Genomic DNA, 72,089 nt, shown 5'->3' with positions numbered 1-72,089 from the left:
CCCCTCTTTGTAGGAACATAAATACTGTACCGCAGTCAACAACAGTTTTCAGGTATACAACCACCAAATCACAAGTCTTAATAAAAATAAATTTGCATTATGGTGATTTCAAACTTCTCCAGGCTTTTTTATTTGCAATAAATTTACTCCGTTTAGTTCCTGTACAAGATTTTACAAAAATAATTGCATATTTCAATATTCATGTATACTTGAGACTTTGTTAGCATTTTACTCTGAAATATGTTGAACAGTAAAATGTGTCAAAGGAAAATACAAGTAAACTCACAAATCTTGAACTTTGATCATCTGAAGAGTCCGTATGTTCTTCGGGAATCTTCGACGACAAGTTCAACAAGGCGGAGGTTAACGAATCATTCGACGAAGGCAAACGCCCTCGTGCAAAATTCAGAGCTTCTGATGACGTAGACGTCTGCCGTGATGGTCTAGAGGAACAAGAGCATCCGGTAGACACAGATGATTGGCGTGACGCAGGTATTCCAATAAAAGAATCAGACGGTACCAGGTGAAGTTCAACATTGTCCGATTTTAACGTCGCCCGTGACAGATCCCGTATTCTCTCGCGTAAATCCGACACGTCCGTGGTTTGGTCGGTGGGCATTATATGTATGTAAACAGTACTTATTTCTGATTGGTAATATTCGGGTTGCTCCTCAATTATATCTTCTGTAAAATCACTGTATGAAGTGTTTGTTGATTTAAGATTAAATTTAACAGCGCTTTCTGGTGAGCCATTATCATCATCACATGCAGAAAGTCTCTGGAAAATCACAACAGTATATTTTTTAATTGACCAATGCTCATGGAAACAGAAATGAGGGTTACAAAATGTCAATTCGCCATTTCTTACAAGTGGTATGATTCAATACTTTATGACAAATAAAGGGCGCAGAAAGTGTCGAAGATGGCCGAATATAACGATATATACATGTAAGTATATTGTTGAGTACAATACTAAATTACCTAGAATATCGTCCAATATAGGTTTTGCAACTGTGTATATATCTATAATTCACCAAATAATGCACAGATACGTTAAATATTATACATTATTTTAGTACAATACTGAATTACTTAGAATCTCGTCCAATATAGGTTTTGCAACTGTGTATACATCTATATTTCACCAAATAATGCACAGATACGTGAAATATTATACATTAATTGAGTACAATATTGAATTACCCAACATCTCGTCCAATATAGGTTTTGCAGCTGTGTAGACAACTATATTTCACCAAATAATGCACCGGTAAGTGAAATATAGCTTTAACCTTTCAGCCAATCATTTAATGTGAAATATCGAAATGTCAGCCTGTTGCAACAGTTAAAATTTTAAAAAAATAAATAAATATTTCGGTTCTATTTATTGTTAAGTCAGTAAAATGAGGAATATAATTTAATGTAGTGACAGGCAAAGAAATCAATATAGGGAAAATAATAATTACAGGGTGATATGAATGAATGCATCTTGCACAAATTTTCCGATCTGATATAGTTTTACTAAAATCAAAAACTTTTTTTTCAAAATTTTAGAAACAACTATGCTTTGATTTTGTAGCATAATAAAATGAAGCATAAATAGTTCTATATTTAACCCTAAGCATGTTGGCGGCAAATGAATACACGCATGTGACCAGTGCATCCACATGATGCGTGCCGTCTTAACATGGTCCCCTTAAAATAATGAATGGTTTTGTCCAGAATAAAAGATGGATAAGTCCATTTTAAAAGCCCACTATGCCTCATACATAAATAAATTTTCCAATATTTAGAAGGGGCAAAAATAAATTTTATTATGTTTAAATAATGGTTATAATGGTTTTAGAGCATGTTATATACTTATCACCTGAAGAAAGTAGCACTTTCATTGTAATTTAAGTCATAAATTAAATCATAAAATGTAAACAAAATAGTATTTTGACATCCATACAAAATATGAATTACTATTGCTGCTCTTATTTCCAAAAAGCAACCGAAGCGAAACATGGTTCACATAATTGGCCAATCAGTTATGAAAACTAAAACAGGATATGAAAATATTAAAAGCTTTTCAGAGAGAAATAAAAGCATTCATCAGACATAATGGGCCTTTAAGATATCTGGCGTGGTAAGGATGAAATAACCGACATTATCGAGTCTTGTCAGGCGGTATTTGGTGTAGGCTTGCCTGGGTGTAAAGTATTATTATGGTTTATTATGCTTTATAGAATAAATTCTTACATTTGTAGAAACAAACGGCGATCCACTTGAGGAGACTGAAAATGAAAGACAGTAACTGTTATTCGAGCTATTGACAAATCTGTTGGCAAAGATTAGACAAAATAATATTCTTAATGATGAGAAATTTTCACAATCATGATCATTATCAAAGGCAGAATGAAACTTATCATCATCAGCAGCATTATCATCGCCAAATCATCATCACTATCATCACTAATTAGTACCAATTTGTGAGGAAACGTGTTTAAGATTTCACTGTTCTGTCTATTTCAAGTTTCAATAAAATATACGGGCGATTTTGTATGGGCCACCCATGAATAATTCCGATGAAGTTTTGTCAAAATCTATCATATGGTTTTGAACAGATTGTAGATAACGACAGCCGACACAAAACAAACATCATGCTGTCATAAAAACTTTGTGATCAGCTGAGATAAAAGGATATTCAAGAACGAATTGTTAACCTGATCAACTTTTTTTTTAAATTTTCAAAGGGTGTAAAAATTGTACGCTGATGTAAAAATGACAATAAATCAAGTAACAATGGCGAAAGAATCAAACTTGTTGTACAAAATATTACATACGAGTGACATTGTGTTTATGATGACGATGATAATTAAAATAACGAAAACATTATGTTCATGATAATAGTAATGATGAGGATAATAATGATGATGATGATGATGATGTTGTTGATGATGATGATGATGATGAGGATGATAATATGTTGTTTAGATTTCTGTTAGAATAAAACACGTTTAGGTTCTATGTTTTATAATATAGCATTATTTAAATATGTATGAATTTCTGTGATAAGTAGTTATTGTTTGAATTTTATACCTTCCTTATGTATAGAACATAATCCAATGAATACATGTATTAAACATCATGTAAAAAAAAGATGTGAACCGTATAACCACAGACTAATTTTTACTTCCCAACAACCCACGGATTGTAATAAAGGTTCATTATTTTGTTTGAACTTACCTGTGTCAATACCGCTGTCACCTGAAATAAATTTAAAAAAGAAATATAATTGTATCGTAAATATTTTTTGATTTGCATTGGGTCAATCGATAATATACACTTAAGTGTTTTATACAACATTTGTAAGCGGATGGTATTAATTTGTGCATTAAATTTGTCTGCCTGATTTTTTTATTTATTTATTTTTTATTTTTTTATTTATTATTATTATTATTATTATTATTATTTTTTTTTGTTGATTTTATCGTATTTGTAGTCATATCTCGGGGGTTGGTCCACCTAACCGATGGTATCCCTGTTGAACTAGTCGGAAGACAAAGTGAAATGTGTAAAACAAACTCCAAATTTGACATAATTCTACTATCTGATCAAAATAACAAGACCAAGGGGTCATTTCTTCTGTCAAATGAAACCCTTAAACGCGATATCGTTTTAATAAAACATACATTGCAAAAAAATAAAAAGAAAAAGAAAAATCTCAACAGATTAAGCATTCACATGGATATACATTATCTCTACTTACATTTTACTTTGTAGTGAATATGAAATTGAACTGACATACCACGTAAAATTATATATTATTTATTTAAAAGATACAAGTTATTAAAGTGAAGTGGTCTATATTGGAAGGTTTGTAATACAATAAATAATTAAATTGATAAAAATGTAAACAAAGTACTATTTTGACTTCCATACAAAATACTAAATCATTATAACTGTAATAATAGCTAAAAAGCAACAGAAGAAAAACATGGTTCGAGTAATTTGGCTTTGAGTTACTTTTTGGAAACTATAAAAGTACATAAAGAATTAAAAGCTTTTGAATAATAAGAAAAAATCATTTCTGACACAGAATGGGCCTTTAACAATGTCTACTATAACGGTTAAACATTATGCGCAATTCACTTACGTTTCCAACTTTCAGTCTTTAAGTGCAGGCTTTGAGGTACCATTAAAGTTTCCTTTATCAAATTTCTCTGCAATTAGAAAGTTATATTAACACGTGAAAATCATGAACAATGCTAAAATGCTTATTTAGAAAAGTTTGGACTAGAAAGAACATATCATAAAAATAAAGTTTGAATGGGAAAATTCGACACTACAAAGTTTTGCTCGGGATATATGAAGTTAAAGAATATAAAGCTAAATATATGATGCAAAAATTATTGTTTGAATTTTAAAAAAAGTTTACCTCCATAATGCTTGTATGAAATAAATATGGTAATTTATTGCCTTAAAAGCAAATGGGGCATGCACAGAATCATTGCTAAACGGATGAAACTCTACTTAAAATTTGGTAATTTTGAAATATCGTTTCATAACATAAAAAACAGAACTTGTACAAGCTGTTGATAGACAATATAAAAACAAATGCACTCCTGGCCATGCAAAAATTTTAAAGTGAACTTGTTCGGTTTTGAAATTTGAACTCTCCATTTGAAATGTGTGTGCTGTGACGGTGGGGTGTAATTTGTTAAAATGAGCGGCCAAAACTACAGAATTTTGTATGTGTGATCAGACTTAACAGGCGTGCAGGTTGTACATAGATTAAATGGTTTGAGCACGTTATTTGTTCCAAGATAAATGCACTGGTTACAATTTCGCAAGTAAGGCGAGGCCATTCGTTACACTTCACTTTTAGATATTCCCTAATTTTAACATAAAGGGAAACACTTATGGAAAATAAGGGTGAGCTTTGTTTGTTGTTGCAAGATTGAACCATACCTTGATAATTAATTTGTATATTTGTTCGGATACCCATAATATACCGTCTCCCTTTCCGTATCAAGACTTGTGTCTATAGTTATTCCTCTTCAAATATTTTTTATAAATCTCGAAATATGACGAACTTTGTCGGATTTTCACGAGGTAAGATGACGAAACTGACATGGAATGAGAAAATGAGATCAATTTTCGTAAGAAGGAAGTAACTAAAATTATTGGCGCACCTGATGAAAAAAATGAGTAAGTATGTCGATTAGGAACCCGGATGTGTAAAAAAATAACGAATAATTGTCATGTTTGTGAACAGATACATTAAAATCAATATTTGTTTAGCGCTTGTGGATATATTTGTGGCAAAAATAGTCAACGAATGTAAGCTCCGCGATTAATTCTGCACTTTTGATATACAGTGCACATATTAAATTTTCACAAGCTCAAATAACTAACTTGAAAACTTTGACTTTCTGCCAGGTATTGAAAGACGCAAGACGCCTGTGTATGATTTTCTATTTGTTTTCACCAAGAGATAATGAGAAGAAGTTTACCGTTACTTGTTGCACTGAGACACTGGTGAATATAAGCGAAGTACTACATGAATCAGACAAACAAATATGCATACGTTTTATATAGTCAAAACTGAGTTTAGTTAAAAGTGAATACGGAAAGTCTGTCGAAAAAGAAAAGTTACAATAAAAATAACATTGATATCGATAGTACAATGGATTTAGTATTATAAATAACAACAAATCACGACAGAAATATATAAAAGCGCCGCGTCACGACAAAACCAACAAAGTGCGTTTGCGACTAGCATGGATCGAGACCAGCCTGCGCATCCGTGCAGTCTGATCAGGATCCATGCTGTTCGCTGCCAGTTTCTCCACTTGTAATAGAGTTGGTAAGCGAACAGCATAGATCCTGATCAGACTGCGCGGATGCGCAGGCTGGTCTGGATCCATACTGGTCGCAAACCCACTATGTTGGTTTTGTCGTGACGCGGCTCAATTATGGGTGTTGCTGCATGGCAAATGAAATACATGATTTGATATTACATACATTCATATAGCAGATAATAAAGTGTTTCTTAATTCTTAATTATATAAACTAGTCATATTAATTTTTCACTTGTAACTTTATCACCATTTTTATTTCAAGAGATTTTTATAAAAATGATGTATTTCTATTATTTTAACAACATCTGAAATACTTCTGATTGATGTGCCCATTGTAGACTAATTCACTTTAAATATCCTGACAAATAAACTAAAGGAATATACGAGGCATGCTTGCATGTTGAAAATTTCTATTATAAAACGTACCATTTTTGCTTTATCGAATAGAACCATTAAATATACTGTTTGAGTCGTAACAAGATTTTACGTATAAAAACTTGTTATAAGAAAAATCGATACTACTTGCCCCACTTTATAATAAGTTCATTTAAAGTCCTATCTTTTCAAAAGAACAAAAAAATGAAGTACATTGAAATACTTGAAATTCAAATTTATAGCAGTGTTAGACATTGTTCATATTGATAAAACACAGATTTCATTGCAATTATTACACACATGGAATTCCCTATTTGTTACAGGTCAGAGCAAATACTTATTCTTTAAAGCAGCACGCCTCCAGATTAATGCTTATTTTTGTGAAAAGTTTAAAAAATGAAATTAAATGTATAATATTTTAAAGTAAACTAAAGAAAGCATTTTACACATTATCAATGACACTTATAACCCACGTTTTTTTATAAAAAAGAGGTCAAAATATGCATGAATAGCCCTTACTGCGTTAGTAACGCAGTAAATATATAAGGTGAAAAATACTGCAAAATCCGACATAAATCACACATAACATGAAAATCTTTCTTTTATCTTGAATCTCTTTCCTTTTCTTAAAATCTCAGTATTTTTTTTTTATCAAGTTTGACTTTATGAAATATTTTGGCTCATCTGGAGGCATGCAGCAAATAAATATTACCCGGCTCACGGCAAAACAATAGCACTGTTGCAGGCTTCATCAATTCTTTCAAGCAGCATGCCTCAGGAGTATTGAAAATATTAAGTACACACTCACATACGCGCGCACATTAAACAATTTATACGGATAAGGAAGTTTTTTTCATAAGACGCATTAAATTATAATAAACAAGTTTTAGACGCAGAGACATGTAAAGTGTGTAAAGCTATATCTTTACTGCCTACAGTTAACATTTTTTTGGATATTCCAAAATGCCTGTATGAAAAAAAATATGTTGGTATATTTCCTTTTGAGCGAATTGCGCATGATCGAAATGTATGTCTCTACATACACCGTGTATATTCAGTAACGCAGGAATGTGCAAATAACGCTGGAATTGTGCAAAAGTAACGCAGAATTGTGCAATTTAGTGGCTAAAACGAGCACCGCGATAAGTAAATGGGTCAATTTTTATTATTATACACCAAATTGGAAAACAAATGTTAGCGCATACGGTTGCTGAGACATTACAGTTTAAACCTCAGCAAAAATATTTCCATGAAAATGTTTATTTTTCAAGATCATTCGTGAAAATGACGACCTGACTAGCGTATTGGTGGCGATTTTTAGTTTCGTTTATATCTTTAAACACAATCACGTAGATATTACTTTATGATTTTTTATATTCTGTATTTCTGAAATATTTTCCAATCTATTTGTGTCATATTACACTTAATTTAAAAGGTAAAACGTAACTGAGACCATTTTTACGAGGTAACGCCGAATTCGGGAATGAAGCACTGAAGCAACGGCGGTAATCTCATTAGAAGTAGCTAAAACCTATTTAACCAGCTTCCATCTACTGTTAAACGACACTTGTAGGTTGAAAAATGTCTTACGTATACAGAATATGAATAAAATAATGTTTTAAATGTGTTAAATGTACATATTTATTTGATGAAACACAAAAAGTCTATTTCAAAACAGTAATCAGGTTTTCTTTCTCGTAAATGATGTAAAAAAATAAACATTTTCATGAAAAAAATTGTAATGCTGGTTAAAGTTTAATGTCGTAGCAGCCGTATGGGCTAATTCATTTCTTTAAATTTGATTAAGAATAAAATATTTTCGTTCGTTTACTTACTGTGTTATACCTTTTGGCAATAGCATTGCACAGATTCAGCGTTACTTGTATGTGAATTGCACATTCCTGCGTTACTGGATATGCACGGTGACATAGTCTACGTTTATTCTTACATTACAGTTTAAACCTCAGCAAAAATATTTCCATGAAAATTTGCACAAAAGCAGCTTTCGCTGTCAAGTACCTTAAATAGTTAATTTTATCGCTAAACGGTTAAAAATTTACTCAAAATAGCAGTATATTATATATTTATTACGGAACATATTATTCTGATTGCGTACAGTTTTTATGTGTGTTAATTAACAGAAACATTCTATGTTACAATTCTTTCGAGAATCATTCAAACGAGTATGAAAACAACATAATTTCACCATTTATAAATTTTAAAGTACTATCAAATTCTAACCTACTCATGAGTATAGATATGCCCATGCCAAAAATATCTAAGTCGCGGTCACACATCAGATAAACGTTTCTACTTCGTTTGCTCGCAAGAAGTGATACACTTTGAAATGTATGCGCTTGTAAAAAATAATACAGTAATCGGAAGTAACAGGGGCTTGTCATGATAAAACTAAATGTAAATGTAAATGATACAGTGCGTCTGTTTCTACAAAGTTCGTCCCGTATGCATCGGACAACAGGCCTCGTACGTAGAGCACGAATGCACTCACACAATTAGCCCCACATTATAAGACAGTGTTCGATTTTTCGCATACAACTTCTGTCCACTTTGTCTATGTCTGATTTAGAACGACTGTTACATTTTCGTTCATTTATAAAAGAAACATATCTGTCACTTTTACCACAAATGTGGGACATGGAGGCCGCCATTTTACCATGTGACTGAAAGTAGTTCCAATATTTGTTTGTTTAGGTTTTACGTCACATCGACACAGTATAGGTCATATCGCGACGTTCCAGCTTTACTGGTGGAGGAAGACCTCAGGTGCCCTTCCGTGCATTATTTCAGACACGAACGGGCACCTGAGTAGAACCACCGACGTTCCGTATAGTTCCAATATGGCGCCTCATTATGTCAGAGACCCAATCGCAACCACTCGGCCCTTTCCGTCAGTCTTCGGATAAGGACCTCGAACACAATAGTATGAATACACAGAACGGATGCGGTATTCTGGTCTAACCTACGCTAAGAAACTAAACATGTAAACAAATAGTAATTTAATGCTGGAAGTTGTTGACAAGTTTATTTCCAATATATGTAGTTAAAGTCCACCTAAAATAAGTGAATTCATAGGTACAAAAGCAAACAATACATTATTTATATATTTACTTATATGGCTGTAGAAACCGAAAGTACAAATCAAAGCACAGAAGGTGCTGAATTTGTTTGGATCTCAGAATGTCAGAAAGGTGAAGGTTGTGAGATTATAAAACAATTTGTTTTTGTATAGTGCCACCAATGCTTTCCAGCGTTTTAAATGTAGTAGATTGGCTATAAGACTAATTGCAACAATGATATTCAATCCAATGTTTATTTGACTGAAACAATTTGAAAAAAAATCAGTTGCCTTAACTGGGATTTGAACTCCAGACCTCTCGCTTCCTAAGCGAGCACGTAAACCCCTCGGCCACGGTGAATTTATATGTTAACGGCCTGAAGAAAACCATATTATTCTAAAATAGGGTTTGTAACGACGCTAACTGTTGTTTAACACTTGTGTAAATAATCATGGCGCTTACTATAAGCACGTATATCTATAAAGAATAAAACAATTTTAGAAATCTTCGACCAATCGGGAATTATTTTGCTTGAAAATTAATGCGCCTGTCATGTGACCATATTTACGCAGTGATCTCCCCTGAATTTTTCGGCCTAAGTGTTACATATAAAGGGAAGTAACCGCTTCAAAAAAAGCGGACTACTTTCGGCATTTGCAATTAACAGCATTAGAGTCTGAAATGTCGCTACCATTATTCGTTTGGTCTGACGACCCAAACAAATAATCAAAGGGCTTCAACCTCTGTGGTATTTTCTGATCTTTGCAATCTAAATCATACTGACTATCTGTATGTATTTTCCAGTATAAGTTTATTTTTATATACTATAATTAATCTTACGCAGCGACTGCGTCTATAACAGTTTGAGATTGATACTTATGGAATTTTGCATGACTAGAGTTGCATCAAAAAATGACAGCCACACTTTATCCTTGCATATCGTGGCTACTTCCTTAAAAAAGACACTTCAAAAAAAAAAGTTGCCTCGACAAGGATTTGAACCTTTGGCCTCTCACATCCTAAACGAGCGCGCTACCTCTGCACCGCGGTGAAGTAATACATATGTAGCTTGAATAAAAACAAATACATTGTAATTCTAATTTGAGAATTTCCATTTCGTGTTTGTAATCCTTACTAATTTCGAGGTATTTTGTTCACGTTTAACACTGATGAAAATAATTTAGCGAAAATCTTCTCAACAAAACAGTACGACATGTATAGATTCCACTACACGGCAGTCAGATTTATTTGTGTACTACGCTCTGGAGTATTTGGTAATCGACATAGCTAAAAATAGCATTTTCATTGATTAAGCTTTACGGAAATAGCCGAACATTTTTCATTGGGTACAAAAGATATTCATCCGCGAAATTTGTGATTGTAACCTCATATTTCAAGATCAGGCTGCACATCAGTGCCGTGTTTGACCAAGGTCTGCAATGGTCATTATTCTGTATTTGCTTTGAGAAAAAAAAATCCTAACAAAATGTCCCCCTCCCCCTTTCACGACCTCTTTTCAAATTGTACTTACTTTGGTAAGACTTTAATCAAGAATGAAAAAAAAACATGACAATTCAGTGTACTTTTTAAATTTTTCAATGAGCATTAAATGTCTGATAAACATATGCTTTAGAACATAATATCTTGTTGTATTCACATTTTAATAAATTTACAATATTATAACATTTATTCATATTTGTGTGTGTATGGATAGAATAAAAACACCTTGTTTTAAAGTATGGTGACTGATTAACGCCATGTCGTAATTTCGTCTTTCACAATATACCACCAAGTAAAACTTCTTTTCGAGGTGAATATACGACAAGAAAAAACTCGATCAAACCGGGTTAAATCTGCAATTTTTTTCAAATTTATAATCATTGCTTCAGGAGGATCATTTCATTACCGGAAGATTGATTTATAAGTCTATTCGTAAACAGATATTTCAAATTTCACTTTGAAGTAAATAATGGTTTGTGATCATGCATTGCTGACACTTGAAAACACTTGAAATATTTCTTACTTCTCGATGGCATATATTCTCTACTGAAGCAAAATAAACAAAATATTAAAGTGTCCCCTTGCCATTGTATCGACATTTGAAAATATGTTATGATAACAGTCACTGGAACATTAAAACACCATCATTTCAAAATAAAATTAAAGAAATAAAATTGAAAAAGCAGGTGTGTAAGAGGTTTGTTTTCTAACAGGTATACATATCTATAAACCCAGTCAAATAAATAAAATACAAGTGTTTTCTCTCTCTCTGTTTAACACAATACACATAATACTTGAAATCGTTTTATACCCCGGCGAATATGAAATAAGGCACGAAAATAGTAAAAGCTTTAAGTTGACATTCAGGGACCCCCCCCCCCCCTCACACACGTCAGAACTGCTCACATACTTATGATAAAATTAGTAAGTATGCCAGATGCTTTGCATTTTACGATTTCAAAAAGAATACTTTATTGAATATAATGCACATTTATGAACACAATTGGAATTATTTATGATCGATTAATAATTGGTTTCAGTATTTTGTGCTCGTTTCATAGAAATGCAGCCAGCGATGACGTTCTTTTCAATTTCAATACAATATATTGCTTATCTGTTACAGCTGAATGCCTCCAGATGAGCCAACATTTTTAAAGAAAATCAAACTTGAGAAAAATGTAACAAGGTTTAAAAAATAAGAATGTTCAAGATTCAAATAAAGTTTAAATGTTATGTGCGGACTGATTTTGTAGTGTTCATCACAATATTTCTACTGCGTATATAAACTAGTGATGTTTGCAATCTTTGTTCATTTCACGATATTTTACTTTGAATACAATTTCAAAACTTTCATGATAAGCTTGAATCTGGAGGCGTGCTGCTTTAAAGTAGCCTAAACACCCATACCGCCATTTTAATGGGACACGGCTTACTGCAGTTCCTGATCTATTTTTAGAAACTATTTTTAGAATCTCACCTTTCTTAAGTCTGTTTTAAACCGTTCCATAATTCCGGTGATTCCTTCCCAGCAGACGAATGCTGATTCAAGCATTTTCTTAACACTTGCTTCGTCTGTATGTGTTTCAGCCACTGTGTCATTAAACTCTTTAAATTTCCCTGACAACTCCGCGAATGTCTCTGACAACAAATGCTGAAGACCTTCGCCGTTTTCCATTTGTACTGTATGTACATGTATATAAAGCACAAATCTAGTATGTGAAATCTAATTAGTATTTAACAACAATAAAAAAGATTTTAACACTATATATAATTCAAATTTATTACTCATTGCAGATGCAACAATAAGTCAAAGTAATTGTGCTATGAGTTATTGAACTATTTCATGTATATATGGGCAATTAAGCAAAATATATTTCAGAATCTAGAAGAAAACGTGAAATCATTTTGACATATATGAACCCATATATTAATTCTTAACAACAACAATGTAAGTAATTATGCATTCGTTTTTCTTACCCTGAGTCCTACACACACCAAATACTGGTTAAATAGCAATCGTTATTTTGTTGTTACGAAATTATCCTATAAAATGCACTGCATTGGTCGAATATTCTGAGTCACGTATCTAAAATATCCAATCTTGAAGCATATTGAATAATTTCCCATCTTAAATAATTCCAAATATTAGATGTATAGACTGTATGTAATATTGCGTAATATTAACTTAAATTCCAGATTCAAACGGATTGTTTTAAAATCATAGATGACTAAATTGAAGGCACCTTTCTGTCATATTGTAAAGCATCGAATTTATCAAAACACATTTTTGGTCTGTCGTGACACGATGTTTATAACTTCCCTATATAAAATATGCTATTTGTAAACCTGTATCAGCGATCAAAACTGCGCACCCGACCTACATATTAGATAATAATACCCGATTGCGCGCGATTTTGTAAACAACTTTTCCGGTTTTGTTTTTTGTTCAAACATATTTTTTCAATTTAGCCAGTTAATGGGGTTTATATTGGATAGGAATAGTTCTAATTTTATATATTAATATTTATTTAACTTAACAATTTGTTTCATAAGGATAACATAGTAAAAAAAAGTTTAATTTCAGCCATGTGTGAAAATTATCATGTAAAGCAGACGTGACAAAAACCTGAGGTACCTACAACCAATTGTAGTCAAATTTGTTTGTTTGTTTTTTTGGTTTTACGTCACATCGACACAGTATAGGTCATATCGCGACGTTCCAGCTTTACTGGTGGAGGAAGACCTCAGGTGCCCTTCCGTGCATTATTTCAGGCACGAACGGGCACCTGAGTAGAACCACCGACGTTCCGTAAGCTAGCTGGATAGCTTCCTCACATGAAAGAATCCAAAGTCCCTGTCGGGATTCGAACCCACAGCGGTGAGGGGCAAGTTTGTAGTCAAATACATCTGACAACCTTAAAGCAGCACGCCTCCAGATTCATGTTAATTTTCATGAAAATTTTTGAATTTTGTTTAAAAAGAAAAATGAACAAATAAAGCAATTAACATTTTGCAATCGGCACTTACAATCAAAAAGTGGTCAACATATGCAAAAACAGCCATTACTGCGTTAGTAACGCAGTAGAAATATGGTGATAAAATACAGCAAAAACAGTTTTAAAGCGCATATAACATGTAAAATGTCACTTTGATCTTGATTTTTTTTACCTTTCTTAAAATTTTAGTGCATTTTTTCTCAATATTGATTTTGAAATATTTTGGCTCATCTGGAGGCACGCAGCTTTAAGCAATCGCTCATGTACATATCCACGCTCATATATGATCTAGAATACGGAAACTAACAAAGTATTCCAGTCGAAATCATCCACATTTATCGTCTAAAACTTAATATAGATGCTTAAAAATGAACGAATTAGCGCTTTTATTTTTCGTTTTTATATATTATTTTAACGTATCTTCATAAATTTGACATCCATTAGAATATAAAGTCTATTCTATCGCAAAAGAAATGCTTGTACACGTCTTATGATGTCAGATATGACGTCAGTAAACAACAATAAAAATATATATGTATCCTACATTTCGATAGCCCTACATTTCGGGGACGAGTGTTGACGGGATGTAGAGAAAAAAACTCGTTTGGTATATCATCCTACTTGGAAAGGGTCGGGAATTTGCAATGTTTCCAAATCAGATCAGCTACATAGATCTATTATCTTTGATCGATTATGAGGTTTCAAATGTGTATTATATACTATATGACGTATAACGATATAACACGCCTCTTCTATTGTCAGAAATAGGTATATCTTTTGCACGTGCACAAACCTGTGTGATCTTGTCAAAAAGACCCGGTCATGCAAACACATGGAAAGAAAGACCTGCGTTTATGTACATGTTATTTGAAGAACAAAATAAATTAGACACGCAAAAAAACAACATTATTTTCTTGAAATAACTAGTGACGAATTGTTGTTGTTGGTTTTTTTTTTTGGGGGGGTATTTTTTTCTTTTCTTTCCAATAACAACAAAGACGCTATCCAAGAACATAGTTTTGAGCACTATGGTTTTTTTATCGATTTGAAGTAATTTTAACAGCCTGTAAATGTTTATAGTGTATAACATGCTGTCGATTACGTCATTTAAAAAATGTCGAAAAAAGGTATACGTTTGCTGTTACAGTTTTATAGAAGTAAACTTCCAGCGTCCACCTATATCATATTATGAACGTATTTGAAGCCGGAAGAACCGTTTAGATTATTACTTTGAAAAATAAAGCGATGAAATAAATCTAAAATGTGTCTTAATCGTTGAAAGACTGTCCATGATTTCTATTCAAAACGTTGGAAAAATTAGTAAGTGCATTCAATTTACAATTCGTCACAAAAAAAAATAAAATGTAAATATTTAGGTCTGACGCTGTTATGATTTGACCTGTGCATGCCTAAATAATTTTGGCGGTAGAATAAATATATGTTGGCACTACAGTACACACAAAACGAATATGTCATTTTCAAATATTTATGCAAGGCTTCCATTTAGTTGTCAGAGACTGCAAAATCTCTGAAAATGGAAGTCACATTAAATATGTAAAGGAAAAACATTAAGTTTTGGAAAGTCACATGCCAAAATCAAGGAGTAAATGACTAATGAAAAATTAAAAAAACAACACATCTTAAGTTGTTCCCAGTGACCCAATATATGACCCAATACGGGCCTCCTAGGATTTTCTATCTTGTCGGAAATTTTGAAGTACACCGGCGGAAATAAAATATTTGCAATTAACATACGCATGCGTAAAACGGTGTTTTGATTTCCCCGCGTAAGAAAACACATAAATTGCCCATTTATTTTCGCAATTATTCCTTTCATAATTACGGTAAGATAATATTGAACTGTTGACATTGTTGAATATTATATCTTTTTTACACACGTTATATTTTTGAAACTTTAACAGTCACCGGATATGTTAAAAACAAACACGAACTGCCTGTCAAAAATCCAACCCCTGCATGTTGGCTGGCTCCACGATGTCTGCGATGTCAACAACAAAGGAAGACGTTGTAGCAGTGATTTTATATACAATTTGATTTATTATAAATGATAACCATTACCTAAAATGTTGCACTGATATTTTTAGTACTTAATTCAATTGTCAGCTGACAAGACTAGTGTTCCAAGTTGATACAACACTGAATTGTCACCATATTATATATATATGTATGTGACATTTGGAAATCAAACAGTTTTTTATTTTTTTTTATTTTATTTTAGCAACAACATAGATCACAGTTACATAATAAGATATATATATAAATAAATATATATATAAAATAACAGTTTATCCAAATTAAAATATCATGTCATATTAATAATAAATAAAACAAATTTAGTTAATGACTGAGATCAGATGAGGCATAGGATAAATGTATTTAAAAAAAGAAGCAAATGAATAAATTAATAAAATCACATTTCAGGTTAAGACTACAATAGTCAGAATTATAATTATCACAGAATATTGTTTAAAGTTACTGATAAACATGATATAAAAGAAGTAAAAGAATTTCAATAAAATTTCAATACAAGGGTTTTGTTAAATAGTGATCTATGGTTACAAGGATAGCCCATTAAGCTGGTGTGCTTATTTCCAATGGGGTCCTGTTAACCAAATAGATGGAAACAAGATAAAACCAGAGAGACATTCATTCCTCAAATAAAAATAGACAATGAGATAACCTTCAAATTATTCAATCACAGTAGTTTTGCATTATCACAGAAAGAAAGGCACAGGAAAAAATAAGATAACTAAAAACAATAAAGTTTGGCGAAACCTGTGTCGCCACTTAATTATTAATATAAAAAGTCACTTTGATGTTGCGCAGCCCATATTGAAGCAAGATGGCTTTTAACAGAATTTTTATATAAAGTTGGATTTGATATACATTTTACATCATCTGGCAAACTATTCCAATCTTTAATACCATTATAGAAAAAGGTGCTATTACATGTCTTATTACAAAGAGGAATTGAAAGAGTTCAGATTCTATCTATGTAACATTTATGTCAAGCCGCTTAAAAGATGTAGATCCTTCCATCGTCTTTTTACCTTCTATAACAGGGGCCGGTATAGGGCTGCTTCCCCAAATAAAATTTCTTTAAAATCATGCAGTTTTCCCCACAAATAGAATTTACATCAAGTTTTTCCTTCCCCTTTTGCAAATATACCATGTAATTTTTCCCCAAAATTAAGGGCTGGGCTGCTTCCCCAACCTGTGAAAAAAAGCCCTGCCTTCTGATATGCTATGGTCTTTACATTTGTTCATATACTCACTTCTGCATGACAATCACTATAACCCATTTGTAGACTCTTAAAAATAGAGAGAAAAATTCCTGTCCTACCCACAATCCCTTGAGCAAGATTTTTGGTTCATAGTGTTGTTAGATTTCAGCCATCATGTTTTACTATGGCAAAGTGATTAGAGTATTTACGTAACAAAATGTGATGTTACTTATAAATAATAAATTATGTCTGACCAAATTATCTATTCCTTTCCACATTTTTATATCAATTTTTGAAGTTAATTTTTTGTCGCTTCTTTTGAGTCCAAGATAACAGGGCTGCGTGAGTAATGGTAATTATTATTTTTGCGAAATACATAGCTTTTATTTAGTCTACAAACACATAGACAATTTTGTTATTGCTTTCTGCAGGATGAGGTCATAGGAGTGAAACTGGAGGATGTAATGTGCTTATGATATGATACAAAAGAGGCAAATCATAATATTTTGTATTACAAACTAAACCAGAATGATGTGACATATGGGAAACAAGCAAACAATGCCAGTGAGATTTCGGTTTATAGCTATATGAGGCTGAAACATTTTAATATTAGTGTTTTCATCTCACATAACATCTCGTACATCTGACAATAAAAAAATGTCGCATTCCGCTCCAACCAGCGCTGACGCCTGTTTGAGCATCGTTCACAGTTTGATGTGCCATCGGCAAGGCGGAGAGAGTGAATCGTTCGCCAAACGTGCAATAGAATCCCTTGTTAAGAAGTTAAAGGAGAAACGAGATGAGCTAGATAGCTTGATAACAGCCATAACAACCAGTGGTGCGCATCCTTCAAAATGTGTAACTATCCAGCGGACTTTAGATGGACGGTTGCAGGTAGTGTGTTATGTTATTTGTAAAGTAAATTAGTTTGTTACAAATAACACAACAATTACAGGAGTCAAATATTTCAAATATAATATGTAGTCACTTATTATTTGAATATATTAATTCAGCGTTTTTAACCAGGTTTTCCGAAGGAAAAAAACTGGTTATTAGATTGAGGTGTATGTCAGCGGGCGGGGGAATGGGCGGGCATTAACAATTTCTTCTGTGCGCAACTCCTCCTACATTTCTCAATGGATTTTGACGAAACTTTCACAGAAGCTTTCTCATCAAGTGCCCTGGCGCATATTGTCAGGGTTTTATGATTGGATAATATTTGACCTAATTATGGCCCTTTGTTTTTTTTTCCTTATATAGAATTTATAGTGAATAATTTCTTCTGTGCGCAACTCCTCCTACATTTCTCAACGTATTTTGACCAAACTTTCACAGAAGCTTTGTCATCAAGTGCCCTGGCGCATATTGTCAGGGTTTTATGATTGGATAATATTTGACCTAATTATGGCCCTTTGTTTTTTTTCCTTATATAGAATTTATAGTGAACAATTTCTTCTGTGCGCAACTTCTCCTACATTTCTCAACATATTTTGACCAAACTTTCACAGAAGCTTTGTTATCAAGTGCCCTGGCGCATATTGTCGGGATTTTGTGATTGGATAATATTTGACCTAATTATGGCCCTTTGTTTTTTTTTCCTTATACAGAATATATAATGAACAATTTCTTCTATGCTCAACTCCTTCATTTCTCAATGGATTTTGTTCTTACTTTCACAGAAGCTTTGTCATCAAGTGCCTTGGCGCATAGTGTCGGGGTTTTGTGATTGGATAATTTTTGACCTAATTATGGCCCTTTGTTTTTTTCCCTTATACAGAATATATAGTGAACAATTCTTCTGTGTGCGATTCCTCCTACATTATTCATGATTTACATTGCACATAGTTACATTGTTTGTTGCTTGTATTTGTATTTCAACTTCAACATATTTCTCTACAATGGTGATAATTGAAAACCTGGTTTCATGGCATTGCCATGTTTCTTGTTTTTCTCTACTTTGGGAATGGTGCCGGTACCAGACTGATTGGGAAAAAATGCGTTATTTTGACTAAAATTGGGAATTTTTTTAATGCATTTTTTCAGCTACAAATGAGATTAGACATCATGAATAAAGATAGCTAACAGCTTCTACTGTCTAGATAGAACTATTGAGTGGTGATTTATATGAATATGTTGGATTTAAATGATTTTAGAAAAATCTCTTTGCCTTGTGGGCATTTTGAACAGTCATTTTGGAAATTTAACATTGGAAATTGGGAATTTTAATGTCTATTTTCTATTGGGAATGGTACCGTTTTAGGGTAGTAGTTATATAAAGAAAAAAAACACTGTAATTTCAGATCATTTACAATGATTTAGTTTATAATCGTAATAATAGCTTATGTGGGCTTTTTTAACAATTTAATAGTCTTGCGGTCTTAAAAAAGTATGTTAATATCTTTTAGATATTCTTCAGTTATTGTTTTTGTGTTAAAAAATGGAAGCCCTTAGCTGAAAATTGTTGTTTTTCTAATTTAGGAAATAATAAAAATTCTATATTAGATTCTTCGAGATGAAGATTTTTTTCTCAGCAAGCTTGATTTTATTTCAGAGTCTGTTAGGCTGAAAGAGAAAATGTTTTATTTCAAATTAATATCTGTAGTTAGGTCTATACTACAAATTCATAGAGTTATTTTATACTATTATTCAGGGATCATTCTAGGGGGCGATTTCTGCGATTTCTCGCAAAAAAATCACCGAAATCTCAGAGAAATTTGTAAAATGAGAGAAAATCTCGCACGGCAATTTGAGCCGTAAAATGTCTAATCACAATCTAAAGAATGCTAAAATTACACAAAAATATGACGAAAAATTCACGATTCCCATCAATTTAATTTCAAATTGTTTATTAATGAAATCGGTGTAAAAAAAAAACTCCAAAAAGTAGTCCAACACTTTGAATTATTTAGCCTAAAATAATTGCCGATCGGAGACAGCAAATTCACCATACAGAAATACGGTATGATGGCTGACTTTTATCTATCTGTAAGTCGAGAATTTACACAAAACACTTTTAATTGATTTTAATAAAAATTGTAAGACACAGACTAAAATAAAAATGGACATGTCAAAAACAAATACCGGTAAAATTTGTCTTCTAAATGTCACATCAACCACGGTAAATTTTGCCGTAAAGAACAAATTTAAAAATTTTGTTTTACGATTCCTGATGAAATAGCCGATAATAAATATTCTTTTATTGAACAAAACTATTTAATTTTATATAATTGCAATCAGCAACAGCTAGAATTGTGAATGTTTCAGCGGAAAACAGACAAATATTCATTTGTCACATATTTTCGCGATGTCGTGATATAAAAAAATACTAAAAGGAAGCTGAGTGTTATTTAAAGGTGTTTTATAACACTAAAAATGATGTTTATGAATAAAAATTACTTTAGATATTGTTTATATTTGTGGATATGGAGATATTTGTCATTATGTGTTCAGGTCACATATTCAATGAATATTTTTTAATGGAGGGAGGTGTGTGAAGAGAATCATAAAGAAAACAAAATGTAAGGTTATAAAAAATATTCTTCAAATCTCATATTCAATGAATATTTTTTAATGGAGGGAGGTGTGTGAAGTGAATCATAAAGAAAACAAAATGTAAGGTTATAAAAAATATTCTTCAAATCTCATATTCAATGAATATTTTTTAATGGAGGGAGGTGTGTGAAGTGAATCATAAAGAAAACAAAATGTAAGGTTATAAAAAATATTCTTCAAATCTCAACAATCACTTCTGTACAGTACAGTGTTGTCCATTAGGAACATTGGCTGCAAATAATAGTTGTAATAGATATCCATGTATAATTCTTTTATATTTCAGAATAAAGATGTTATATTTATTTTTCACTGAATTAGAATTTTATTATGTTTAAAAATTCACAAAATTAAAAGGCATAGGATCATGTGTTAAAAAAGTGAAAACAAAAATCACTGTAAAAAACAGAGCTACATCTTCTTATATCCTCTGTTTATATGTACAGTGATTTTAAAAAGTTAGAAATTTCCATATTTTTAACCTCTCAAGAAAATCTAATTTCTCTCATTAAAATTTCTCAAATGAGAGAAAATCTCTCACTAAAAATCCTGACCAGAATGATCCCTGTTATTCAATAGTTCACTTGATATAGTTTGTTTATTTTTCTCAAATTTTAAATGATAAGTGTTGCAATAAATTTCCCAATTGCAAAATCAGTCAAAATAATATTTCTTAATGTTAACATTGTTACAGGTAGCAGGCAGGAAAGGATTTCCACATGTTATTTATGCCAGAATTTGGCGGTGGCCCGATCTTCATAAAAATGAACTAAAGCACGTTAAATACTGCCAATACGCATTTGATCTGAAACAAGACAGTGTTTGTGTGAATCCCTATCATTATGAGAGAGTTGTCTCCCCTGGAATAGATCTGTCGGGATTGACCATCCAACATGCTGGTGAGTATGATACACAAATGGTCAAAGAATTTTAACTTTCTTAAAATTGATGAGCGGGCACAGATATCATCAAAATATTTTTTGACAGAATTGGAAAATCAACAAAATATTATATAAGGCCATGAGAATTAAAAGATATTTCACATGGGCATGGGAGTTATGTGTCGAACTACAATATATTTTTGTAAAACTAACATTTGTACAGTTCTTCATTAAACACTAAAGTACAAATAAAATTTTAATGTTGATGCGTCTGAGTTTTCTTCACATTAATTGTTTAATTCCAGTGATTTTTTTTCTAATTTTCAAAACAACCTGTGGCTTTCTGAAGGGGAAAATATAACTCGATATATCAAAAAAGGGGGAAAATCAAATTCCAACAACTAAGAATTGAATTTACCCACACATTTTATAAAAATTTCAATTAAATTTAACATGCATAGTACATAGCAGAGGCTATAGGGACAGCTTTTTGTCTTCTAATAAGTCAGATGCTGTTAAGTAATGGTTCTGGTGAAGAAGTGCACACAGGGCATAACAGGGGAAAATATTAGCTTTTTTAGGGGAAATATACCTATTTTGAGCTAAGAGAAACATCCTTTATTCAGCTGTAAAATACAGGGAAAAAATCACTGAATTCATTATAATCATACAATATACTGTAGTTCATTAGGTATTAGAATGTTTAAAAATCATACAAGGTGAGATACTTCAGACCATTTCTTGTATAATTTTAATGGAACCTTCATAATACATTTTCTTGTATGATTATAGAGTCACCTTCATTATACAATTTCTTGTATGATTTTAGCACCACTTTCAAAATCCAATGTCTTGTATTATTTGAGTGCCACTTTCAAAGTCCGTTTTCTTGTATGATTTTTGTGCCACCTTCATAATACAAATACTTGTATGATTTTAGTGCCACCTTCATAATACAATTACTTGTATAATTTTAGTGCCACCTTCATAATAGAATTACTTGTATGATTTTAGTGCCACCTTCATAATACAATTACTTGTATAATTTTAGTGCCACCTTCATAATACAATTTCTTGTATAATTTAAGCGCCACCATCAAGATTGGTCAAGGATGAATATGGTAATGAGATTGGTTCAGCTTCTGGACTGGACAGCGGTACATCAAGTGACCTCTCACAGACCGTTCAACATCCCCCAGTAGATGGCTTCAGTAGGATGTCTGGCATGGGTATGAACCCTGTTATATATCTTTAATATTTTAACCTAGCATTTCATTAATTTGTTAATATTCATTTTTTTTGTTGTTGCGCTTTTAAAGTGAATAGAATATGAATGATTGAATCATAGGTCCACATGTCTAGATCAATAGGGAGAGCATTGGATTAGAAATCCAGGAGTTGATGGTTTGATCCTTGGGCAGGTGTAATTTCTGTGTGACTATTGGACATTGAGTATTAGTATTTCTTTGGTTGATATTTCTTTTCAAATCTTTTTTTTTTTAATTATCGCCCGCCGAAAAATTTCGGCGGAGGATATAGAAATAGTCTCCGTCCGTCCGACCTTCCGTCCTTCCGTCCGACATTTTTGTCCGGAGCATATCTCTAAAAGTATTTGAGGTATCAACTTGAAACTTCATAGGTGGATAGACCTCATTGAGGAGGAGTGCAGTGCACAAGAATGATAACTCTACCTTGCATGATTTTTGAGTTATTGCCCTTTGTTATTTTTCAAAATTGATTTTTATCCAGAGCATAACTCCAAAAGCTTATGAGATATTAACATGAAACTTCATAGGTGCATAGATCTCACTCAGGAGGTGTGCACTGCATAAGAATGATAACTCTACCTTTCATAATTTTTGAGTTATTGCCCTTTGTTATTTTTCATACCTAATTTTTCACCTGAGTGGAGCATAACTCAAAAAGTGTTTGAGATATCAACATGAGATGTCATAGGTGGATAGATCTTATTGAGGAGGAATGTTGTGTGCAAGAATGATAACTCTTCCCTATACAATTTTTGAGTTATTGCCCTTTGTTTTTTTTATGTTATTTTGTCCAGAGCTTATCTCAAAAAGTATTTGAGGTATCAACTTGAAACTTCAAAGGTGGATGGATCTCATTAAGGAGGAGTGCAGTGCTTAAGAATGATAACTCTACCCTGCATTATTTTTGAGTTATTGCCCTTTGTTATCTTTCAAAATTAATTTTTGTCCAGAGCATAACTCAAAAAGCCTTTGAGATATCAAAATGAAACTTCATAGGTGCATAGATCTTACTCAGGAGGTGTGCACTGCACAAGAATGATAACTCTACCTTTTATAATTTTTGAGTTATTGCCCTTTGTTCTTTTTCATACTTAATTTTTCAATTCAATTTTTTTCTCAAAAAGTATTTGAGGTATCAACTTGAAACTTCATAGGTGGATAGATTTTACTGAGGAGGGATGCAGCACACAAGAATGATAACCTACCCTGCATTATTTTTCAGTAATTGCCCTTTGTTATTTTCAGCCATCAGTATTCACATAGGTTTCAAATCTGTAATCATTATAGCCATCAGTTTTCATTACCAAAAGACCTCTTAAAATGGAATTATTCCGCTCTACTACATATACATTCTTCCAATGAGCAAACACATTCGGCTTGGGATGGCCATGTTGACATGGCTCTTGTAAATGTATGAGAAAAGTTAAGTAGTTAACTATGTCTGTTTTTTGTCCTGTTTTAAGTTTGTCTTGCAGTAAAAATGATGAAATTGCAGTTTTAGTGTTGAATTATTTTGTTTTCTTAAGTATTTGAAAGGCAATATTTTTTCTTAATTTGAAGAATTCCCATATCATTTTTTTCTCAGTTTTTTAGTTTTAAATGAGTTATGTAAAATGTATTAAATTAGGGCCGTCATCGTCAGCTAGTGTGGGGCCCGCAGGGCAGATCACAGATCCAAGAGTGTCGGGGGTTATTTCCAACCCGATGACCTCAATCTCAGCCAGCGGGAGTCGTATCAGTGAGTGAAGTGCTTGAACAGTGCTTGAACAATTCTAAATATAGAAGAGTGCTTGAAAATTAACTAGAAACGAGTGCTTGATTCATACTAACATAATACCAGGGCTTCTTTCACTATATAATAGGGGTCGTATAAAGGCCATTTCAAAAATACCAGCTTCTTAACTGAAAGAAATGCCACTTTCACAATCCAGTATTTCTTTGATTGTGGCCACTTAACAGAATTACAACAAAATTTTAGTATTTAAAGCAGTCTCACCTATTACCATGAATTTTCCAAGATAATTTACAACTTGATGAAATCAAAGGTATTTAAACATTTTATGTTTGAATATCTCCAGTTAATGTTGTTTTTATGAAATAAAGAAAGCTATGGGTTGTTTTTAAAAAAAAATTCACAAGTTGTGTCAAAATTGTGATTCTTCTTTAACATCATTTAGGAAAATGGCGCTTTGTCTGTCACAAATCAAAAGGGCCTAGGCCCCTTTTCATTGTAGGGAAAAAAGTCCTGTATACTCAAACTTAACAGAGAGCTCATTTAATAGTTTTCTTTAAAAAGTATGCTAAATTTATAATCCTGAGTAGAAATCTATTTTGCTTTATTTTGAAGTGACTATTTTGCATTTGAAGTGGCTAATTTGCTCTATTTGAAATACTGTTAAAATCAGTTGTATTTTCAGCCTGTAGATTCATATATCCCCCTTGACCCTTGGCCTAATCAGTTGTTTTTGTTGGCACATCGGTTGCTTCAGATAAAAATAAAAACCCTGGGCTTGACCTGTACATTACTACAGGTGATCAAAGCTCAAGGTTGATCAACTATTTTCTGAGATCTCTCAAATCTCCAGGTTTTTCATTGGTCAATATATACAATCTCTGCTGGTTATTGACCAATCAGATAGCTGAGATCTGAGTTCAAGGTTAGACAATATGTATATAAGTTTTGACCCAGTTTAAATGAGCTCTCATGTCTTGAAAGATTGCATACTTACCTCCCTTGCTAGACTGCAGTGATACATTGCTTGAAAGAGTTATCTTCCTTAGTTTAATATACTTTATTAACATATAGGAGTTCTCTTCCTTTGCTAACAAATTTAGCTTTATTTACTTCAAGTTTATACCTATCTAAGTTGGACATAATTAAATATACAGTATAGTTATCTGAAATTTAACTATATAGATTGCTAACTTTAAAGTGGCCTTCAGTTTTTTCAAATCGTTTCATATAATTGTCAATTGAAAATAACTAAATTGGAAAATGAAATTTGGTGTCAATAAAGTATATTAACAAAATAAGGAAAGCCCACGATACCTCTATCAGTCAATGTTCTATATGTAAATTAGTAAAACAGAAGATACATTTCCTGATCTTCTATTTTTAGAAACAAATGGCACTGTCACTTTGTAAATAGCTCTCAGGACGCTGTTTTGAAGAAGGCCTCAAAGTGATATGATGCACTTTTCTAAGATAAAATTACTGAAATACTTACTTTGAAACAGTACAGAATTGTTTTTTCAACAAAAATTAAAAGCTGAAGGCCCCTTTAAACTGTTTACCTAAGTATAGCATTTTAGAAGGAATGTAAGAGTTGTCTTTCTTTCTTCTGACATTCATTAGAGTTGTGTCCCCTTTTATTAAAAGTTAGTTGTAAAGAGATATAGATATAAAGAGAGGGAGAGAGAGAGTAGAAATATATAAAACTAGAGTACTATCTTCTTATTATGCTAGTATATTCTTTCCTAGTATGACTATAGTTAGAACTGTTTTTTATCATTCAGGAATCCTAATAACTATTTTTGGATTGTTGCCAACATTGAAAGAAGCATCTCAAATAATTTTAAAGTTGAAATTTAATAAAAAAAAATGTTATTTTGAAATTCTGACATGAAAACTGCTTATTTTAAGTTAAGTTATTAGGCCTAATGTGTATTTAAATTTTAATTCTAATTTTTATAACAGATGTTTTTTTTTAAAGGTGTTATTTTTGTGCCCCCACGTTAGTGGCGGGCATTTAGATTTACCCTTGTCCGTCCGTCCTTCCGTCCGTCCGTCCGTTCACTTTTGTGTCGCACGTAACTCAAAAAGTATTTGACCTAGAGTCATGAAACTTTACAGGAATGTTGATCAGCATGTGTAATTGTGCACCTGGGTATTTTGGTCTGGATATTTTTAGTATTTTCAGAGTTATTGCCCTTGACTTAGTAAAATTTTGCAATTTTCAACTTGTGTCGCATGTAACTCAAAAAGTATTTGACCTACAGTCATGAAACTTTACAGGAATGTTGATCAGCATGTGTAATTGTGCACCTGGGTATTTTTGTCTGGATATTTTTAGTATTTTCAGAGTTATTGCCCTTGACTTAGTAAAATTTTGCAATTTTCAACTTGTGTCGCATGTAACTCAAAAAGTATTTGACCTAGAGTCCTGAAACTTTACAGGAATGTTAATCAGCATGTGTAGTTGTGCACCTGGGTATTTTCGTGTGCATATCATTAGTATTTTCAGAGTTATTGCCCTTGACTTAGTAAAATTTGGCAATTTTCAACATGTGTCGCACGTAACTCAAAAAGTATTTGACCTAGAGTCATGTAACTTTACAGGAATATTGATCAGCATGTGCAGTTGTGCACCAGGTATTTTCGTCTGGATTTATTTAGTATTTTTAGAGTTATTGCCCTTCACTTAGAAAATTTTTGCAATTTTCAACTTGTGTCGCAAGTTTCTCAAAAAGGATTTGACATAGTCATTAAACCTTATGGGCAGGTTGCTCAGCATATTTTAGATTTGCACCTGGGGTTTGCTTGTGGATTTATCCAGTATTTGTAGAGTTATTTTCCTTGACTTAGTAAAAAGATTGACAGAACAGTGGCGCGGTGGGGGCACCCGTGTCCTATTGACACATTTCTAGTTTATATGAATGTTTTCATCATGTTTGGTAGGTGTAACAATACTTTGTTTCTTGCATAAATACTCTCCTAACTTTGTACAATGCATTTTTTCTGCTGTCTGCTATTTAGTTATATGAAAGTTTGAATTGTACTGGTAAAAGCTGAAATACCTGTTTTTGGCCATGATTGTTTACAATACACTTAGCACATATGACTAAACAGAAATTAGGTTGCCATGGCTGAGTGATGAACAGTTGTTGACTTCAAACCACTTTTTCCTGGCCTCACTGTTGTAAGTTCCAATCCCGACAGGGACTTTGGATTCTTACATGTGAGGATGCTATAGATCGAACTTAAGAAACATCATTGGTTCTACTCTGGTGAGAGTTCTTGACTGAAATAATAATGCATGGAATATTTTCCTCTGCCAATAAAGCTAGACAGTTGCCATTTGACCTATACTGTGTTGGTGTCAAGTAAAACTCACAAAAAAAAAAGGTGAAGAAGAAAGAAATTTCTGTTATACCATTTATCAGTGAAGTTCAATTTATAAAGATGGGGCATTATATTTTCATATTTTAGGCAGGTTTTATATTTTATGATAAACTTTGCTCATTATTATCAGTTAATTGTCATTCACTTTTACAATAGCCAAAACATTGTATTGTACAGCTTTATGAGCTCAACTAGATGGTGAAAAAAATGAGCATTTAGCATAATGCAACTTTAAAATGAGTACAGAGTTAGGCATTTCTGCACTTTGATTTGATCTGACCAGACTTGGACACATCACAATATTTTGTTTAAAATGAGTACATAGATAGGCATTTCTGCACTTGAATTTAATATGACCAGACTCATAGTGATACTTTACAATATTTAAGTATACTGAAATCTCTGTTTCTGATTAATTAAAAGGTAGGGCAAGTCCATTGTATCATAGCTAGGAGAGTAATGGGATATGGTCATTTTGTTTATTTTAAACAGAATGAATAAAATAAGTAGTTTGATAGGAATAGGAAGGTGAAACAATACTGGCAGCAGCATTTAGTTTTAAACTTAACTCTTAAAGGCACTCCACTGAGATCCAAAAGCTTAAAAACATTAAATTTGAATTTCTTACATAGACCAGCTTGGAGACTTAAAACAGAAAGATTTTCAAAATGTAATTAAAGAAATATTCTATAAAATATGTTGAAAATTGTATGTTTATGCTGTGCTCTACGTCTCATTTGAGTGAAGTGCGTTGAAACACTTTTCTTTCACAATTGGAATACCGGTAAATATTCTGGAAAAAAAAGTGAGCAAATGATAAGAAATTTTGCACAGAAGTTACTGGTCTGGATCTACATCAAATGAAACATTAGTTTTGAAAAAAAAAAAATCAAGTCCCATCATGTCAAAAAAACCACAGTGGAGTCCCTTTAACATTTAGCCTTCTACTCATGCAACCAGTGCAGACCAAGATCAGCTGACATATCAGTGTTGGTGAACACTATTCATTCAGTACTTACATTGACATTTTTTAGCTCACCTGTCACAAAGTGACATGGTGAGCTTTTGTGATCGCTTTTCGTCCGGCGTCCGTCCGGTGTCCGTCCGTAAACTTTTACTTAAAACGACATCTCCTCATAAACCACTAAGCCAATTTCATCCAAACTTCACAGGAATGTTCCTTTGGTAGTCAACTTTAAAAATTGTTCCAAGCAGAAAGAAAAAACTTAAAATAGATATTAAGCATGAATTATCTTCTAGTGATTGTCTACGAAGTTTGTTCAAATAAAAGCCCTGGGGACAAAATTGGCCCCGCCCAGAGGGGGGGTCAATGTTTTTCCCTATATGTGTATAGTAAAAACTTAAAAAATCTTCTTAGAGCTAGAGCTTAGATATTTATCATGAAACATCTTCAAATGGGTGTCTACCAAGTTGATTCAAATAAAAGCCCCTGGGTTAAAATTGGCCCCACCCCGGCGGCTTTTTACAGGTGAGCGATTTCAGGGCCATCATGGCCCTCTTGTTTCTTAAAATGATGAATAGTTAACCTGTTTTTGTCTTGAATGAAAGAAGAACAAGTTCATTGAATATAATTCTTTATGGTGGTAGGGTTTTAATTTCCGTACTATTAATGTCACTTAATTTTTCACTATGTGGCCTGATACCGCTAAATGTAAAAAAAAAACAACACTTTTTTTAGTCTGACTTGCTTTCTTTTCTGATTGACTGAAAATAATGATTTTTTTGTTGTTGATAATTGAAGGTAGCAGTGGTATAGGGCCCGGCCATGCGATGTCACCACAATCCTATTCTACAGGGATACCCAACTCACAGGCTATAACACCATATTCCAACAGAAGTATGTCATTTACTTTGTTACCTTGTTAGCTCGACTATTCGAAGAATGGAAGAGCTATTGTACTCACCCCCAGCATCTGCGTCACCATCCACTGTGGTTAAGCTTTTGTGTCTCTGATCTGATCAAGTTAGTATCTCCAAAACTACTATGTGATTATCTGACATAATCAACTTTATCTAACATGATCAACTCGGGACCCATAACTAAAGAGTAAACTCTCTTTTTCTTACTGATGAGCACTGAGTATAGTCAGTTGGGCTGTTTTACAAACAGCTCTTAGTTTTAATAATGTACTTTATCATAGTTGAAGCCACTTGTGGCTGTGAGGTTGCCTTTACTGGTTGAGGCATTAGAATTGCAGCCATAACTGTGATTGTAAGAGGAAACTAAATGGGTTCAAATAACTGGAGTCTATGCATCTCTTAGCTTCAGCAGGTGAAGTGATTTTGACCTCTGGTGTTGCTTTGAAGTTTGTAACACCTGAGGTAACCAAAATCACCTTTCCTTTTAAGTACCAACTTGTTAAAGATTTTTTATCCTGCTATATGTTTTTAACCATTGCAAGATATATTAAGTGTGTGGTACTTATTTAAAGTTGCAAAGTTATTTATTCTCTTTGATGTTGTGAAACGTACATTATGAATAGTTGTTATGCAATCACTGTTGTTTTAAAATACTCTTTACTTTGTTGAACAGCGCCCTCTACCAGTTGGGATGGAGGGAATGCTTCATTTACACAGAAACATGACGGTCAACAGTATTGTAAGTTGGAACTTTATTTGTGTGTCATGCTCTGTCCGAGGCCAAATAAAAAGATCAAAAAACCAATTTATAATTTGGGCCTTTTATGTTATTTCCCTTTGTTTATTATTGTCACCAATAATGCTTTAAGCTTTAACTGTTTTCATTATCGTGTATAATTATGCTTAAAGAAGAACTTATTTCTTAATATTCAGGGAAAAACACAAAATGTCTTGAAAGCAGTTCTATGATTGGTATGTTCTCCTGTTACCCATCATGCCATGTCAATATTAAGATTGATAGATGCAGACATTTTTAGTGTATGAAAAGTCGGTGGTTCTACCCTTGTGAACACTCATGCCTGAAATAATGCCACCTGGAAAGGTGGAAAGTCACTACACATGTATATTGCCCGAACGGTACTGATGTGATGGCAAACTGAGCCAAAAATACAATCTTAATAGCCATTGAACCTTGTTAATTTTGTTCACAGAACTGTTCAAGATATGTAGTATTGCCAGTGTTACAGATGTCAAGAAAATTTTTGAAAATATTTTATTATGTAATAATAAAAAGATTATTAAAAGATAATTGGCCTTTAAGCATAATAAAGTATTATATTGTATTGTGTGTGTTTTCAGGGAATAATCACACAATTCAGAGCCCTGATGTACCTCTTCAACCTCTAACCAATCAACCTCGTAAGTATATTCTGATTACTACTTCCTGTTACTTAATATGCTGAATTTCTTAAATGAACCTTGCTTAGCTTCCGTTATTTGGAGCTGTCCTTTTGGTCATTCATGTAATAGTTGAAATTTTGATGCCATTTTGATTTATATAAAAAAAAAATTATGTTTGAATATGTTATATAATTCTGATGATGTTTATTAAACAGGTCAGTAACTCATGCCTCTTTTGCAACCCCCCCGTAAAAAAATCAGTATTTCACAGCCATGCATAAATTTTGATGTGACGTCATTTGCATTATACAAAAGGCATGCTAAATATTAGCGTTACACTATGGGCGCTTAGATAAAAAAAGAATTATTTTCACTGTAAACAGTTCTTCTGTTGGTTATGTGAAACATAAAATATATTTGTTAAGATTCATTACTTAACTTTAAAATTCACAAAATCTGTTTATGAATATTTCAGCTCCAGAATTCTGGTGTACAATATCGTACTTCGAGTTAGATCAACAGGTCGGTGAAACATTTAAAGTACCGTATAGTTGTAGTACGGTAACTGTGGACGGGTACACGGACCCGTCAAGTCTAGATCGGTTTTGTCTAGGCCAACTTTCTAACGTACATAGATCTGAAGCCAGTGAACGGGCAAGGTGAGTTTGCTTTTGTAAAGTGATGTGCTGAAAATATTTCTGTACCTGAATTTGATTATTTATAAATGTTGTCTAGTATTCATGATGAGTATTGCTTAAACTTTTTATTGGTCATTTTGTGAGTATGGAATAGGGTGGTACCATTGGATACCATAGTAATTTAAGTTCTGTTAACTTGTAATATTGAAGAAAAAAACTTACTTTCATTGACTTGTTTTAAAAGTATAAATTGTTATTTCTTAAATGTTAAGGACATGTGTCCTAAGGAATTTAAGTCATTGATAAAAAAACTAACATTTAGGTTAGTCTGCAATGTTTTATGGGTGGTGCTACATAATAGGTGGTGCTTCATAATATGTGGTGCTACATAATAGGTGGTGCTACATACTAGGTGGTGCAATTTTGGGAAACTGCATATAGGCATGTCCATGGTACTTGCAAGGTATTATGTATTTTCAGATGAAATCGATACATATTTAATTTGAAATAATCTTTCTCATAAAAAAGCAGCAGCTGACAGTATTTGTGAATATAACAGATATATTCTATATATTTTTTGTTCATGAAGATTATATATATGTAACCAATAAACTATAACCAATATTATATTTTTGTTGTTCATGAAGATTACATATAGGTAAAGGAGTGCAGCTAGACTATAGAGGGGAAGGGGACGTGTGGATACGATGTGTTAGTGATCACAGTGTATTTGTACAAAGCTACTACCTCGATAGAGAAGCTGGTCGCGCACCAGGCGACGCTGTACACAAAATTTATCCCAGTGCATATATAAAGGTATATATTAATTATTAAGTTATTCCTTGGTTTTATTGTATTTTTTGCTTATTTTCCATACCTGATTTGTTAGAGTTAATTTGATTGGTGCTCTTGGTTTAATTCCATATTTTTTATTGGTTGACTTGAAATCATTTGATTAGTTACGAACTTGTAGTAATTTTGACTAATTTGACCATTTATTTCTTGGGTTTGTAGTTCTTCAATGTCAGGCTTTGTTGAAAGTGATAGCAATGTTTACATTGATCTTGATTAAGAGTACCACTTTTCTTTTATCATAGGTATTTGACATACGACAGTGTCATCGTCAGATGCAGCAACAGGCTGCCACAGCACAGGCCGCAGCAGCTGCTCAGGCTGCCGCTGTGGCGGGTACCGTACCCGGTCCAGCATCAGTAGGTGGTATTGCTCCAGCTGTAGGTAAGTCAAACAAACTTTGATAATTCTGTATGTCACAACACTTCATATATTTCAACATGATTTTATGCCTCCAACTTTGATTGATTGTCTTTGATTGATTGGTTGACTGATTGATTGATTTGAGGATTGATTAGGTAAGGAGGGATAGCATATTGATTTTGTTTGTGTCTCTGCAAAGAAGTATATACTTAACTGTAAAATTTTGGTTGAGGACGTTGACTTGCCTCTTACCACTGAAGGTTTGAGCTATGCAAGTATTCATGTGAAAAAGCTTGCCAGCTAGCTTGCGGAACATCAGTTTTTCATCAGTTGCCTGTTTGAGTCTGAAATAATGTACAATGGGACACCTGAGGTCTTCCTTCTTGAGTAGAGCTGGAAAGTTGCCATACGACCTATACGGTGCTGGTGCTACAAAACCCAACCAAAAACCTATAAAATCATCTTTCAATATTAAACTAGCCTTCATTATTGGACACTGGCTTCAGTTTAACTTTCTTAAATATAACCTTTTCCAGTAAATAATAGATTCTAGGTCCACTTTTCAAATTTGAAGAAAGTATGACTTAAAATGAATTAACATATTATAAATGATTCCAAAGAGAATAAAAAGAAAGGAAAAAAAAAAACAACAATAATAAAACTGTTTAATAATTGTTTACCTTTTTTCCCTATTTTAGGTCTCAGTGCGGCTGCAGGGATTGGAGTTGATGATTTAAGACGTTTATGTATTTTGCGGCTGAGCTTCGTGAAAGGTTGGGGACCGGACTATCCTAGGCACAGTATTAAAGAGACACCTTGCTGGATTGAGGTCCAGTTACATAGACCCCTACAACTGCTGGATGAGGTCCTTCAAGCCATGCCCTTGAATGAAGCCCGCGTAAACAGGGGGTATTTTCTTGGTTGAAAAAAATGGGGAAAGAAAAAACATGAAAACAAAAAAAAATTTTGTTTTAAATTTTGTTGATTGGCTCCCTTTTTGTTTTGTGGATTTGAAAGGGAAAGGGAAATTTGATTGGCTGAGACTTTTTTCAAAATTTGGGGAAAAATTTGAAAAGGAGTGAAATGTTTGGCTAAAATAATTAAAAAAGTGGGGGAAACAGTACAATATAGTGTTTAAAAAAGAAATTTAAATTTTTTAAATGTGGAAGGGGGAAAAAAAGTAGGACTGGTTTTTTTCATTTTTTTTATTAAAGGAAAAAATTTTTTAAGTTTTCCCTTTCAGCTGAAGAAAAAAAAAAAAGAAAAAAAAATTTTTAAATCATGGTCAGGATATTGGGGTTTCTTTTTAAGATTTAACATTCTTTTCTTTTCTTATTTGACAAAAAAGGGGACCCCCTTTGTGTTATTATGGGGAAAAAAACAAAATCTTTTTTGTATGTGTAAAAAATGTTTCAAACTTTTGGTTCAACCAATATTGAAATCTGGACAACCTGCTCAGGTTTACTAGCAGATATATACTTCCAGAAAGTCTCGATTTGGGATATTTATTAATGGAAATATATATCTATCAATAAAGTATTCTGCATTTTTTTACAGTTTTTTTGTATTGTCATTTTTTCTGCTGAATGACTTATATTGACTTATACAGTTGATATTTCAAGGGCCATCAGTCTGTTAATTTTGAAGATATTGAAGAAGACGGTCACCCATCAGTAATCAGTATTAAGCATGGACAATTTGGTGACATATAATAATGGCTCCTCTTTTATACTGGTTGCTATGGCAATAAACATTTGCCACCAGCATTCTAAGGCTAATGATCTTTTGGATTTTTTCACATTAGGAAGCTTTCCAGCTGGCTTACTGAATAGCTGTGAACTACTCGGGTACCCGCTCACACCAGAAATAATGCATAAAGGGACACCATAGGTCTTCCACCACCAGTAAAGCCAAAAAGTCGCCATGTCACCTGAACTGTATCTGTGTGACTTTAAATCCAACCAACGAACAAACACCAGGATGTCACCTCAGTGCAGTAATGAGTCAAGTCCTTCTAAATATCAAAGGAGTTAACCAGTTATTGCACTAAAGAACGCAGGGAAATGTTTATATGGTCAATAGAGACTAATATGTCTTTTTAAGTGGTCTCCAAATAAATAAGCATTAGTTAAAACGTGTAGTGAAGCTGTTAAGCAAAATATTTAAGAGCTCTATATGTAAGGATATATTCCCTAGAGACTGTGTGTTTTTAACTTTTAAAGTAACCTGATTAAAAAATTGCATTGTATATTTAGAATACGTTTAGGAAGAAAGTCTTTAAGGTGAATTATACACAAGTTGGTTTTTGTATTTATTGCATTACTTAGTGAAAATTGAATCATGTCTTTAAACAAGATTTTTAGAAGTTGGTCCCATATTAAAATTTTGCCAGCTTCCAAACAAAACTTCACATGTAATTGACATCTTGTTGTAATATTTTTATTATCCTCCAGTTTTGAATATAATTTTTCTCCAAATATATTACAAAAAAAATATCAAAAAACTTGTTTTGTGGTGTTTTTTGTTACGCTGTAAATGAAATTCATGACAACAAAGATTAATTGAAAATTTGTCTAGAAGAAAATGAGTAATTAATTAAGGCTAGAAAAAAGAAATGTTTTGTTTCAGGTCTCCATTCTACCCTTTGTATTAAATTTTTGTCAGGAATACTTTGCCTTTTCAGATTTTTTTTCTTTACTGATTTATCCACTGAATTACAAATTCATATAATTTTATCACAGGTCAAATGTGTACATTTCTTGACTTTCGTGAGTCAGAACTTGGATATCCATGTCAATCGAGAGCCCTGATATAAATATGTATATAATAAGAAATTTCTACCTGTCCAATAAGTAAGTCTTGAAACAAAACTTTTCTTTTAGTTTGGCCTAAGACTTGTTTCATGTCATGTTTTGCCCTTTTGCCAAAAATCTAAAGAGTTTGTCAGCATTACTTATTTCTTAATGGATGTTGTCCTCTTGTAAAAGTAGTTTTACATTTTGCTTATAGAAACTGCATTTAAAGTGATTCTTTTTTATCCCCAATATTATAATGTTTGTACTATTAATAGTTTTGTCTTTATCACAGCTAAATGTGAAAACAAGTAATTTACAACAAAGATTTGTGTATGAACATGAAAATACAAAAAGGCTGTCAAATTTACACCAATAAATTGTGTATGAACATGAAAATACACAAATGGCTGTTAATTTACACCAATAAATTGTGTATGAACATGAAAATGTAAAAAAGGCTGTAAATTTACTCAGACGTTTCTGATGAACATGAAAATACAAAAGAAACTGTCAATTGTGAATGATCATGAAAAAAACTTAATAGAGTGTCAAACTTACACCAATGAATTGTGCATAAACATGAAAATACAAATTAGGCTAAAATAACTGTGATTTCATTTTTTCTGCCGAGATTTTGTATTAGTTTGTGAAAACATATGTAAGATTTTACGCTCTCTTGTTTAAGAAAAAGACAAGAGTATCCAGTCTGTAGTAGCTTAATACCATGTTGTTTTTTTTTAGGGGTTAATTTTGTTATCTCGCATTTTGTTTTTATTTAACAATGTCGTCTTGATCTCCTTTTCCATTGACATGGTGCTTGAATTGAGTTTGCAGGCATGTAAATGTTAGGTCAGTATACATGTTCATATGTAACTCATTCATAAAATTTTATATGAATATCAGAACGTATTTTGTGTATGTACCAACTGTTTTAATTAACTCAAGAAGCTGTTTTTATACAACAGTGTTTATATATGTTGGTAAATTTATGAAAATGCAAACAGTTTTCCTGATTCATTTCTGTAGAGAATGAGTATTTATGCTATTGGCCAATCAAAATGTGTATAACATGTTTCATTGAAGAAAATTCCCATGTTGCATCAGTCAGGAAATTCCAGTAACCAATCAGATCATTTGTACTAGTTCAAATCACCCAATCAGCTTGTGTTTTACATACTGCTTATCATGTCAAACTCATCTATCTACAAACATTTGACATCAGTTTCACATATATGTTCAAAAATGCATTTGATAGGAATAATTTGATAAGTGTACTGATTGTACTGAAGTTTTTATTTTATTTTTTTCAAAAAAGAAATTTCAGATGTGCAGTATTTAGATAATGTTACTATTTATAGTTCTGTTAAGGCGATAAAACTAAAAATGCCAGTATCATACAATGGTGTTTGTTTCTGACTAACCCAGTGTTTTGACTAACATAAAAAGCTATGTAGTTCACTGCATACTGGCAAGATAAAATGTAAATTTTTGTATGGACAATTCTTTTAAAGAATTCTGTTATCATTTTTTTGTGTAGAATCGGTATTATTACGCAGGGTCTTTATTTGAAAGACCCTGTTTTACATAACACCAAATAACATGTGATTATGGCATTTTCACAAGTTGATTTCATTTTAAGATTTCGTTCAAAGCCATGGTAAATGGTCCTATCATATACGTCATCCCGGTGAATCAAGTAATACAAACTATGTCATGCATTTAACTTAAGTTGTTTTGATAATTCGATAAAAAAGAGATGTTTACTTCTTGCCTTGAATCATTTAATTTTCTTCTTTTTTCTGACATTTCTATTACTTATAACTGACACTCGGTGACATTATCTCGGTTGTGATTTATCTTACACACAGGGAAATTTACTAATTTACATTAGAATTGAGTAGCAGTCTGTAAATGCAGCTCAGTTATTGGTTCAATTTGAACATTTGCTCCATATTAGCCAATCAGAATGACAATATTGTAGACTGGTTCAAAATGTCAGGTTTTATTTTCATGTAGGTTGTTATCTGGCATAGACAAACAAACAAAATTTGGGACCAGTCTCTGAATGAGGCACAGCAATTGGTTTATTTCGAATCTTAGCTCCAAATCAGCCAATCAGAATGGTGGTATTGTTGACTGGTCCCAGATTTCAGGTTATTTTATACATAAGGAGTAGGTTGTAGATGTAGTGTTGGTCATTATTGTGGTGAAGTGTTAAAGGGTGTTTTGTCTATACACTATATTGTGTCATATAATTTAAATGTGGTAAAAATGTGGTTTAAAAATAAGGCAACAATCTTTTATTCGTTTAATTAAGTTTAAATCCATTTTGAGAAAAAAAAATTGTTGTTTTTTTCAACATTTACCCCTTTAGCTTCTTTGAAACTTATTCAGTTCAATTAGAAATAATATTTCACTTTATAAGAAACTCAATTGTATAGTTTTAAAGAGATTCTGGAAACTATTGTATTTATACTCAGCTATAAGACGAGATTTTTTAGTTCTATTTGAAGGGTCATGCTGTACCCCTAGCCTTATCAGGTAGTAGTTGTATGTACCCAGTAAACCTGTTGTTGGCTCACAAAGAACCGCATAAGGAGGGCATTTTTTAAAAATTGTGTAATTTTGCTTTTCTACAATATATACAATACTATTATTATTTTTTCTAGATCATTTTTTTTTTTTTTCGAGATCCGATTTTGTATATCAATTTTGTAAGTGCTGTGCATTTGTCTGTGAAATAAATATCTTTATTAAAATGATAGATTTTTTTTTATATATGAAGTATGTTATATATGTTTAGTTTTTCCATTATTGTATGCAAAAGACATGTAGTACTATTGTTAAATTTTTACTAGAAGCTTTAACATTGTTATTTTGTTGAATTTATTACTTCCGCCTAGCTTTTAGGGAGGTCAGCTCTCCCACTCCTGTCTGAAATAATGAAGATATTTGTGACTTGTTTTGATTCTTCCTAAAACATCAAAAGATAAAAAAAGAAATAAAAAAATATTCTGGTGCAAGGTAAGGACACATCTTTTGATGCAAACAGTTTTAACTTCACCTTTAGTGTACATACAAGTTACAATCGTTTTGCACTAAACCCTTGACATTATTGCCTAGGGTCTATCTAATATATTAAAGAAAGTAAATGAATATATTCCAGTTGATTGCTTGCACATGAAATGAAATAATGCAAACCTGGGTCTTCCCTAAATTATTAAAGGAGGAGAATGGTATTAAACAAGGTATCCACTGTTGCTTGAAATTATAAGACAAAGCAAGTTAATATCTCCTTCTACCAGTAATGCTGGAAAGTCAAGTCTCTCCCAGACTGTTACAGTGTTAAAAAAATTTAGATTTTGGATAAATTTTTGCCACAGTTATAGAAAATGTAAGTGATAAAATTATCTCAAGTTTAAGTTTTTAGCTAAATATCTATTTTGCTTGTTTTCAATTAAAAATTTTATTTAAGAATTATATTTAAGAAGTACAATTTAACATGGAGGTGTTGCATGAGAGTTTAAAAACTAAATAACTTGTTACTGATTTATTCTAAGTTTATACTAGGTTTGGCGATCAAATGCGCAAAAATTTTTTAAACACATTCAAAATACTTACTATTTTCTAATGCTTTACAAACGGCTACATGTGTATGAATTTTTTTTTATTGATTCTGAAAGAAAATGTCATATTTTCTTATCAATATGATATTTTATCAGTCATCGTCGTATTACTTGTGAAGTGATTACAGTGAAGTTTCAAACAGAATTTCTTCATCTTACATTGAAGTTATTCATGTATTCCATGTCAGAATTTTTTTACATGATATTACATAGTTACTCAAACGAATCAACAGTTCTGTGTGCATATTTTATGTATACTTAAGTTGCAAATTATATATAACTACCTGTTGCGCAGAGTTTATCAATTTCCGATGTTTCGAAGAGTTAAAATCCGTCTTTATCAAGTTTGCTGTTTATTTTATGAATTTCTGTTTTCATAATTATTCCTGTAATTATTTTTTAACAGCGTAAGTGTTTAAGAATGTGTTTCATAAATGAACAACAAAAAAACAAGTAAATTCCTTGATAAAAAGAAGAGTTGAAACTTCAGTGATTGATCAATTTTGTGCAGTAGACAGAGTTACAAATAATGTTAGATATCTAGCAAGTCAATCAGCAGATTCAACTCTAGCTGTATATATGCCATGCAATGTCATTAATATCACCTCATTTTCGCAGCTTTGTTTTCTCATGTACATTATCGTCTTAATGCAAGTAAAAAAAACTATTTAAAACCCATCGTGTTTCTTGTTTTTATTTGTTGTAAAACCCACATTAACCCTGTAAAGGCATAGACTGGTGGTGATATGAAAATGGTATCAGACTGTAGTCTGGTGCAACAGGTTGATATTAGATTTATTATTGGCAGGGAATATACCAGAATCATTCGACTGTTTTCAATATCAATAACATGTATGTTGTGCCTGGTTATATCTGGGCTAATTTGACAAACCTTGCAAAGTTATCCTTTCCCCTTTCCCAAGGCAACCCAGGTTCTTTTACATGCCTGGAGTAGAGCAATTTTACATTGGGCCTAGGTTTTTAGGTCTCAATATTAAGACCTTAATATTGTGCAAATGGGAGAAGGGGTTAAACCTGAATCACCTTGAGACACAATGAACCTTTCCAGTGTTTACAGTTTTATGCAAATTGACATATTGCTACACCAGGATAATACATAGTCTTTTGTTGACCTGGATTTCTCATTTGTGAGAAGTTGACTTGGTAGCAATGAATAGAAAAGGCGGGGCTAACTTTTTCACTGCTAAAAACTGGCGAGTGTATTTGAGTTTATTTATACATGGCAAACCTTATGGGCGAGTCCTCGGGTATTAGTCATTTTATATTTTGCACGATAGTGCAAAATACAGACAACAGAAAGATGCCCCAATTCCAGAAGCTTCTCCTGGTTCTTTAGTGTGCCAAGAGTATAAGCAATCATATACAGGAGCTTGATTATACCCCCAAAAACAAAGTTTGGGGGGGTATATAGGAGTCACCCGGTGGTCGGTTGGTCGGGCGGTCGGTCGGTCGGTCCAGCATCCGTTGCATTTTCCTTGTCCGGACCATAACTTGAAGACTAATGGTTGGAATTCAATATAACTACACACAATGGTCAAGCACATTGAGAGGAAGTGCAGTGCACAAGAACCATAACTCTATCTTGACTAATTACAGAGTTATTGCCCTTTTTACTTTTCCTTGTCCGGGCATAACTTGAAAACTACTTGGTTGGAATTCAAAACAACTTCATACAATTGTCAAACACACAGTAAGGGGAAGTGCAGTGCACAAGAACCAGAACTCTATCTAAAGTAATTACAGAGTTATTGCCCTTTGTTACTTTTCCATTGCTTTCTTTTGTCCGGACCATAACTTGAAGACTAATGGTTGGAATTCAATATAACTACATACAATGGTCAAGCACATTGAGAGGAAGTGCAGTGCACAAGAACCATAACTCTATCATGACTAATTACAGAGTTACTGCCCTTTGTTACTTTTCCTTGTCTGGGGCATAACTTGAACACTACTGGTTGGAATTCAAAACAACTTCATACAATTGTCAAACACAATAAGGGGAAGTGCAGTGCACAAAGAACCATAACTCTATCTAAAGTAATTACAGAGTTATTGCCCTTTGTTACTTTTCCATTGCTTTCTTTTGTCCGGACCATAACTTGAAGACTAATGGTTGGAATTCAATATAACTACATACAATGGTCAAAGCACATTGAGAGGAAGTGCAGTGCTCAAGAACCATAACTCTATCTTGACTAATTACAGAGTTTATTGCCCTTTGTTACTTTTCCTTGTCCGGGGCATAACTTGAAAATTGCTGGTTGGAATTCAAAACAACTTCATACAATTGTCAAACACAGTAAGGGGAAGTGCAGTGCATAAGAACCATAACTCTATCTAAAGTAATTACAGAGTTATTGCCCTTTGTTACTTTTCCATTGCTTTCTTTTGTCCGGAGTATAACTTGAAGACTAATTGTTGGAATTCATTACAACTTCATACAATGGTCAAGCACATTGAGAGGAAGTGCAGTGCACAAGAACCATAACTCCATCTTGACTAATTACAGAGTTACTGCCCTTTGTTACTTTTCCATTGCTTTTTTTTTGTCCGGAGCATAACTTGAAGACTAATGGTTGGAATTCAATATAATTTCATACAATGGTCAAGCACATTGAGAGGAAGTGCAATGCACAAGAACCATAACTCCGTCTTGACAAATTACAGAGTTATTGCCCTTTGTTACTTTTCCTTGTCCAGAGCATAACTTGAAAACTTCTGTTTGGAATTCAATACAACTTCATACAGTTGTCAAGGACATTAAAAGGAAGTGCAGTGCATAAGAGCCATAACTCCATTTTGACAAAATAAAGAGTTACTGCCCTATGATACTTTTCCTTGTCTGGAGCATAACTTAAAACGTACTGGTTGAAATTCAAAACAACTTCATACAATGGTCAAGCACAAAAAAGAGGAAGTGCAGTGCACAAGAAACTATAACTTCATCTTCAGTATTTATAGAGTTATTGCCCTTTGTTCCTTTTCTTTGTCTTTCTGGACTTATGACAGAGTAATTCAATAAAACTTCATCAATGGCCAACTACATTGAAAGGAAATGCAATATACAAGAACCACAACTATCTTTAATTGCCCACAACCATAACTCTATATTTCAATTCTTTTACAAGATATTCTGTTACTAGTAACATCCTCATTTCCCAAGCAGTCTTGTGGGGGTATTAATCACATTTAGTGATAGTTCTAGTTTAAAGTCTGATTTGAAAGACCGATAAGTAATTTTAGTTGGCAAACCAGGGAATCGAACCCACAATGTTTAGATTACAAGTCTTGCACTCTAACCGACTGAGCTATGCAACCTGGGTAATAAATTTAATATAAAATAATCACCAAAACTTATTGACCATCTATGAAAACAAATAAAGAAAAAAACAAACAACTTTTTGAAAACACTAATTTTTTTATTTTGTTCAACAAAAAAGCATAATGTTTCAAATACCTATCTCTCAAAAACACAGTGAAAAGTGAATAATTAACAAATTTCCATCCACTTTCCATTAAAAGGGAGTTAAGCATTTATTTCTCTTCCGAAAACCACAATTTTGGAAAGAAACAAATTTATGTTTTTCAAAGCACACAAATGTTATAATAAACACTTGCAAATGTGGGGAAAAAAAGGAACTAGAATCATTAAAATATTTGTACACAGCTTTTACAACTTTTTTTTATCATTATTCAAACTTAATAATGCAAAAAATTACAGTAAGAATAAATAATAAAGAAAAAAGAAAAAAAAACAAGCAACTTACAAGTAAATAAAATAGGAATACTAAAAATAGTAACGGTGTCTATTACACTGTAAAACTGTCAAATTAATCTAAAAATAGCATAAGAGGTATGTGGGGGTCATAGGTCAATATAGCCTCAGTTAATATCAAGTGATTATTGTGTCTATATTTACAAAACAACTGAATTTCGATATTTGAGAGAAGAATTTCAGTTGCTCCTTTTTCAAGATTACTGTTTCTGACATTTTTACTGGTGTTTTTCTGGTAAGGTTGACAAAAAAACAAACTTCAAAACAACCACAACAGAAACACACGGGAGGTGTTTAGGAAATGTCTCTCTCAAATATTTAATTCTTTGAAATATTTAATTCTTTGAAATATAACTATTTTGGAATAAATAAAAAAGTGAATATTTATACAAATGATAATAACATATCGGTAGATAAAAAATAGCCTTGCAAAGATTTCTTAAAAGCTCTGTAAATGTATAATGCAAACTTTAAACACCTTTTTCTTTTGTCATTTTAAGCTTTGACGAATATTTCTCTACAAATTGGATTCAAACATTTTTTTTCCTTATAAAATTCTACTATAAAAAACTGCTTTTATTAAGCCCTTCTTACAAACTTTGGAAAATTAAAAAATAAAAACTACACAAAACCTATACATTGAATAAAAATCTTCCAATTATACATGTATACAAAGAATATACAGGGGAAAAAATCATACGCTTTTTAACAACTTAAAATTACTACAATTAACATAAAAGGACATAAAAATAGGCAAATTCAATAGCATTTTAAGATCATATTATGATAGAGGTTGCAAATTTTATATTTATAAAGTCAGTAAAAAATTACACAAGTCAAAATTAATATATATATGTTCAATAATTCCACATATTTCAGGAAATTTTCGATCTTTTTTTACCAGACAATTTTCTTTCACTACACATATATCATGTATATTTTCTCTAAAATTTTGAGGTTGTTTTTAAAGTCTTATTAATTTAAACATATTTTTAACCGAGTAAAAGTTGATATAACAACAGACACAAGAATATGTGTTTTATATAAGGTACCAATGTGTAGTGAAAGTTATGTGTAATTGTAATTATACCAACATACACAAGAATATGCACTTTATATGCTTCTAACGTATAATAAAAAATATGCGTAAGTAATTGTAAGAAGTTGCATATATTACAGAGAATAAAATAACTTTTGTTTCTATAATTAAAACAAATGTATCTTTATTTATAAAAAATAACTTAAAGTCAAAACAATTAATTAAAAACATGAAATAACATGATCATTGAAACGTACATGTCTGCAAAGTAACAAAACAACAACAAAAACATCAGAATCTATTATCCAAATACAAATATACAAAAACTTGACTTTTGTCGTTATAAGAAAAATCATCAAAATTTGTTCAGAAAGATAAAATAATTTTTGGTAATTAAAAAGTAATGCTGTCTTAATAAGGGAGTCGCATAAACTTAAAAGGGGAAACAAAAAAATAAATTATTTTTCAGTTTTCGTAGCACCAATATTTGATAATTTTATTGGCCACTGTAAATATGATAAAAGAAGTACAACTTCAAATTTATTTCGGAACCTAAATTACGATGCAAATTCTAGACAACTGCTCAATTTTCAAAGTATCTGCAAGTTTAAACCGGGTAAATATCAAAACAGACGTCATTACTTTTAAATACTAAATCAAAACCCTGATTTAATTACGAGTGTCATTAACATGTGCGTGCAATAAAAAAGAGACATGATTATCTAAAGAAGTGCCAAAAACATTAAAATATTTTTACAACAAGTGTATATTAAAAATATTGTTCATTCATACTAAAATTTAAGCTGCATGATGTACAATTTTCACTTATATTTAAAAGCAGATAGCAGAATTACAAAAACTACCGTACACAGCATTACACCTGGGGCATACTATGTCCCAGATTACACCCAATTTTCTTTAGTTTCGATCAAATAAAGCAAAAAAAGGTGCAAAGAATGCGTCGTCTGCGTTTCTGTTTTTCATGAACTCTTTCTTAGCTGCCACCTTTCTACTTTGGACAAAAGCAGACAACTTCTAATAGAATATATACATGTACATGTACAAACTTTCGTTTTTCATTTGAGGAACAAAATTTTTACATCAAGTAAGCCCTGTGACATTAAAATGCACATAGACAATTTTGCACATCACAATTAAAGCTCATAAATCGAGCTTAAATGAGTACATATTCAGTTGTCTTCGTCAAAAAAACAACTTTTTTAATAATAAAAAATATCATTTCAACACTATCGCATCAGTGCATCAATTTTTTTGATTATTTTATACAAAATATTCATGTAACAAATCCAGCAGGTATGATACTACTAAAAAATTTTTAAAGAAGGTTGTACATCACAAAGCAGTTTGGGGGTAGGCTAAACACCACTAAATTTCTTCCTATAAAATTATCGCTTCTTAAACGACTCCAAATCAAACGCTTACACCAGTCTTTCAAGTATTTAAGCTTTGAGACTAATTGTCACACTTCAACGCAAAACTATCATACCTTCATCCAATATAAGTAAAGTTACAATAGTGTTCCATTGAGATAGACTAAAGATATCTGTTTTAAAATGTTCTATTTTTAGAAAAACTTGATGTCATCCCCGCTACCACTGGTTATACTGGGCACGCTCATACCCTCGAAATCTGACTGGGCATCACCTTCCATCTTGTTAAAGCTTGGGACACTAGTAATTCCTGTAATAGGTGCCAGCAGCGAGGAGCCACGTGGGTCTACGGCATAGATCACTCTCATTGTGTTTGTAGAACCAGAGCCTGGCTTCCAGCCTGCAAAACAACATTAGCTATGTTTAACAATGTTTGAAAGCGGACCTAAAATTATTGATATGAAAAAAAAAAAATTTATGAAAAAAAACAATCAAAATAAGAATTTAGAATTTCTCATATTTGAAAGCATAGGAAAAGTCGCAATGCTATTTTTCTCTCAAAGGGAAATGAGATCTTTATTGTTAATCTATGATCTATTATTACATCAGTACTGATATAAACTTCGTTGGCATGTTATTTCTTCTAATCAGGTGCCCCCTTGTGCCTGAAATAAACACAGAGGGGCACCCGAGGTCTTCCTTAACAAGTAAAGCAGGGAAGTCGCCATTTGACATGTTCAGTGTGACTTAAAAAAACACAACCCAAAATAAAAAAAAAATTTAAATCCTAACTCTTAAATCTAAATAAAGAGATCCCAAAAATGTATTATGACATTTTAATCTTGGGTGATGATAACATTTCATGAATTTAATTTTTGTAATTTTTATCCCTTATATGTATCTACTTAGTACTGTAATATCAGAGATTTTCATGCAGGCATAAATATTGCTTATTTTGGGAACTGTGAATTTTTGACAAAAATAAATGTTCTCTAAGTATGTAAGAACCATACAGAGTTAACTGAAAATGGAATTTCGAGGAATATTTAACCTCATCAATTGGACCAAAATGTTGATTTTGTGTAAATATCTGATATTATCAGATTTCATGGTATGAAATTTCTTTACCTGAAACAACTACAACAGGGTCATGAGGTTTGATGAAGCCTCTGTCCATGCCCACCTGTATTCCCTTATAGATTCTTCTGTCTACATCAACAGTCCATTCATTAAGTATGCCATCTGAAAATATACAATATATGTGTATTATTATGATGTACTGACTGGTTCCCTATAAAAACTGATGTGTGAATGTAAAATAATAGGAAACTAGGTGACCAGTCTCAAAATTTGTCTGCTTCCCTATAAATTACTAGAGTAGATTTTCAACAATTAATTATATATAAAACCTCAGAACCAGTCTGAATTTTTTTTAATTGACCAATGAAAACTTTACAATTTTGTGACTGGTCTCTCAAAAGATTGAGAAGATTTCATATCTTCACAATTGTCCCCAAACTTCACAAGCACAAATAGTGAAAAGTCAATAAATGTATTGGACTACAACATGAACGAAGCAGTTGAACAATTTCTAAGCACTGTAATAAACTAAATATAAGCACTATTCATGCCTATATATAAATGCAGATGAAGTTATTAAATGATTCAAATGAAAAGTACAAAATAATGTCTCTTTGTAAATTATCTGAAGTAAAAAATTGCACAACACAAAAAGAAAAGAAATCTTAAAACAGAAATGAAAGTATTCATCACAAAATGAAATACATGTATATGTATTTGTCACAAAATGAAACATATGCAAAATGAAGAATTTAATTTATCGAATGAGTATTTCTATGAAGAATTTAATTTAATGACAAATGAAGATGTGTCCCTAAAGGTTAACGAGAACATAAATGAAATATAACTAAAATGAAATATATTCATAAAACTATAATAATGGGACAACAAATTAAAATTAGAATGAAAATCAAGTTAAACCATCACCACAATAACAAATTCCAAAGGAACAAAGGAAAACATACTAGTAAAATATATGTGGGGAAATTTTTAGTCAAATGTTTATGAGAACATGTTAGTCAAATATAATTATGTGGGAACATGTTAGTCAAATATATGTAGCAAATATATGTAGCAATAATATGTCCTCCAATATGAATCAAGTTATTATATCCAGACATTTCAGTTGGCTAAACATCAGTGAGTAAATATGTCTTAACATTTCAGTGACACCTTTATCTAATATCCTAACTTGCTAATCCTTGCCTAAATATATGTAATTGGTTTATACAAATTTATTTAGTTTGATTGTGTTGGAAGCTTTAAGCTTATTGAAACACTCTCGAATCCGTTCCTGGAACCAACCAGTACTAAGCAATGAATGTAAAGTTTCTTGCTCAAGGAAACAACGGCTTGCCCCTGACAGGGTTTGAACCCACGCGGTCAGCAATCCTTAGATTACTAGTCAGACGCGTTAACCACTCGGCCACGTAATTCAGAAATGTTATTGCACTAAAATAGAGAAATGAATATAATACTAGATTAGATATTGAATTTCTTTATTTGACAAAAATATAACTGATTTCCTAATTTTCCGACAAAAGAATTATTCCAATTGCTATCTAATTTGGTGGTACACATATATTAAAATGACATCTGTCGGTAGAAAAAATGTAAATCAACTAAACAACTAAAACTTTGGTCTGCATGACTGATGTGGAAACATTTTTCTGTGGGTAGCACTACATAAATATTTAATTGTTTGTTTTGTGTTTTTGAATGTTTAATTGTGAATAATTTTACTCGGGAAACTTCATTTACATGTTTCTTGGAAAATTCTGTGCATAAATTTCATATGAATGTTACAGACTTTACTTCTATTGAGTGTTGATGCATACATGTTATATATATGAATGCTATTGGTTTTAGAGTTTTATGAGTGTTTATGCATAAAAATTGACTGTTTATGCATAAAAAAAATCATATAGTCTGGATTTTAATCATTTGAGTGTTCATACCAGTGTTCATGCATAAAATAATACGATAGCTTGTTGATTTAGTCAATATCCTATATAATGCTCATAATGCCTACCATAGTTACAGTGAATGTGACGCTGATATAACAGGTGATGTTAATTTGGAAATTTAAACAAAATTTCAACAAGATTAACCTAAACATAAAATAAAGATAACTTGTAAAATTACTGTGAAAATGCTTTTGTTAACTTTAACACAAACTTGATTATACTTACAAATTAAAGTGGTACAGGGGATGCTCTTAAAACTTCCATATTTTAAACATTCAGAAAATTTTGCTTCTTTTCAAACATTGGTTTACACTTTACTTTGCTTAAATCATCAGTTTTTACTCTCTTTTTTTATATTTTTCTCTTTTTAACAGGAAGGGATAGAAATATGGGTGAACATGTTTTGTTTTTCTTTAAACAATTACATGTTTTCTAAGTTTTGAATATGGAACATTTGTTTTCCACTCTGAAGGCAGGTAGATTTAATGAACAGGCTGTTAAGCCCCTGTAATCGACAAAAAACTATTAACTTCTTCACATGGCTTTTTTAAAACTCTTATGGGAGACCAAAATGGGTGGCAATAAATGATTTGTGTTTTTTTCCACAAATTGTTTTTTGACCTTAGTAAATTGACTTGCTGGTCTTAATACCTGGGGAATGATTTGCACCTGACATCTCCATGATTCAAGTTCTTAACCAAATAGGAATTATTTATCAAAAACCTTAACATCTGCTGTAATGATTTTACTAAAAACGTACACATTACAAAACAAGAGTCCAATGTCCAATAAAGAATAATTTATGAAATGCACCAAAATAAATTTCTTTTTAAATAATTATCACATTTAGCTGTTGTTCAACAAAAAATTTAATGCATCAAAAAATAAATAAATACTGATTTAGTGTCCTACAAAGCACTTCAATTGTAAAGAAATCACAGACAGGCCATTCTGTAAATTTAATTTAGATACCCTGTAAACAATGTTTTAGTTCGCATTCTATTCAGTTCATTTCTAATCATTGTATCCCTTAATAATTGGGGTCCCTAATATAGGCCCCTCATCAGTTTCCGGAACATTGATCAATCTCATTGTGTTTGTGTAACCGGCTCCACACTTCCATCCGGTTACTATGACAACCGGATCTCCGGTTTCCATCATTCCCCGTGCTCGTCCTACTGAAATACCTTTGTACAATCTCTTGTCCATGTCTTCTGCCCAAAACTCGAGCTTTGGTTCTATGCAAGGAATAAACGAGAGGCTTGATTTTTCAAAATGTCGTAAAAAATGATATAAAGCATCATGTATCAAATAATCAAACTAAAATCATCTCAAACTCCTTGCATTCATTATCTGCTGATCAGAATATCTCAGCATTGCAAAAGCAAATTTATACATCAACAATTTGATTGTGATATACAGTATATAGCTATGTAATATTTTTACTGCCAATTTTTTCTTGGCAGAGGAAGACCTCTGGTGCACCTTGGTGAATTATTTCAAGAGTGCACAGGGACCGAAGTGGAACCAACAACATTCCATTAGCTTAAGGTAGGAAACTTTCTTACATGAAAGAAATGTCCCTCAGGTGAAATTCAAACATGCATGCAAGAAATCAGAAGTCATTGACCCAGCTTAACAATTAAGACAAATAACCACAAACCCTGTCAAAACAATTCCTATACAATTACCTTATCTTTAACCCTTTCCCCCATGAGCATATTGTGAAAAATGGCCGTTTTCACTGAAAAGCCTCCTGTTACAAGTTCAAACTGCTATGAAACTATGAAAAATGCTTCAATACTAATCAAACTTGGCACAAATGTTGACTGGACCATTGCCTTTGTAACGACATGCTCAGTCTCAAATTTCCTGTTACCATGGCAACGAGGGGACATCTCAAAATTGCCAAAAATCACTATTTTGCCTCGATTTTTTCCATCAAAATTTATTTCAAAGGGCTGCAACTTCTCAAGGGATTGAGATAGAGTCAAAGGCTTTTCAGCGTTGGTTAAACGTTACATTATGATCGACCTGGGGTCATTTTTAGCCTCTCACAAGTCCAAAATTTTCTTGGCGATGAGGGGGACTCCGCCCCCCTTCAAACCCCCCTAACAGAAGGGGGCATATCCCCCTTCTGGCAACCCCCTGATGTACCTTTTGGATGGGGGGCGGCGCCGAAAAAGTGCTCAATTTTTGTAGCAACATTTCTCAAACGAAAACTTATGTTTGGGGCCCAAATAGGACATTTTTCACTATTTGAGGCCCAAAAAAAAAGGTAGGGGGGGGGGGGGTCGAAAGTGCGTTGTTTCGCATATATGTGGTAAAGGGTTAAACATTGACCTATGGAATAATTTATTTTTACCAATTTTTAATTAAGGTATCAATGATACATGCTCATCTGTATGAAGGACAATTTATATAATCACTAAGGAATTTTTTCAGTACATTTACATTAGTATCCATACCACCCTAAATATCATAAATGACCTTGCCCATCTTTCAATCTTAACTAATAAACCATTCACTTTTCAGGGGAAAAAGTTCAAAATATATACTATCTAAATCCCAAACATTGCTGACCATGATCAGATGGCACAGACTGTGCCCATTGATCCTGGTCTGTACTTGTCGCAAGGTAATCAGCTACCTCCAGCACGAAATTACGTTTTAAAAATAAGCAATCTTAATGACCAGTCTGATAATTAAAGACGTCTCAACTACTAAAGATGAACTTTTATTTTCTAATTCAGATACTGTCTGACATTTAACAAGATGTCCATCCTAAAATTACCCAGACCTCTAACATTACTGTAATCAAGGATATAAGAAAAACATCACCATCTGGTATTGATTCAAAATCAACAGTAGCAGACAGAATTCACCTGCCACATTGAAAAACAATGAATATATGTTCCCTGTATTTTCTTACTTTCAGCATTTATAAACAAATAAAGACTTCCAGACGCACAAAAAAATAAGTCACCAAGGCAAGATTTAATTACAGAAAGTACATTTTCAGTACACTAGAATTGATAAAACCTAATGTTCTAAAATAAACTTAAAGACCTTGAAACTAACCAAAATAACTACATCATGTACATAGCAAAAAAAGTTTTTATAATGTCACCATCAATGATGGTTTTATATTTATTTTTACTTCTGATGACAACATGAGCCTGACGAAAGTAATGATTCTAAAATCATATGAATTGTATGATTGTAAAATGATAATAACAATAATAATAATAATGGCTGAGAATTTTGTAATTATTACGAATAATTCTGATGATGATAAAGTAAGAAGTAATATAGTGATGAGTCAAATAGTGATCAAGTAAATTATAGTGATGCTGATGATGATGATAAATTTAAGGTGATGATAATGGTGATGTTAATGATGATGATGGTGTAAATGATGATATGGCAATGATAGCGATGAAAATGGTGACGATAATGATAAAATTATGAAAGGAAGAAACAATGACACAAATGAATTCTAAATTGTGGAAATGAAGACACTTTGTTACACTTCTCTCAAATTATTTTCATAAATACATGCAGTTTCCTTCCATGCTTTGAGATTGTAAAAATGGCAGTCAGTTTCAAAAATGAGGAAATTTAACATGAAATTTGAAAATTCAGATACCAAAATCTTTTATTAGCAGTCTTTTATTGATAAGCAATATATTACCCCACTAAAAATACAAAAATGTGATAAAAAATATAAAATAATGTGTCCTTTCAAAATGAATTCAATAATGTTTTTTTTAGAAATGAAATTATCATATTTTTACTGATGCAAACAGGTATGCCTTTATTTAATCAGGGTTATTAGTCAGTATCACAATTTCTAACATTTCATGAGACTTTGTAAGTAAGCATATCTATTTTTGTCTACATATCTATACTACTCATAAATTTCACAAGACATTTTACAGGATTATGTGTCTTACAACCCACACAAGGCAAAATAATATATATTGCATGTAACATATGTTGCCTGTAACTAAAAGAACCAAAATCAGGGTGTTTTAAAAGATGCAAAGGTTTCTAATAAAAAAGCTGAAAGGGTAAAACGGTTAAGTAAGGGAATTAATTCCGTCATAAATTTTACCCACTTGACAGCTTGGTACAAAATAGTTGTGTATATACATCAGCTACAACAGTTTTGCACTAAGCCCCCAAATTACTGTATTTACTCCCCTTTTAGGACTTTTTTCTTTGTATTTAGGTGTGGCACCCTTATAAGACGCAGTGTCTGGTATCACTCTCTAAATCAAAAGGGAAAATCAGTCTTATGGATGAGTAAATACAGTATAGTAAGAATAGGAGGTGTATTTCTTCAGTCTAACACAATTCTAAGAGTCTGTGAACTTAATATCTCAACAAAATAATTTCACAACTATTTCTAGTGTTACAGCAACTTCAAATGAAATATTTCAGTACAGGAGTTAATTGATATATTCTGTAATGTCCAAAAAAAGAACTAAATCACTTATATAAGCTGGCAAAATGTGTTATATTGATCTCACTTTGGTTATACTGACCTTAATCAGGTTATATTGAATATATCCAGATAAGATCTTTATCATCAAAACTGGCAAAGTGGGCTATAATTTGACCTCAATATGGTTATATATCCAAATAAGATCTACATTACCACAGAACATACGGGTTATATATTGATATACTGACCTAGCTTAATCAAGTATATATCTAACCAAGTCCTATATAACCAAAGCTTGGTATGAACAATAAGGTTATATTATGTATATCTAGACCTTTGTGTCATACTTTTATATGTATCTAAATTATTATCCAACAGTATTCACCATATATCACATCCCACCAGCAATGACATTTTTAACCCTCAATTAAAAATTTCAAAGTATTTTTTCAACAAATTCACAAACTCTTAATTGGGTTACAGCATCCCTAAAATTCATAGTTACTAAAGTGTAGCCATACCTGCTTCTGTAAAAAAACAAAACAATAATAGGGATAAACTAATAATAAGGCAACAGTCATCACTGATTTAACTAAGCAATCTGATCTATTCACACAGAAACTAAATCTTGAACAATATGCGGATGAATTCTAGCCACATAACTCAGTTGCTCGACTTGAATTAACTTAGCTGGAAAAGCCAACCTAAAGTAGCTGGAAAAGCCAACTTAAATAGGAGACTGATAAAAAATAATTTATTGCTATAGAGAAATTAACTCTAAACAAGCTGAATTTCTTAAATGGACTAATCAAGTTACATTTTTGGAACTGTCAATTATCAATTTCGGGGGGATATCAAGAAAAGGATTTAAAGCTGGTTTAGTCAACAGTATAGAGAATAGTCTGTCAGCAGGGTTGTACAGGTTGTAATGTCAGTCCTGGTTTTAAACTTGAGGTAAACGGCTAATTAATAACTTATAGTTTCAGAAGGTCAAGGGCAGAATAAACATTAAAATTCTGCAGTATTTACATAATCTTTAATGCAACTAGCTGTTTGTTAAAACTACTTGTGCAAATTTTAGTGGCTGGGAAAAAACGCATCCTGGTATACCCAGGTGGCAAAGGACTCAAACATGGTAATAACTAAATATAAACATGGACAAGCAGCTTTATGTAAAGCATATTAGGCTTCTAAAATGTTATAATATAGCTGTAAAATAAAGGTACTTTAACAACATTGATGAAAATATCAACTTTAAGGAACACTATAAATGTTAACATAAATGAATGCATATTGTTTAATAATATCATCATCTTAAATAAATATGGAATATCATGTTGTAGAAGCTTTCTGAGGCTTTGTATTTTACTGTTAGCAGCGGTGGAAAATTGATAGGAATACTAACAGTGTTGGAGCAGTACCTCTAGACGCTTTACAGAAATCTTGATTATGTAGAAAGTGGAAAAATATCGCCCTTTTTAGTGATTCTTACATTTTTTTCTTTCATGATTGTATTTAAATTTGTGTAAGGAGATGAATTAGCATTCTTAAAGAGCATTTTGGCAGAAAAATATTTAAGATTTTAGCATTTAATCATTCAAGCGCCTTATCCGGTGTATACCATAATACGGTATTTAACTATTTAGTGTGGTGCTTCAACACTTTTTTAAGTATCACTTGATAAATTTATTGAAACAACATGATACTCAGACAAGGAAAACTCATGCAAATAATAATCATGCATGGATGAACATCTATATTTAGATACCTTTACCCGAATCCCCATCATCACTTCCTTTTGAACGGAACGAATGAACAGAAAATAATAATAGTGAAACGAAATTTGAATACCTGCTTAACACAAACAATTAATATCCCAGTTTGAATCTTTGGTAGTGATAATTGTTGTTTCTATTTGTTTAATGAAAAAATGTAAAATATTTGATTTGAATCAATGATAAATTAACATGATTAATCATGATCCTAAGGATTTTTTTTTTCATAAAAAGAACAAGTCAGGCTATGAAATCCTGTTAATGCTCTTGAAAAAAAAAATTGGTATGAATTTTTTGTCTTCTCTAATGATTACCAATGATATATCTGTAAATAAATCATACAGAATAAACATTTATTTAATTCTATTTTAGTATTTGAAATCCAGTGATCTATATATATATATATATATATATTTTTTGTTTCTTCCCCAGATGATCAAAAATGTGAAATACCTGTATATTTTGTCACAGATGAAACATAAATATACGCTGTCACAGATGAAACATAAATATACGCTATATCTTTCATTTGTCACACAATGTGTAAGGGAAAGCATTTACATAAAATGATAAGGGCTAAAAATAATAATAAGTTAAACAAAATCCACAGTCATTCCATACACAGGAAAAAACAAAACAAATTGCAACAGAAGAAAAGGGACTTTACAAAACAGACCAAAGTAAAAAGAACGAAAAAGAATACACGCACCCACACACACAAAAACACACGAATGTATACTAGAGAAATATGTACATGATATGTACAGTATGTATAGATATAATATAGAATTGGCTCAAAGCAACAATGTCATAACTTCATACCTTCATATAAAACCTTACCCTACTGCAACTGGACCTGACTGGCCTTTGCTGCAAGCATAGAGCCAGGCCAGCCGGCACTACCGTGTAGTCTGACCAGCCTCTATACTGTTGCCAGCTCAATTTTTATATTACACAAATGCCGTAGGTTAAGGTTCAACCCTTTAGAATGTTAGTGGCAATAATTATTTGCATGTGTGGCAAGTAGTTCACAGCCAGTCTGTGCATTCGTTTCAAATGACCAGGCCCCATACTATTAAAAGCACGATCTATTTGAATTATTTTCAAAATAAAATCCCTCAAACATTTAATAAATAATTTCCTATTCAAAGCAAGCCATGACCATTTTACCAATTCAGACAGATATGTGCTAAACAAAAAATTACGACACGAGTTACGATGAACTGCTATATACTGAGAAATGAAAACGTTCACGTTCTACTTACCAACATAATGAATAGGAAAGACGCCACGGTACATGTGTCCTTGTCTCGCAGTTTGTGAGTTTCTCGTAATGGCAAGGACAGGACAACGTGGTCGGTACGCTGAGATTAAAAATGCAGATCTGAAATAATAATGAATCACAATTATTCATATATTTAACATTTCACCGCATGATTTTCCTTCATTTGCTTATTTATCTAGCGAATATTTTGACAACCTTTTGCATGGTAATGCTTTTTGTTACCAATTTTATTGTAAGAAAATGACTCTTTATCCTTAAATCTGAATGTTTTAATTGTCATTATGAGTAAGATAGCTAGCCTCATCTCTTTCAACACCAAAATTGCCAGTAGCCAGGTTATTTTTAGTTAACCCTAAAAATCTGGATAAGGTGTCAATGTGACCCTCTACTGAACAATACCTCTTTATTACAACAGTATTACAAAGTGATTGTTTCCCAAAGTGTAAAGCTCTACAGAGGTGTTGTACTGTAACTAATAGTAAACATGCTGAAGAACATAATCAAAATCCTGAATTGACCTATTCATAAAATCTGTGGAAAAATTTTTGTTCCACAAATAACAATTTTGCAGTATTTCAATAAGACATTAAGAGGTAAGGGGACCCTTGCTTGTCACATGCTTGCTACAAGCATTCATTTACACATAAATCTACAAGGAAATATTAGGACCTAGTCTCAAGTGATCATTTTGTCAAGACTAATTGATTTTGTACAGATTATTTTGTCTGGATTAATTATTTTTACCAACTTTAGACAAATCCTTTACATTTAATTTCCGTGAAAAGAAAAATGGTTCTGTTTGGCCGATTGTGAGAGAAGAAGTTTCCATTATTACTTGCTTCAATATTCCAGAAATGTCCTATTTTGTATTTATAATGGTAAAAGTGAATTTGAGTTACTGGTCTAACGGATTGTAAAGAAGAAAAGTTCTCTGCTTGGGAGACTGAAAAAAATGCTTTGTCACCTGAATTACGGTGGTGTTACTCAAAATCGAACAGAATTCCATTCATTGTTTGGTTGTTTCTTTAAGGTCAGTCTACGTAACTTTCTTGCCTGCATAACTAACCAGAAATTACTAATTTCTCAAGAGCGCTACTTTATATCCAACATGATTTCTGATAAGCAGTGAGAGACAAATGGCTTTTAGATTTACTGTCATATCATTTGTCACTGATAGATTTCTCTTTCCAACATTTTGATTACAAATCTGATGCTCTCTGTAGTGAGGTTTTGTTTCTTTGTTTGTTTTGGGTTTTACGTCACATTGACACAGTATAGGTCATATCGCGACGTTCCAGCTTTACTGGTGGAGGAAGACCTCAGGTGCCCTTCTGTGGATTATTTCAGGCACAAACAGACACCTGAGTAGAACCACGTTCCGTAAGCTAGCTGGATAGCTTCCTCACATGAAAGAATCCAAAGTCCCTGTCGAGATTCGAACCCACAGCGGTGAGGGGCAACTGTAGTGAGGTGAAGTGGTAGTTAAATCTGATATATATATATATACAAGATTCAACACATATTGAACATACATGTATGGACAACCTACCTTCCAGTTGTTGTTATAACAATAATAGCTGATGCCATGCTTTTGAAGGAAGCTTCTACGGCCGCCACGGCAACGGTATGTGGGGGATCTGTGGGGGTCGGGGTTTCACGTCTTAACTCCTCAAACAGTTGGTGATGGAATATAGCGGACTCTGCTTCACGACAGATCTGTGAACGGGAAAATTTTATAAATTTATACTAGACTTTTTTTTATACAGAAAAGTATAACATGGTATGTTTGTAAACGTGATTATCATTTGGATAATTATCATCTCCATTTCATCTGCATGCAATGCCCTGCTGCAAAACTTTATTTAAATATTGAAAATGCTTTATGGTTGTGTATAAAGCTTTTTTATTTTACACTTGTTTATAGCTGGTCAATAGCTTTCAAAAAACTCTGACATTTGACTACATTCTCATACGACACCAATACTTGTTTGTTATATTGAAGCATACTTGAGAGAGGTACTAACCTTCTAAATCAAGTTTTAATGACACCAACTCTGCAGTAAATGCTGTATTTCAAATTTTTAACTTGTAGAGGGAAAACCTCAAGTGCCCATTCATGCATTGTTGTAGGCTAAAACTGGCAAGTGAGTAGAACCACTTACCTTCCAAAAGGTAGCTAGATAACTTCCAAACATGAAAGTTTCCAAAGTCACTTGCGAAACTCCTACGTGTACCAGTGGGGGTCAAGTAATTTCAAGCTGGAAACTTTGCCCACAGTTGATATATAAAATATATGAAAATACATTTAAAACATTATAACAAGTGTCTTACATTGTGCATGATTTTCAAAGCCTCCAATGGATAATCTCCCTTTGCTGTTTCACCGGATAACATAACACAGTCAGCTCCGTCTAGAACGGCGTTGGCCACATCACTCGTCTCAGCTCTTGTTGGCCGTGGTTTCTTCACCATACTTTCCAACATCTGAAACAATAAAATGTTTGTTTACATGTTTGTTTTAACCTACATCCCTATCTTTTAAATTTTCATTTAGCAGGTAATACAGTACTGCAAGTTAAAGACATCAAAAGTTATCAGATTAGAGAAAAACTTCTTTTACAACATAAAATGAAGGACCATACGCCATACTTTATAAAACAAAAAGTGTTCAGAATGATTACAAAAATTATGTAACTGCAATAAAAGTAATTATAACACAAATTCAGAAAATACTTAGTATCAGACAGTTCAAACTAATCAAAGATACATTTCATGCTTTTATATGCAGACAATCCTTATTTGCTCTCTCAGACTATGGCATCGCAATAATGTCTCATAGCTAGTATATTTGTTTCTTGCTTTGACCTATTTACGAGTGTGACCTTCCAATGACCCTAACATTTCAAGGTCATGATATTGCATTACTTTCTTTGAGACCTTTACTCTTGACCTATAGTCTTGCTGCAACTCCGACTCCTACATTTAACCATGTCATAAGTTGACCTTCAAATGACCTCTCATCTAACCTTGACTTCAAAATAACCTGTGACCTACCTGTGTAGCACAGATTACACTCTTGCCAGCTCTGTTACATCTACCAATCATCATTTTCTGGGCGAGGAAAACTTTCTCTGGGGGAATTTCAATACCTAAATCACCACGGGCAACCATTACACCATCTGTTACTGCAAGAATTTCATCAAATCTGAAACAAAAATTTACAATTTCGACATCATTATACAAAATAAATATTGCAAAGATCTTTTTTTCACCTATATTTCAAACAAACAAGAAAATCGAATCATGTCATAACAAGTGTTTCCTTTTTCCTGCAACTACCATTCACTTAAATGGTGGGAAAGACCACAGATGATGACACTCCATATATTGTGTCTGGCTTATAGATCAACTAGGTAAAAACACCACCCTCTGAAGACTAGCAAAATTCAAAATTCTAACAGGATTCCTTCACTTAATAACAGAAAGCAAATAATTTAACATCAACAACTTTATAAACAACTCTGTCTATCCAATAAACTAGCAGCAGAAGTTTTTTTGTTGATTTACACTGTTTTTGGGGGGCATGTTGAGGCCAGTGATCCACCTCACAGTCTTTCCTGGTTAACAAACCAATAATTACCATTATTTCCACAAATGACTGTGTACTGATAATACCAGCAGTGATTTTAAACCAGCAGTGATAGACAAATGACCATTAGACACAATGCTGGAGATTAATTTTCCCAATCCCAGCGTTGAAAGACAATTGAACATAAGATTCAATCCCAGATATTTTATCAGAGAATTTTTAGCCTTGCTTGAGGAACAAACCTCGTGATAATGTATCCCAGACTGTCCCTGTTAAGCTATGTTGGTGAACTCAGCAGCAGATAAAGAGTAAGTTACTTTAGTAGGTTTCTACTTATGCTAAACAACTTATTTGTCAACACACAATGTTGACAAAGTAACGTATCAATGGAAGAAAATCAAAAACTCACTTTTTAACACCCTCATGATTTTCTATTTTAGAAATAATTTTTATATGTCTTCCTTTCTCGCCTAGAATTTGTCGAATTTGTCGCACACCGTCTGCTGATCGAATAAACGAAGCAAACACCATGTCAACCTGTAATAACAATTCAATTTTTATTTTTATTGATAATATATACATATTTAACAACAGTATTATCAATTCTCTGTCAATAGCTACCACACATACAGTGATCTATCATTATCTCGACATCGCTTTCCTCGATATTTCATTATCTCGATGAAATTTTGAAAGTCCTGATTTTCTTCCTTCCTTATCTTTATTGGAAATATTTGATATTCGATATTTTTATTTTGATATTTTCAGTATCTCGATGTAAAATTTCAGCCCCAACAGTTATTTTCACACTATTATCCTTTGTTTATCTCGACTTATAGTTTTCTTTCGTCTGTTCCCTTCAGATGTGTAAAAAAACATAAACTAGACGATAATTGCTCAATAGCGCATGTCATAAAGGTTCCACAGCCCCTTATGAAATTTGAACTTATAGTGGTGAAAGGATTTCGACCAATGACTTTTCTTGATACATATGTCCTTTACTAACATGTGATAAAACTGGGCGAATCCATAATGATTTCAGGGTAGTTACAATCCATAAAATAAAGTTTATTAGCTAGCTAGTATACTTACACCCTGTTCTACCCCAAACTTGAGATCTTCTATGTCTTTCTCAGATACAGCGGGCAAGTCCACAGAGATTCCAGGTAAGTTACAGCCCTTCTTACTTCCAAGTTCTCCACCGTTCTCAATCTCACACATCATATAATCTTCCCCTGAAATAAGAAAAGTAGTTCCAATGAAAAATAGTTCTGTTATCTTATCTAGTGCACCCTGTAATATATAATAATTAATATATTCTATTTACCAAAGGTATCTATGGGATGAAGCTTATTCTCCTCAAGGCAACAAACATTTATACATAAATATAGCAAAATTAAATCAAACATCAACTAGAAAACATTTTATATCAATTACTAATTCTACTTATATTCCTGAAACTAAACCAGTACTGAGGTTGAATGACAAGAAATGGTCTCGTCAACAAGAGTATATGACTTGAACCCAAAACCTCAGAGTCAACAGGCAGACACCTTATCCACTTGGGCACCATTGCCCATTTGACACTAATATCAAAAGGTAAGATTTGTAAAAATTCTAAAAGATTAAAACTGCTTTGCTTTCTCTACAACTTCATCTCCATTTTTGTCGAAAAGAAACCGGCAAAAATTTAAATCAATGCTTAAGAAACCATTTAATCTAATCATGTGATTAAAATCAACTTACCGACTTCTCTAACGATGACCGAGATAAGTCCATCATCGATGAACATTCTATCATTTACTTTCATTATCTTGACAATGTTTTTATAATCTACCCATATACATTCCTCCGTCCCCTTATCATAATATTCGTCATTAATCGTAACCTTTATCTTTTTACCAGTCTCCAGTTTTAATTCCGCACTAGCACCCTAAAAGTATAAATAGTACAGTGATTATAAAGAAATTAAGTCATGAATATATAGAGGATATTCAAGTTTTTTTCTATAAATACAGGATTTAATTTCATTGAGTGGTAAGAAAATAAATATCTCATGAGCAGTGGTAGCCATGAGTGAAATATGGTAATTTTCATACCACAAGATGAAAATAAATCCTGTATTTAAAGACAACTTGAATTTTCTGTTAATTTCATACATTTTTCTCTTTTTTGCCATTTCAATTGGAAAGAATTCCCTTAAATTTGGTGTACTGGCTGAATTTAGAAGAAAGTAGTCTGGCAAAACACCAGTGAAAATAATATTTAACAGTGAAAATACGAACATGAAAATATGCATTTTATTTCATCAATATTCATTGATAAGTATATAATAAATCAAGTTATAGCATTTTAGCATTCTTCCATTTCATTCTCATTTGTTGACTTGCTTACACTTGCCCTTACAAATCTAAACCAATCACAATATTGCTAGATATTTTCATAATTAATTAAATTTGACCTATATTTTCAACAAATCTAACCTATATTTTCATGTAATCATATGTTATATGTTTTCTTCATCATAGTTGACCTATATTTTCAACAATCTGACCCATATTTTCAACAATCTGACCTATATTTTCAACAATCTGACCCATATTTTCAACAATCAGACCTATTTTCAACAATCTGACATATCTTTTCAACAATCTGACCTATTTTCAACAATCTGACCTATATTTTCAACAATCTGACCCATATTTTCAACAATCAGACCTATTTTCAACAATCTGACATATCTTTTCAACAATCTGACCTATTTTCAACAATCTGACCTATATTTTCAACAATCTGACCTATTTTCTACAATCTGACCTATATTTTCAAAGAATCATCTACTAAGACTTTTTTTAAAGTGATTAATATTTGACTAATCTGACTATATTTTCAAGCAATCATAAGCTAGACATTTTTAACCAACATATTCAACATTTAAAATGATTTATTTACTTTATACAAAATTTAGTGTATGATTCAGGAAGCATTTTAAAGATTATCTTTATTACATCTTATGAATCTGTGTCAGAAAATTATTTCCTGGATTAAATGTAAAGCTATAGTAACTTTGTTATTTTTAAAATAAGAATTAAAACAGTGTTACATTAAATCAAATTCATTATCACAATCAGCTTTCTCTCTATAATCAAAGAAATCTTGAAATTCCTTGAAAATAATATCCTATAAATATTTATAATTTCAAATAGCTAATTATCTGTCCTTATTCTATAAATATTTATGATTTTAAATAGCTAATATATCTGTCTCTAAGAATTAAAAGTAAGCAAAAGCATTTACATGGCAAGTATAAAGCCAATTCGTGCCTGTAAAAATCTGCACATAATATATAAGCACTGTCATGCTTATACTAACAAAATATTAAAATCTACAAGTTTAAAACAAAAACACTCTTCAACTCGAATTTGTAAAAGGCACATAATCTATAGAACTAAAAGTGTATGGCTAAGGTAGACAAACATGATACAAACAATTAGAATGCTATTGAATATTAAATTTTTTTTTTCAGTATTAATTTATATGTCCAACACAATGTTCAGAATCTAACACAAAACTTTTCGATAACCCTCCAGATGCCAACTGCAATATATTGCTTGGACTACCACCAGCATTGTGCCAGACAAGTTTGCCATCTATGCAGTCTGACAAGGTTCAAGACTAGGGTTGCAAAATTTTCATACTTTTTAAGTTAAAATTCCAAAATCAAAGCAAAACAATGCTAATACATTCTTTCTTCAGTGAAAACTTAAGGTAAATTCTCTTTTAATTTATGTACTTAAAGCAATTATAATGTTGTAATACTTTTTTCATATTCTTTAAAAGAAGCAAAATCTTGAGTCCTTTTTTTTATAAACATTAAATTACTGTTAAATATCATAGGTGAAAACTTTTAAGTCATAAAATTTCAGTGAAAATAACTGGTTAAAAGAACAGTTGTGACACTTCTATGAGCCTTGCCAAGTAATGTTAGTCCTTGTGGTCACAAAATCAATCTTTCACTTACTTGCAGAATCATATTTCACTTTACACTTTTTACTTGACAATGACTATTATTTAGAACTAGCATCATAGAAAAACGAATGAATAGTTAAGGCACAGTTGCAATTTTTAACAAATTTCGTAGCAATGTTGTTGACTTCATATTTATTATGACATCATTAGTTCATGACATCGTTGTTTCAATCATGACATCATTTCTCAGCCCGCAAGGACCAATATCTCTTGACAAAGCTCATTTGTATTTATAGTTATAATAACTAGAATATTACTGTCAATTTAGATCAATCTATATTTAGTATCAAAGCTTCTAATTACCTGTCTTCTCATGTTAATAAGAATGTTTTAATATTCACTATTTTGTACTATTATTGCCATGTATGAACAGAAAATTTGTGTAAAAATTTAATGCCTGTATTTCTAAATAATTAGAAAACTATGCCCCTGCTTCCAAGTATTGGACCAGTTGGCCATGTGCTTCAAAATTAAATGGACCACAAGGTCTCTGCTTTCAAATATTAGACTACAAGGCAAAAACCTCCCAAAATGAATGGAGCACTAGGTCCCTACTTTCAAATATTGCATCATGAGGCTGATTGCCTCCAACACAATTAAACCACTAGTCCCACCACTTCCAATTAATTAGAACTCATGTCAATTTAATCACAAGATCCCCATTTCCAATTAATTGCCCTTCAGGCTGAAATCTAAGCTAGATTTACTTGTTCTACCTGAAGCATTTCTTTACTTGTCTATTTGATATTAATAAAGTACATTCTAGAATTGTTTCACTTGTCCATGGCTGTGGGACATTGACCTTGGCAATACAGTTAATTGATTTTGCAGCCCGTATGTGCCCATACAGAGATTCTAACTCATAAATCTAGAATGCTCCATACTAAACAAAAGGCACACATAAATACCATTAAATATAAGTAATGAAAGCAATAAATATGTACAAAAGTGAATGTTTCTTTTTCTCAATATTACAATTAATACAGATTAGTATTAAAGCACCATTCTTTCAACACAGATGACCATATTTATTCATTTTGTTAAATTTTATATAAAATACTGTAGAGATTATAGGGCAAATTTCCAGCTTTTACAGGGAGGAAGACCTCGGACACAAGGTGGCAACTCAGTTAAAGAACCACTGACCTTTTTATAAGGTTGATGGATGAAAGAACAATCTCCTCCCATGGAAGGATAAGCCAAATGAGAAAAATCAAAACTATTTCATAACAATGGTCATCTATGTTTTATGAAAATAACAACAACCGGAAACAAATGGAAAATACAAAAGACAAACCCCTGCGTTTAATCCTGTCCGGATCTCTGGACCCTTTGTATCCAGAGCGATCGCTACTGGTCGCGGATGACTAAATTGCGACACGGCCTCCCGGACATTCTTAATAGTGCCTTGATGGTACTGTTGGGAAAAGACACAAAAAGTTAGTAAATCAATTGTCACGCTATATAAATAAGATAATGAAACAAACCCCAGAATTAAGTCCCGTCCGGATTTCCGGACCCTTTGTATCCAAGGCAATTGCACAAGTTCGCTTCTCTGAGAACTGGTCAAGGGCATTGTGAATATTTGCGATGGTCTGTCTGTGATACTAAAATGTAAACACAAGTCTCCATTTTGCGACGATACAAAAAAAAACAACAAAAGAATGTGGAAATCTGCAACCGGAAATCTAACTGGCGAGAGAAGCGATGGGTGAATAATATATTCAAGGAAAGCTACATGTATAAAATTCTATAAGAAAATATCGGTCTTCAGTGAAATCGTTACTTTTCATCCTCTGAAAAAAGTTTTTCAACCAATCCAGAATTTTCCATTTAGTACATAATTCATTACCATAACATAGTAAAGTCTAAAATTAATTATGCAGCCTAATTGTTAGAAATACATTAATTTACAAAATAACGATTTCACAAGAATGAAAGATTTCCCAGAAACATTTTTTCTAGTAATTATGCAGGGCTGTCATTGTTCTAGCTTGAAGTGAACACAATAAAGTAAGTACATGTATATAGATTAATCCTTTACCTGCTGAAGAAATGGACTTGCCCCACCTTGAATGTGGAACAGTCTATTTGAAAATATAGGTATTTCAGTATCAAATTTACATATAAAATGGGCTTCAAAAAGTCATAAAAGGGTCTCCAGTCAGAATGCACAGAGGAACAAGCTCAGGAATAACCATACTTGTGGCAAAGGCTTATAACTTTTGGCCTAAGCAGGTTAAGAATCAAAACTGTTTTATATATACATGTACATTGTTTTCATCGTAAAAATATTATGCCAATTTTATACTCTTCTTTTTTTGAAATGTATTTTTATTCAATTATGTTTAATGGAAAGAAAAAATAATTAAGTACAAGAAATGCACACAGTACAACCTCTGTAGAGCAACCCACTTTTTGAAGACATAGGTTCTGGCTGTTGTTGAGAAGGTGCTGCTCTAGAAAGGTTATATTCATTGCAATTTTTTAGCCTGACTTCTAAAAGACATTAAAACATTTGTTATAATGAGGTAATTGGTCTATAGGGGGTTTGCTCTTTGAATGTTGCACTGTATATGCTTTATAAACAATGACAGCTCTTGCTTTAAATATTTGGTTTGGTAGAAAAATAGCGCAGGGTTTGTGCAAAATTAAGGTAGCCGATCTTCCATAATAAATATTCCACAATGCCTGGGTAAAGTGAAAAGTGTCTTGAAAATTCAACTAAGGGTTTTTTTATTGTATCCAAAACAAGTAACTCTGTCAATATAAATTTAAACACAAAAAGTTAAATCATAATCATATAATAAAGTAGAATACATTAAAAATATAATACTTTTATTTTAATACTTTCTAGTGTAAAACAAGATCCTGTGCCCCGTGCTCAAACAAAATTAAAGAACAGGATCAAAATTCCTATATTTCAAAATTTCTAAATCTTGTTTTAGTAATAAGTTTGTGGACTTGAAATGGCATAGGTTGGTAAAATTCTATAAAGATTTATTACTTTACAAGATGCAAACCTTTAAAAGTTGATCCAAAATAATAATCTAGATCCTTAAAATTGATTCTTATTTTGAACCAGCTAAAATCATAATTTCTATTATTTTTCTACATTGAATTTTATCCTAAAATGTGTTTGTTTCATTGCAAATCTGCAAGTGCTTACATTTAATTCATCAGCATAACGATTATAAGTTTCATAAAGGAATGAAAATAAAATCAAGATAACTTGATCCTGATATTTTTTGTTAGCACCCCCTAGGGGGCCTTGATAATGCTGAAATTGCCACCACTATTCTCCAAAAAGTCATGTTAAAAATGGAATATTTCCAGAGGACATGCAAAGATTTAAGCACTTGTACTACATTGCATGTCAAACTAATATTATTCATAAGAGCTGATTATCCTAAATAAATTCCCAGGCATGAATCAAGTTCATTAATTACATGCAAAAAAATAACCTGAAATTTACTGCATTTTGTCATGGAATTTACTTTTCTGTGAGAATTTATACAAAAATTTTATTTAAAATCAGTGTTCTATTTAAACCATCATGTAAATGAATCATGCTCATCAATAACAAGCACAATATCAAGGTGTAAATATATTTTCCAGAGTATTCTATTTTTAGCCAATGTTTCTATTTTTAGCCATCTCAAATCTATGTGCTACTTGATTAAATAAGAACTTGTTCCAGAAATGTAGTCTAGACCATAACAAAATTGTAAGCAACTAAATAATTCTTACAAATACCGTAAAATTCCTAATAAACGCCCCTCCCCTAATAAAAGCCCCCCCCAGGCTTTTCGATATGGAAAAAAATCTGCTCATGAGTGGTGAACTCTTTAATAAATCCGTAATCTTATTCAAATCCTTCAGAATCCATTTTATTTCATAGTAAACACAAAAATGTATCACATGAACTTTAAAATCTTAACACATTTTAATGTTAGTACCAACCCATGTTACACTAAATGTATTTTCAATGATTTTTGGATTTAGGAAAAACGTGTTGTAATAATAGCCCCCCTTTTGGAAAATGTTAAGCCCCCGGGGGCGTTTAATAGGAAATTTTACGGTAATTTATAAATATTCTGAAAAAAAGAATAATAACTGAATTTTATAGAAGATGAGATAATAAATTTTCGTGGCAATTACTGGATAAAGGCTGTTATCTCTCTAGCAAGTCTATGGATAATAGCATACATAGGAACAATAAAAAGGAATAATATACAGTAGTGGTAGCAAAAACTAAAATGAAACCATTTCAAATTAAATGTATAGTAAACTCCACTTATAATGATATTGCTTTTAACAATATACCGCTTATAACTATGCTTTTTCCGTGGTCCATACTCATGTAATACATGTGCACTTTTTTCGATGATCAAGTGGGAGATTTTTCGTCAAAAAGAGGGAGATTTAAGAATTTGCAATTAACAAAGAAGGAAATTCTGACATTAAAAATAGGGAGATTTCTTTAATTTATGAAAATACCCCTTATTTTAAGAAAATTTTTTGAAAATATGGCTGCAGAAAGTGGGAGTCTTGATATCTATATATAACAATATAAATTCAGTGGTACACTGAATATCATTAAAAGCAGAGTTTAGTTTAATTATAAATCATATAACAAGGTTCAAGGTGTTGTCAGCTTTGTTTATCTTTTTACTTTCTGCTTCAAGTCAGTCTAGAATGATAGTTATAGAAGACACAGAGCACAAATAGGTGGGAGCTTATTAGAGCAAATATGAATTCACTTCCTCGGGAAGCATCGGTGTGATCTAAAAATAGCTCAAACCCACAATGCAACTGTTCTTTAACAAGCACTGTGTATTAAGTCTGATAAGTTTAAAGTCTCTTCTTAAAGTATAGTAGGGAATTGGACCTGCAATCCCTTGATTTGTAAGCTGTCTAATTTGATCTGTCAAAAGTTTTACATATTGTAACCATAGTGCTGTTTTGTTTAACTGTTTATTTTAGGAGTAAACACGTTTTTTTCTTACTTTTTCTCCACAAAATGATGCTTGCCGTATTATAAATTCGTTATAAAGATTGTTGACAGGTTATATGGCCCTATATGAACATCTGTTTGCAATATAACCCTCGCCTGGTGGCTCGGGTAATATATACAAACAGCCATTTATATAGGGCCATATAACCTGTCAACAATCTTTATAAATAATAATATATAAGCATATATATATCAGTCTGCATATACAATAATAATATACCTCATGAGTTCCGTGTGAGAAATTAAGACGGGCAATATTCATTCCCTCGATGATCATTTTCTGTAACATCTTCACTTCACGACATGCTGGACCTGTTACAATTACAACAAACAAATTGATGGCATATTATATTTCAATGCAGTTTTTATCCATTCAGCTATTTGGTGAATGGACCAGTCAAACTTCCAATTCATTATCACTTTTAACAATATCACAATGTAAATTTTTAAGTTCGTCATATAATTCATAAATTATAATTACTCTAAAGTCTATTTCCTAAAACTAACCAGTACAATTGTCATAATTTTATGTTTGTTTCATTGGTTTTAACCTCACACCGACATAGTATAGGTCATATGGTGACGTTCCAGCTTTACTGGTGGAGGAAAACCTGAGGTGCCCTTCCGTGCATTATTTCAGGAAAGAACGGGGTACCTATGAAGAACCACTTTCAGTAAGCTAGCTGGATCTAAGCTTCCTCACATGAAAGAATTCAAAGTTCCCATCAGGATTCGAACCCACAGCAGTGAGGGGTATGTGGTTTGAAGGCAATGACCATAACCACTCGGCCAGGGACGCCCCATTTTCATATAAAGATATACAATTGTGCCCCTAGTATGGTACAAACCTACGTACCCTGGCTTGAGAAGGCAGACACTTACACCATTAGGCCACCACTTCCCCTACAATGAACCAGTTTAAGTGAACATTACAGTATAGGCCAGCTTTTATTTTTTAACCAAATATCCTAGTTAGTGAAATATAAGTCTAATAAATCAAAATGGAATATTCTGATATACCTATGGTACAAATAATTCCCGTCATACGGATTGTATTGGGTTCGGAGTCGATGTCCAGCTTGCACTTATGTTCAAGCTGGGAGTTGGCCTGGGCCGCATGTAGTTGCTGTTTCTGTACATAGGCCCCCTCATGTTCCATACCCTTCAGGTCGAACTGTAAAGAGAAATATATAAACAATATTATAAAATTCATTGTAGTGAGAAATATGAAAAATATCATTCAATGTAATAAAAAAGAAAGCACCTTTGAGGCCGATATATAAAGAGAAATACAAAAAAATATATTATATCATTCACTAGAGATATATGAAAAGAAAATATACCCTCTGTATTACCCACTGTCATGTAAAGAACATAGGAGTATTCACTGTAGTAAATGACATGGAAAATATTCACTAAAGTGAGTGATTTAAAAAGTAAGTATTATAAAAATATTTATTGTTTATAGTGGTATACTATATGTATTGTAAATCATTGCAGTAAGTGATATGGAAAATATTTATTACAGTAAGATACATGAAAACCCATACTAATGTTTTCCCATCATTATTCAACCCAATCTGCCCACTTCAAGTATAAAGGGCTTACAATACAAAAATACAAAATGGCGCATATGATATTATGTAATTCAAATATTAAAATCTTAATGAAACAAGAGAATCCAATCTATAACGTTTATGAATTATGAAAATACAGTCAGTTAACTTAACAATGATTTTAATGAATTTATTCATAAATGATTCATACACCACTTCAAACTGACATTAGTGGCATAATAAACCATATAATATCGGAAGTACAAGTTACCATTTTCCTGAATCTCTTCAAAATCAATTGTTTAAACTGATCACAAATTTGATACTCTATATATAATTTGAAAAGAATAAAATCTGTATCTTAAATTTGAATTAAGTAACATTGTGGTCTAGTCGTTAACACATCGGACTAGAAATCTAAGACTTGATGGCTGTGAGGGTTCAAATCCTACAGCCAGGTTCAAATCCTATTTCAGCATTTAAAAACTTTACACTCATTACATACAAGTGCCGGTTGGTTGCAAGAACTGATTTGACAGTGTGTCTAGAAGTTTATAGCTTCCTTCATAATCAAAACAATATAAATTCTGTATAAACTAAATCTGAAAATCATACATGAAAATTAACATGACCATTTAACTTAAGCTGCATTATATTGATTCAAAATAAAATCATCTAAATTAGTACATGTGAGATATAACTTTATTGATTTTAGAATGGAAACTTTTTGAATTATTGCAATATCCAAATTTTTTTACAGACAGACAGATAGAAGTTCGCCCTATGTTGACGTTATGGAGTTTTTCTTTGATCTTTTTTTATCTCAAAAACCCCATAAACAACGAATTTTCACCTCATAAACAACCTCAATTTTGTGCAACCCCACAAGTACAAGTTTGTACGGAATGAACATGTATATTTATAAATTAACACAAGTATCTTTACCCTAGTCATTAAAGTGTTACTAAAGGTTTAAATTCATTCATTTAATGCAGTAGTCTGCTTCACTATTCAGTACTTATTATTATATAGACAGTTCATTAAAGTGGAGCCCAGGGACAAATTTCCCTTTTCCTTCTGCATGGTGTCATAATAATTTAAATCAATGCCTGTTTTGAATGTGACAAGTCACATACCAAGGGCAATTTAGATTTCTCTCTGATTTCTCTGGAATTTGTCAGCAGCAAGTATACTGTATTTCAGAATTAACAGAATACAAAAGGTCATACAAAACTATTGTAACATTTTGCAGACCTGCAAGTGTGTTTGTGAAAATGCAAATGTATAAGACTGATTCTAAAATGATTAAAAAATAACAAAGTAATTGTGAAAATGACTTATATTTCAAAGGGACGATACTGTCTTATTTCAATGTTAGTACGCCTCCTTGACCTTGGTAAAGTACTACATAATTTAACAAAGCTTCAATAAAGAACTAAATTGGTTCAACATTTCCATATTTTCTAGGAAAACTTAATTTTGCCATTCCAGATCGTGGTTCAATCATTGAACCCTTCAGTATCACTTTCAAATCTTCATTATAGACCTGCCTATTAGACTTTTTTTATAAAAGTACACTTATTTCAGAAAACTAAACTCCTAATTATGACTCTATCTCACTGAATAACATCAGAAACAAAATGTCAACCATGCTATACATGTATATGTAATCAATAAAACATTGTCTTAGGCTCAAGCTC

General features: G+C 32.2%; 3 protein-coding genes across 8 annotated transcripts in view; 1 reads left to right on the top strand and 2 right to left on the bottom strand.

Moving 5' to 3' along the window:
• The window catches only part of LOC132756544 (uncharacterized), a 15,852-nt gene extending 2,698 nt beyond the window's left edge, over nt 1–13,154 (bottom strand). Inside the window, exons 1-6 of one of the 2 annotated variants that reach the window (XM_060747640.1) lie at nt 12,776–13,154; nt 12,276–12,507; nt 4,139–4,205; nt 3,229–3,249; nt 2,242–2,276; nt 287–778 (exon numbers count right to left, since the gene is read on the bottom strand). In XM_060747640.1, the coding sequence (XP_060603623.1) occupies nt 287–778; nt 2,242–2,276; nt 3,229–3,249; nt 4,139–4,205; nt 12,276–12,473 (813 nt within the window). In that variant the 5' untranslated portion in view covers nt 12,474–12,507; nt 12,776–13,154. The remainder of the gene's footprint in view (nt 1–286; nt 779–2,241; nt 2,277–3,228; nt 3,250–4,138; nt 4,206–12,275; nt 12,508–12,775) is intronic. The other variant, XM_060747638.1, reaches the window with a different exon arrangement.
• Nucleotides 13,155–13,371: 217 nt separating this feature from the next.
• LOC132756543 (mothers against decapentaplegic homolog 4-like) lies at nt 13,372–33,942 on the top strand. Of its 3 annotated transcripts, none has more exons than XM_060747636.1 (12): nt 13,372–13,429; nt 17,471–17,933; nt 21,283–21,487; nt 22,558–22,698; nt 24,365–24,475; nt 29,622–29,717; nt 30,414–30,479; nt 31,100–31,159; nt 31,617–31,800; nt 32,427–32,595; nt 32,877–33,015; nt 33,693–33,942. In XM_060747636.1, exons 2-12 carry the CDS (start codon nt 17,697–17,699, stop codon nt 33,917–33,919), a joined length of 1,635 nt encoding a protein of 544 aa, XP_060603619.1. In that variant the 5' UTR covers nt 13,372–13,429; nt 17,471–17,696; the 3' UTR covers nt 33,920–33,942. The 3 variants fall into 3 exon arrangements, with proteins under 3 accessions (XP_060603619.1, XP_060603618.1, XP_060603620.1); XM_060747635.1 differs by lacking the exon at nt 13,372–13,429 and adding an exon at nt 15,495–15,638; XM_060747637.1 differs by lacking the exons at nt 13,372–13,429; nt 24,365–24,475 and adding an exon at nt 15,495–15,638.
• An 8,892-nt stretch (nt 33,943–42,834) lies between these two features.
• Nucleotides 42,835–70,074, bottom strand: LOC132756541 (pyruvate kinase PKM-like). 3 transcript variants are annotated; one of them, XM_060747632.1, is made up of 12 exons: nt 69,854–70,074; nt 69,054–69,145; nt 65,114–65,233; nt 61,534–61,720; nt 60,880–61,022; nt 60,197–60,324; nt 59,253–59,403; nt 58,530–58,682; nt 57,748–57,914; nt 56,179–56,297; nt 46,770–46,883; nt 42,835–46,041 (listed from the first exon to the last, which is right to left on the bottom strand). In XM_060747632.1, the coding sequence occupies exons 1-12, from the start codon at nt 70,071–70,073 to the stop codon at nt 45,836–45,838; spliced, it is 1,800 nt and encodes a 599-aa protein (XP_060603615.1). In that variant the 5' UTR covers nt 70,074; the 3' UTR covers nt 42,835–45,835. The 3 variants fall into 3 exon arrangements, with proteins under 3 accessions (XP_060603615.1, XP_060603616.1, XP_060603617.1); XM_060747633.1 differs by lacking the exon at nt 65,114–65,233 and adding an exon at nt 65,304–65,423 and having other exon boundaries at nt 69,854–70,034; XM_060747634.1 differs by lacking the exons at nt 42,835–46,041; nt 46,770–46,883 and adding an exon at nt 49,419–49,926 and having other exon boundaries at nt 69,854–70,033.
• Between the last annotated feature and the right edge of the window lie 2,015 nt (nt 70,075–72,089).

Source organism: Ruditapes philippinarum, unplaced genomic scaffold, assembly GCF_026571515.1.
Source record: "Ruditapes philippinarum isolate M1 unplaced genomic scaffold, ASM2657151v2 ctg10786_1_1_1_1, whole genome shotgun sequence".
Taxonomy (NCBI): Eukaryota; Metazoa; Mollusca; class Bivalvia; order Venerida; family Veneridae; genus Ruditapes; species Ruditapes philippinarum.
The sequence above is the reverse complement of the archived record's forward strand: the minus strand, read 5'-3'. Positions and strand labels throughout refer to the sequence as shown.

Bases quoted from the DNA above. Each gene is read 5' to 3' on its own strand.
- LOC132756541 (XM_060747632.1), bottom strand. From the start codon at position 70,073: ATGATATTTTTCATATTTCTCACTACAATGAATTTTATAATATTGTTT. The intron at 61,721-65,113 runs GTTTGTCTTTTG...TTATACTTTTAG, and splicing joins GGACAGGATTAAACGCAGGG to GGTGCTAGTGCGGAATTAAA. The intron at 58,683-59,252 runs GTAGGTCACAGG...TTATTGTTTCAG, and splicing joins GTGTAATCTGTGCTACACAG to ATGTTGGAAAGTATGGTGAA.
- LOC132756543 (XM_060747636.1), top strand. From the start codon at position 17,697: ATGTCGCATTCCGCTCCAACCAGCGCTGACGCCTGTTTGAGCATCGTT. The intron at 22,699-24,364 runs GTATGAACCCTG...GTATTAAATTAG, and splicing joins CAGTAGGATGTCTGGCATGG to GGCCGTCATCGTCAGCTAGT. The intron at 31,801-32,426 runs GTGAGTTTGCTT...TTGTTCATGAAG, and splicing joins GAAGCCAGTGAACGGGCAAG to ATTACATATAGGTAAAGGAG.